The sequence below is a fragment of the Lathyrus oleraceus genome, chromosome 2 (genome assembly GCF_024323335.1).
Source record: "Lathyrus oleraceus cultivar Zhongwan6 chromosome 2, CAAS_Psat_ZW6_1.0, whole genome shotgun sequence".
Classification (NCBI taxonomy): Eukaryota; Viridiplantae; Streptophyta; class Magnoliopsida; order Fabales; family Fabaceae; genus Lathyrus; species Lathyrus oleraceus.
Genome location: NC_066580.1, coordinates 22656273 through 22728361, shown reverse-complemented (window position 1 = coordinate 22728361; position 72089 = coordinate 22656273). Strand labels below are relative to the sequence as shown.

Genomic DNA, 72089 nt, shown 5'->3' with positions numbered 1-72089 from the left:
TTATATGCCTATATGGTATGCCCGATAAGATCATTACTGATAATGGATCTAACTTGAACAACAAGATGATGAAAGAGCTGTGTAGCGAGTTCAAGATTGCACATCATAATTCTTCTCCCTATAGACCCAAGATGAATGGGGATGTTGAAGCTGCTAACAAGAACATCAAGAAGATTATTCAGAAAATGGTTGTTACGTACAAAGATTGGCATGAGATGCTGCCATTTGCCTTACATGGTTATCGTACATCTGTCCGCACTTCAACAGGGGCAACCACTTTCTCTCTTGTATATGGCATGAAGGTTGTGCTCCCCGTGGAGGTTGAGATCCCATCAATGAGAGTCTTGATGGAAGCCAAGTTGACTGAGGCTGAATAGGTTCACAGTCGTTATGACCAACTGAATTTGATAGAAGAGAAGAGGTTGACTGCCATGTACCATAGTTAGTTGTATCAGCAAAGGATGAAGAAAACCTTTGATAAGAAGGTCAAGCCTCGTATGTTCCGAGAAGGTGACCTCGTGCTCAAGAAAGTCTTGTCTTTCGCGCCCGATTCTAGAGGCAAGTGGGCTCCAAACTATGAAGGTCCATATGTTGTTAAGAGAGCCTTTTCAAGCGATGCTTTGATGCTTACAACTATGGATGAGGAGGATTTAACTCGTCCTGTGAATTCGGATGTAGTCAAGAAATACTTCGCCTAAAAATAAAAACAGAATAGCTCGCTAAGTTGAAAACCCGAAAGGGCGACTTAGGCAAAAATGAGCGTCTCGGTGGATTGAAAACCCGAAAGGACGGTCCAGGCAAAAGTTAGAGACATAAAAAAATTAATATATATATCCTGCTAGGTTGAGTACCTCACCCTGGGGCAATCTAGGCAAAAATTAGGGATTTGGCAAGTAACTGCATCCTGACAAGACTTTGTTCTACAAGCTGTCTTCTGTCAAAGATTCTCGCTCAGTCATCGTCAACTGAAGCTTCAAATACATTGGATTCAAAGTTGGTGGAGAAACGGTCATTATGTTCAATGTAGCCCTTTTTCCAATATATATCACCAATTTCAAATTTTGTAAAGATCCATGGAGTCTTGCCATTTGCGGACTACCATTCTATCAAATAAATTTGAGCCTTTATCCAATTCTTTGCACTCTTGTTTGTTTCTGCTTAACAAATGTTTGCATGTTTTAATTGATAAATATCCTTGTTTTAAACAAATAAAGTTTTTTTATTGTAGCGGGGTATTCGTTACCATTAGAGATATTGACTAAATCCAAGGTAAACCATACAAGTCGAGTCGCCACCGCACTTCTATTTATCCAAAGGAATGGTTAGAAAGCGAACAAAAACCTAAAAGTTTTATCGAATAAAAAACTAGTAAAAATGTCAGAGATCTGGGTAAAGGGGTTGGTTATGCAATGGGAAGGTTTTAAGCACCTAAAACATCCTAGGTACTCCTAGGGAGCCCTTTTCAAAAGTGTTGTTCTAGTCTAAAGGGTGTAGGTATATCTAAAGTACTATTTACTAAAAGGAAGGTTAAAAGAAAATGACTCGCAAGGATGTCGCATCGACTGCCTACGTATCTCATCTGAGTATGAGAATCAGAGTCTTCGTAGCTCGACTACCTATGGGTTAAAGAGAAGTGTGCTCGGTAAGACGTCGCGTCTTATGCCTACGTATCTCATCTGGAATGAGAATCAGAGCAAAACGTAGTTCGGCTAACTAGGGGTTAAGGATTGCCATCTGAACATGGACTTACAAAAGAGGACACCAACTGTGTCAAAGGAGGGTGGGCAGTGTGTTCAACGTCCTAGCAGTAGGTGTCGCAGCTCGCTGAATCGAGTCTTAGGCAGTTACCTCTTTGCAATAGAACGGACTCACGTGCCACAAGATCGGAGACGCACGGAAGGTCTAAAAGTGGGGAAGCTCTGCTCTAGAGTTATCATGCAATATGTACCTATGTGTTAGGATTTACACAGGGGAACATCTACCTAATGTTAGCATGCAGAGAATAAGGGGATTCTACCTATGTTATCATACAAAGGGTTCTACCTAATGGGTGCTACCTAAACGGAACAAGAGTCGACGGATGGAGCGCGGAGAGGAGTTACGGATAAGGGTAGATGGCGATGCCGGAGGCAATCGACTTACAGGTAGATGGCGATGCCTGAGGCAATCGACTTACAAGAGGATGGATGAATGCGTGCTGGTTCTGTTAAGTTTTGAAAATGATTACTCGACGTTGGATCGAGCTTTTGATCTTATTTTGAAATGGTTATCGGATGTTCGTTTTAATTCTTGTATTAACAGGTGACTAAAGAAATAAAGAAATAAATATTATACACTTTGTGGGAGAGGGGTACATTTGTTATGAATGGGGATTGTTCATGGCAAACAAACAATAAGAATATATGCCTCATACATCATACAAGTAGGCAACAGTTATCAATCAAATCGGATAAATAAACAATATATAATCAAACCAAAGAATCAAATAATGGAGCAATTAAACAATGCATGGTAGTATGAACATGTTAAATAATCAAGTAATAGAAAGCATGAATGAGAGAAACAAGTATAAAAGATAACAGATGAATCAAACAGATGAAAATATGCACACGAAGGGTCCACTGAATAATTTAATCAGGAAATGAGGTAAGGACCAACTAAAATCAAGGTAAAAGGCCTCTAATACATGGCATATGAGATGAACAAGGGAGGATCAAAAGATCTCTTCAATTGCCATAAGTAATCCCTGAGTCAAACATCGATCATAAAGAAGTCAACTGAAAATTCAAGTCAACTTAAAAAATAACAAATAAATAGCAAATTAATCAAGAAAATTATGAAAAATTAAACTAAATAAGGTGGGTTCAGGACACCATCATCCCCCAAAAATACTTTTAAAATAATGAAAATTGGCACGTGAATTAATTAAAACAAAACATAGGTCAAACCAAAAGTCAATTAATAAGACTAGGTTAGAAATAAATCAAGAATAAATAGTAAATTAATCAAGAAAAATATGAAAAATTAAACTAAATAAAGTGAGGTCAGGAAATCATCATCCCCCAAAAATATTTTAAAAATAATGAAAATTGGTACCTGAATTAATTAAAATAAAACAGAAGTCAAACCAAAAGTCAATTAATAAGACTAGGTTAGAAATAAATCAAGAATAAATAGTAAATTAATCAAGAAAATTATGAAAAATTAAACTAAGTAAGGTGGGGTCAGGAAATCATTATCCCCCAAAAAGATTTTAAAAATAATGAAAATTGGTACGTGAATTAATTAAAATAAAACAGAAGTCAAACCAAAAGTCAATTAATAAGACTAGGTTAGAAATAAATCAAGAATAAATAGTAAATTAATCAAGAAAATTATGAAAAATTAATCTAAATAAGGTGGGGTCAGGACATCATTATCCCCCAAAAAGATTTTAAAAATAATGAAAATTGGTACGTGAATTAATTAAAATAAAACAAAAGTCAAACCAAAAGTCAATTAATAAGACTAGGTTAGAAATAAATCAAGAATAAATAGTAAATTAACCAAGAAAATTATGAAAAATTAAACTAAATAAGGTGGGGTCAGGACATCATCATCTCCCAAAAAGAATTTAAAAATAATGAAAATTGGCACGTGAATTAATTAAAACAAAACATAGGTCAAACCAAAAGTCAATTAATAAGACTAGGTTAGAAATAAATCAAGAATAAATAGTAAATTAATCAAGAAAATTATGAAAAATTAAAACTAAATAAGGTGGGGTTAGGAAATCATCATCCTCCAAAAAGATTTTAAAAATAATGAAAATTTTACGTGAATTAATTAAAATAAAACAGAAGTCAAACCAAAAGTCAATTAATAAGACTAGGTTAGAAATAAATCAAGAATAAATAGTAAATTAATCAAGAAAATTATGAAAAATTAAAATGAGTAAGGTGGGGTCAGGACACCATCATCCCCAAAAAGATTTTAAGAATAATGAAAATTGGTACATGAATTAATTAAAATAAAACAGAAGTCAAATTAAAATTCCAAAATAAATTGAAAATGCAAAATAAAATTCCAAGAAAAGCTCAGGTTGACCATGAGACAGTGTTTAACCTTCATCCCAAAAATCAAATGCTAACAATAATTTTAAATTATAAAAATAAAATCAATAAAAAAAGTGTGTTAAAATGGACCATTTAGAATAAATAATTAAAATAAAATATTAATATTAAAAAAAATACGAAAATAAAAATTATATAAAATTAAATAAAACGTTAAGAAAAGTGAAAAATATTTTTGAGTAATTTTATGGACGAAGAAAATATTTTAAATAAGAAAAAGAAATATGAAAATGGAAAGATTAATGGTGATGAACATGGTAAGCAAGCGTAGATATATCAAAACATGGCCATGGAAGAGATGATTACCTAACGGAAAATGGAAGTGGAATGGAATCTGATAGGTGATGAAGCTTTGCCTCCTTGCCACGAAATTCCAAATCTCCTTTAGGGTTAGGGTTTCAGCTTCTTAAATATAGTGGATTAGGTGTTCTCCTGGGCTTTTTAATAAGTGATTTATCCATAAGAATAAAAGTGTGAAGTGAGGTGTAAAATGTTGTTATTTTGGGCCAAACTTAAGTGAATGGATGTCCAATGCATGACCAAAAGAGGTAAAAAAACGTGACTGGTTTGTGCAGCATGCTTAGAAAATCTGATTGGGTTAGCCAGACCCAAAATCTGTCTAGAAAATCAAGTCATGGTGCCCACTTTAAATGAATGTATCTCTCAAACCATGGATCCAAATGAGATGATTCTAAAAGGATGTGAAAGAGGACATGGCAAGGTACAATTGTTGTGAAGAAAGTATTTTCAAATAATGCCTTGAAGTGCAAGAAAACTGGCCAAGAAGTCTTGACAAATTTTGAAGATTTTGGACTTAGAAATTTTTCCAAGTGTCCTAAAAAAATGTCTCACTTTGACTAAGCATAACTTTGTCAATTCTAATCTAAATGGAGCAAACTTTATATCTCTAGAAAGCTTGGAACAAGAGGAACAAATTTCATGTTGGAGAACTTTTCAAATGGAGCTTTTATCTTGATGCAAAATGGGCTTAAAGTGAGTGCAACGATCGTGAAAACTTGCCTTAAATGGAAAGTCAACCATTTCCAAATTAAGTAACTTTTCCAATTCCTGATTAAATGATGAATCCATGATCCAACCTTGATCAAATTTCACATGTAGGATCCCCTAGGCATGGATTTTGAGATTCCACTCTCAAAATGTCAGGAGTTGACTTTTTTAGCCCCACAGTTGACTTTTCCCAAACTATCTGATTCCCGATTCCATTGATCAATTGAAGCACTTCTAGCTCAAATAAAGAGCTGATTTTTTGTATGTAGACCCTTGTGGACATATGAAGGGCCGTGGAAAAGAGTTTCACCCAAAGAATCAGAAATAAACTGATTTTATACCAAACCCTAGTTTTAGGGCAAAATGATCAAGAACTGATTGCACTGATTGTCAATGGATCTTTCTGAGATAATTGTGAATCTTCCTAGGACAAGATGCCTCTCTAATCATGACATGGATGAGCTCCTATACTTCCAACCAAACATTGCCTGTTGCAGGTAGCCATGAAACCCTAATTTCTGATTAAATCCAGATGAACACTCTGATAGCTTTGAATCCTTCACTGATGAACTGAGGACCATAATAAGATACTTGGACCCCCCTAGACCCTTGAGACTTATATAATTAGAAAATGAAGTCCAATTCTCAATCTTGCTTTGTGTGGGCTCCTTTTGTTAAGGAGTGATCGATCAAAACCTAATCTCCATGTCACTAATGCAGTATGCAATGAGTATGACCTAATATGATGCTAATGAAGTGTAAAACATAATCCCATGCTTCCAGGAAAAATGAAGGGTAAATTTTGGGGTATTACATTTATATAAACTGTTTTTAAACAAAGTGAACATTCACAATGACTGAAAGGATAAATGAAATGTCTTCAGTGCTCTCCCAAGGATAGTATGATCTCCCAAAGGGTAAGACATTTGCTCATGTTCTGACATGTTTGTATCCTCTTCATCATCTTTCAGGTTGTCTCCCCAGCGAGCGTAGAAAGAACACAACATTATCAACTCCCGAGAGAGTTTGGAGTTTTTGCCTCGATCTTTTAGAGATGTGTATACCTCTATATCAGGCACTAGCATTTGTGTTTTATCAATTATATGGTTGTCATCCCTTGTGTGGACTGACCTAAAATCCCTTATAGATTGATAAAAGTTGATATGCTATCTATTCACGAGGAAGTTTGTCTTTCCCCAGTATGAGCAGAAGTCCTCGGCAGGAGTAAGCATGTGTTCCCTGCAAAGCTATCTTTCAGATATCTCCTCAGCAGTAGTTGCCTAGAGCAGTTGGTGAAGGATTTGTTCCCCTTTTCATCCCTAGCATGGCACATGTCGACATAGGATTCGTTTCCGATTCCCTCAGCTAGGACAGTTCCTCCGGAGGTACTTGTAGTTATCCCCAGCAAGTTGGCTTACAGCTCATCCCCAGTAGGGTTGCTTGCAGCAGACTATCCCCAGTATGGTCGCCTATAGTCTATCCCCAGTAGAGTTGCCTGATCAGAGCCTGGTAATTTATTTTCCCCTCCGTATTGGAAAGTTTCCTCTAAGTTGAGCTGGTGGTGAAGATGTTCCCCAGCTAAAACTTTGCCTATCCCCAGCGTTGGTCTGTATCTCCTGGTATTTGATGCTTCCCACTAGAATTGATTTCTCCTGTGGGCCTGACCTTTCTCTTTTGAGATGTTATACCGGATGTCCGTCCATTGATTCCCGGACTTGTTTGTATGTCTGTCTGTCAACATTAATCATACATAAACCACACATATACATGCATAATTATAGCGTTCAGATATGCATGTTGCATTCTTTGCCATATATCTTTGCTTGTTATCTCCTGCTATTGGTGAAATATTATTCCCCAAGCAGATGTTTGTGTCTGATCTCTTCATATAGAGTCAGCCCCATAGGCAGAAAGTGTATGTCTTTCCTTCTATATTCCCCACTGAGTTATGTCTTCGTTGGATGATTATTATTTCAGTTTCCTCCCCCAGTTATGTATTGGGATGGAATTACTCCCCTGAGTTATATCCTCATCGGGTTGAGTCTTGTTTTATTGTGTCTTTCTAGTTTGTTCCTAGACTGACTCCATTCTTGTTATCCCCTGAAGCTTCATGTGGTTTGGTTGTTCAATTGCTCAATAACCAGTAATTGTCCACCTTTTCCCCAGTGAACTTTGTGGCCTTCTACCCAGTAACCGGTAGTTGTAAGTCCTACTTCTGTGGTTTTCTACCCAGTAACCGGTAGATGTAATCCATTCTTTGTTGGTTATCTTTATCCAATATTCGGTATTGATATTCCTTCGTTTTTGAGTATACCACCCAGTAACCGGTGATATATCTCTCGGATGATTGCTTCTCTCAAGCAATTTATCCCCCCGCGAGTCATCTTTCATTTTACCCTTGTTCGGTAATGATTGTTTCTCCTTTTGATTGGTCATCATTTTATACCCAGTAACTGGTATCCCGATGTCCTTTCTTTTCGGTCGATTTATCCTTTATTAACCCATTAACCGGTTGTGGATAATCTTCCATGCGAGTATGTTATATACGTTATGACGGTAATAGATAATATATCTCATGCGCTCTTCAGTCGAAGTCGTTGTTCTTCCCCAGTTGAGTAAGATTCGTATTTCCTTATGGAATCGAATATCCATCCTGTAAGTCGAGTTTGCTTTTTCAGCCCTCCTTTCGGATGATGAGTGTCTTGGATATGTTCCCAATTCACACCTGGTTGGTCACCTATTATATGCCCAGTAACCGGTATCCCTAGTGTTCCTTCCTTCTGCTCCCTATTATGACTTTTTGTCCCTTGTGGAGTCAGATTTTCCTGAGATGAGATGTGTTTTTTAGGTCCTCCTCAGATGATCGGATGATTGATATCTCTCACCCTTATACCGGTCTTAGATATTCTTTATCCTCGAGCGTGTTGTTCTCTCACCCAGTAACCAATGTTTTGATAACATGTCCCCTTTTAAGTTTATTACCCAATAATCGATAATATCTCGTTGTTCTTCCTCAGCTGAGTCCTTTGTGGACATTCCCGTCTGAGTCCGGATTTTTATCCAAGGTATCCTTTGTGGATAATTTTGTTGTATTGGCATATTTCCCAATACATGCATATTTGCATCAGCTCGAGTCTTTCCATCGATTTATTTTTGTGGAATCCCTTCGTGTCTCCCAACAAGTTTTCAAGTCGTGGCCTGCTCACGCATTTTACCCTATTTTCCCCCCAGAGTCTCTGTCTCCCTGGTGAGTGTGCTACTCCTATGGACTTTCGGTCTCTCTCTGATTTCTTTTTCCTTTGTGGCCATATTTCCCCACAGAGTATTAACTTTTGCATGCATACATTTGCATCATAAGGTCTCTTAGGGACCAAAATTCGTCTCTTTGTTATTATTTAAGCCCATTCTACCTCGTCGAGACGAATATTTTAACCTTCATATCTCCAGCTAGAATGACCTTAAATAGGGGCATCTGTAAGGCCCTAATTTTGACCCTAAGATCCCTCATGGCATCATATCATTGCTCATTGCATTGCCTCAAGGATCATAGCATGTATGGCTCCTTTAACCTAGGTTGGGACTTGTGTGAGTTGGTTTGAGACCACCAAGCATGCTTGAATTGTATATTATTGCTTTTCTTATTTTTTTTACTAACCAAAAGCACAAAAATATGTCACTAACTCTTTTTGTTTTGAATCTCAAGTGATCATGTGTTCCCTAGCTCCTAGGAGGCTCTTAAGCTCAATGAAGTGGCTAGATGAAGGTGAAAACAAGCATGACAATGGTCCACAATATCCCAAATCATCATATATGTCTCCCAAGTATCTCAATTTGCTAATTTGATCAATATAAACCAAAAGGCTTGAGGATTGTTTCCCAAGGAAACCCTAATTCAATTGTGCTTTGATTGTGTCTTGCTCATGAAGTAACCTCAACCTTTGATCAAATTTAATCAAGGGAAGTTCTTTCATTCATTATTTTATGCATATATGAGCTTATGTGAGTATCCTCAATCATTCATTCATCAAGATTTGAAGTTTGGCCTTGAGAAGTTGACCAATCAAGTCATCTAACTAAACTGAGGATCACTGAGACACAGCTTGTGATTTGTTTGTCAAATTAAGATTCCCCCAAGAGAAAAAATGTTATTATGAACCATATGAACAACTTTCATGTTCATCAAAAATTCATTTGAAACTTGGAAGGCCACCATTCATTTCAAAACATTATAGGTCATTTTGACTGAAACCCTAATTTTGGGTCAACTTCCCAAGGACCTAACTTCCTTATTTTTTATGATTTTTATGTGAGACCAATTGCATTGGAAAGCTTAAGATGTCTAATTCAAATGTTATGATGGAAATAATTTCATAATTCTAAAATAAACACATGTGATAATACAAAACATTATAGGTCACTTTGGACCAAAACCATTGAATTTGAAAAATGTCCAACTTCAAGTGCCCATAACTTTCTCATTAAAAATCCAAATTATACAAAATTTAATTCTAAATTGATCATCTTGAAAATATATACAACTTTTATGTTTGAGGTTTTTCCATTTGAGGCTTGTATCATTGAAACAGAAGGGCTTGAAGTTGATCACTTTTGGCAAAACATTTCAAAGGAAACCTAGACATGTTTTGTACCTCAAACTTCAAAGCCAGTTTTCATAAATTTCCAAACTCCAAATGGATTTTTTCCCAACATAGCTTTTATTCCTTATGTCAAGATCTTTCCAACCATTACTCACATGACCATGTTTGGATTTTCCATGTGTGATTTTCGAAGGGCTTAATGTTTATGATCAATTATGCAATTCACATTGAAACTTCATATGCAAGCAAATACCAGGCCAATTGCACGTCCAATTCAACTCCAAATGATCTCAGCTTGCAATTCCATTCACTTTTGGGCCTCACATGCGCCTGTACAGGCCCATGCATGGAGGATCCAAAATTCATGCACACGAGCATTACACATCCTTGCATCAAGCTCAGCTATAAATACATGTGCTTGCTCATTCAAAAACCAACCTCAAGGTGATCTGAAACTCTGCTGAATTGGAAACCCAACCTCACTCAAAGGAATTTCAGTTTTCATTTCTCATTTTCAAGCTTGAATTTCAACATCATTAGTTGATCTTCAAGTCTTAATTCTTTAGCCTTGCATCATCATCACATCTCCAGATCAAATTGGAATCAAAAGCTTGAAGAGATCGTGCTATTCAAAGCTGCATTTCAGAGGTATATCACTCAACTGTTTTGATCTGGATCTTACTATACAATGTGAATTGCTTGAGTTTGAATTGTTTTCTGAAGTCCTCGAGCAAGAGGCAGGCCAGTGGTGGTCTTAATTTCATGAATCGTGCCATTTCAGTTTGTGCACCTTGATTTTCAAGCTCAAATTTCTCATTAAATAGAAACATTGAGGAAGATCCAAGGTTACAGGGGTGATGTACATCACCCCAGCTTCATTTTGGTACCTGGCTTGTTTATTTTGGTTAAGGTTGAAAATGTAACACCCTTCTAAATACCCCAAATTATTATAATTAAAATAACAATATATATTCATCAGAGTAATTATGCCCCGAAGGGTGTCACACAATCATTTCACAACAATTATCAAAACATCCTGTCATGCTCATTTCTTTAACCAAATAAGATTCTTTGCATAAATCGCAGCGGAATAATTCAACATCAATGTAAAACATGTAACACAATACATGTCAATCATTCAACAACAGAAATCAAATAAATTAAAACATCCCCTCCCGATGTTACATCTATCAGAGCATGACCCATAAGAACTACTCTAGACTCCAAGCAATTGCTTCTACTCAACTCATTTCTCGTTACCTGAAAAATAGGTGTAAGGGTGAGTTCCTCAATCAATATAATAAGCATTATAGAACAATATGTAATGCCAAGAAATTAACACATTAATTCACCCTAATCAGACTACGCATTCAGCAACAGCAATATTCGTTCAAATATCATACTCAACAGTAGATTCTCAACCATATTCAACATCAATAACACAACACACAATACACATATAATACTGGAATACATCCATTCATATTATATGCCATACATTCATTATGCAATGAGACTCTATGCATGCGGTACCGACTATTTGTGAACATATAGTTCAACCTCACCGTCCAAATCCAGGCACGGCTACCAAGCTCACTAGTCCCACTCATTTGAGACATAGTGACTCACTCACTAATTCCTCACCATGGGAATTAGCTACCACCCCAAATGGGCCATGAAATGCACGCTAATCACCTAGCATGCAAACATCAACAACAACAATCAAATGATATACTCACTAATTCCTCACCATGGGAATTAGCTACCACCCCAAATGGGCCACAACATGCATGCTAATCACCTAGCAATGCAACATCAACAATAGTCAAGAATAGACACATGCTCACACTCTAAGCCATAATACAGTCTATTCACAAACGTATACATTCACATCATCATGTATACCATCACACATTATCAACATAATTAATCACAAAAGCACATCATATCATGCCACATAATCAACCACAGTATTAGCCCGCTCTACTAATACCTATACCACTCAAAACAACGGGAAATGATCCCTACAACATCATATCTCAGCTAAGTACATCACTCAGCCTAAACAACCAAAACTGCACAACAACAGTTCAGGAAAATCCCAACTCTGCCCATACGCGTACTGTCCATGCCATACGCGTATTGCCCAAACCTGGCCAACTCCATACGCGTAATGCCTACTCTCTTACGCGTATTGCGCATTTCCTCGCCCAACTCATACGCGTACCACCTATCCCATACGCGTACGCTACGCGTAACAACTTCCTATTACGCGTACCAACAGAGACCAATTCACGTTCAAAATGCCATCTTTTCCACCCATACGCGTAAGGCTTCCCCCCATACGCGTACCAACATCTCATACGCGTATTGCCTAGTGCCATACGCGTATGACCAGAGACCAGAGCTCTCAGATCTGCAATGGCTTTCTCTGCTACGAGACCTATCCAATTCAACCTTCTACAGTCCAAATTTCACACACAATTCATTCATATCATCTAACACGAATCATACACTTTCGATTTCACAAATTTCTAACCTTTCTACCTCTAATTCCTACGAATTTCGTCAATTATAATCCAAATTTTCGTTCATCTCAAAAGTTCACAATTCAACATATATCATCCAATCAGAGGTAAAACAATGGTCTATTACTACCCAGTACATATCATCCCATAATACCCGTTAATCGATGATAAACCCCCCTTACCTGAGTAATCCGGCAAATTCCGCAGCTTCAAGCTCCTCCTCTTCTCTTGCTCTGCCTTTTGCCCTTTCTGCCTCTTTTCCCTTTTCACGTGAAAACCTTTTTCCAAAAATTGGGACTTTTTATTATTCCAACTTATATACTCCAATAATATTATTCCACTAAATAATTATCCCAATAATTATTATTCCAAAATAATAATAATAATTCAAATATTCTAATTAAATTAATAAACATATTATTAATTTAATTTAAATAAATACATATTATTATCGGGGTGTTACAACTCTCCCCCACTAAAAGAGTTTTCGTCCTCGAAAACATACCTCAAGCGAACAACTCCGGATAAGACTCCTTCATCTGACTCTCGAGTTCCCAAGTCACATTGCCACCTGCTGGTCCTCCCCAAGCTACCTTCACCAAGGCAATCTCTTTACCCCGCAACTGCTTCAACTCTCGATCCTCAATCCTCATAGGTGATGTTTCAACAGTCAGGTTATCTCTCACCTGTACATCATCTACTTGGACAACATGCGACGGATCATGAATGTATCTCCTCAACTGAGACACATGAAAAACATCATGCAAATTCGCAAGCGACGGTGGTAAGGCGATACGATAGGCTACCTCTCCTATCCTCTCCAAAATCTGATAGGGACCAATAAATCGAGGTGTCAACTTCTTCGACTTCAAAGCTCGACCAACACCAGTTATCGGAGTAACACGAAGAAACACATGATCTCCCTCTTGGAACTCAAGTGACTTCCTCCTCTTATCATGATAACTCTTCTGACGACTCTGAGCAATTCTCATCTTCTCCTGAATCATCTTAATCTTTTCTGTAGTTTGTTGAACAATTTCCGGTCCAACCACAGCACCCTCACCGGACTCATACCAACATAAAGGTGTCCGACATCTCCTACCATACAAAGCTTCAAACGGTGCCATACCGATGCTCGAATGAAAACTATTGTTGTAGGTAAACTCAATCAAAGGCAAATAACAATCCCAAGCACCTCCTTTTTCCAAAACACAAGCTCTCAAAAGATCTTCTAATGACTGAATCGTCCTCTCAGTCTGTCCATCAGTCTGCGGATGATATGCAGAACTCAATCTCAGCTTAGTTCCCAAAGCCTTCTGCAAACCTTCCCAGAACTTCGATGTAAATCTAGGATCTCTGTCCGAGACAATACTCGACGGAATACCATGCAAACTTACAATCTTCTCAATATACAACCCAGCTAGCCTCTCTAACGGATAATCCATTCTGATCGGAATGAAATGAGTCGACTTCGTCAATCTATCAACAATCACCCAAATGGCTTCAAAATTCTTACTCGTCCTCGGTAAACCCGAAACAAAATCCATACTGATACTATCCCACTTCCACTCTGGAATAGCCAACGGTTGCATTAGCCCAGACGGCTTCTGGTGCTCAATCTTTGACTTCTGACAAGTCAAACAGGAATACACAAAACTTGCAATTTCTCTTTTCATTCCCGGCCACCAAAATAATCTTTTCAAATCATGATACATCTTCGTAGCTCCAGGATGAATACTCAAACCACTACGATGTCCTTCTTCAAGAATACTCTTCTTAAGTCCTGTAACATCTGGAATACACACCCGATTACCAAATCTCAAAACACCATTCTCATCAACTCGGAATTCACCACCCTGACCTTGATTCACTAAAGTCAACTTATCAACTAAAAGTGCATCGGATTTCTGACCCTCTCTGATCTCATCCAAAATCCCACTTGTTAACTTCAACATTCCCAATTTAACACTATTGTGAGTACTCTCACACACCAAACTCAAGTCTCTAAACTGTTCAATTAAATCCAATTCCTTAACCATTAACATAGACATATGCAATGATTTCCGACTCAATGCATCAGCCACCACGTTTGCTTTACCCGGATGGTAATTCAAACCAAAATCATAATCTTTCAGAAATTCTAACCATCTCCTCTGTCTCATATTCAGTTCTTTCTGATCGAACAAATACTTTAAACTTTTATGGTCACTGAAAACTTCAAATCTTGACCCGTACAAATAATGCCTCCATAACTTAAGAACAAATACCACAGCTGCCAGCTCTAAATCATGTGTCGGATAATTCCTCTCATGAACCCTTAGCTGTCTCGAAGCATAAGCTATAACCTGCTTATTCTGCATCAACACACCACCTAAACCCAACAATGAAGCATCACAAAAAACCTCAAATAGTTCCGACGAACTCGGTAATATCAGGATAGGAGCAGTAGTTAACCTTCTCTTTAACTCTTGGAAACCTTCTTCACATTTTGAATCCCAAACAAACGCTTGCCCCTTTCTAGTCAACATTGTCAACGGTAACGCCAACTTGGAAAATCCCTCAATAAATTTCCTATAATAACCTGCAAGTCCAAGAAAACTCCTTATCTCAGAAACTGACTTCGGAGCTTCCCACTTAGATACCGCTTCTATCTTAGAAGGATCAACAGCAACACCACCTCTTGAAATCACATGACCAAGAAAACTAACCTCTCCTAACCAAAATTCACATTTAGAGAGTTTAGCAAATAACTTCTTTTCTCGCAGAACTCCCAAAACCACTCTCAAATGTTCAGCATGCTCTTCTTCAGATTTCGAATACACCAAAATGTCATCAATAAACACCACCACAAACTGATCTAGGTACGGATGGAAAATCCTATTCATATACTCCATAAATACTCCAGGCGCATTAGTCACACCAAAAGGCATTACAGAATACTCATAATGTCCATACCTTGTTCTGAAAGCAGTCTTTTGAATATCCTCAGTTTTCACACGTATCTGATGATACCCAGATCTCAAATCTATCTTGCTGAACACCCTCGCACCAACCAACTGATCCATTAAATCATCAATCCTCGGCAAAGGATACCGATTCTTGATCGTCACTTTATTCAGTTGCCTGTAGTCCACACACAACCTCATAGTACCTTCTTTCTTCTTAACCAATAACACTGGTGCACCCCACGGTGACACACTCGGACGAATAAATTTCTTATCCAACAAATCTTCCAACTGACTCTTCAATTCAGCTAACTCAACAGCAGACATACGATACGGAGCCATCGATATCGGTCTAGTACCAGGTACCAAATCAATCGAGAACTCAATTTCACGCTCTGGCGGTAATTCATTCACTTCTTCCGGAAACACATCAGGAAAATCACACACCACAGCTAGATCGCAAATCACCAGTTTATCTTTAGCCTCCAAAGTTGCTAACAGCATAAACAACTCTGCCCCATCAGCTACTTCCTCATTCACTTGCCTTGCTGATAGAAACAAACTCTTTCCTTCCTCAATCTCAGGAAATATCACAGTCTTATCAAAACAGTTGATAGAAACCCGGTTAAACACCAACCAGTTCATACCCAAGATAACATCAATCTGCACTAATGGAAGACACACAAGGTCCATTCTAAAGTCTCTACCGAAAATACTCAAGGGACAGCTTAAACAAACTGAAGTAGTAGTCACTGAACCCTTCGCAGGAGTATCAATCACCATACTACCCAACATCTCAGATATCTCTAACTTAAGCTTCACAGCACAATCCAAAGATATAAAAGAATGAGTCGCACCTGTGTCAATAATAGCTACAAGAGGAAAGCCATTAATATAACACGTACCTCGGATCAAACGCTCATCTGCAAAAGTCTCAGAACCTGATAAAGCAAAAACCTTGCCTCCCGACTGATTCTCTTTCTTCGGCTTAGGACACTGCGGACTGATATGACCCAACTCTCCACAGTTGAAACAAGTCACAGTCTTCAACCGGTAATCTGCAGCCAAATGACCACCTTTTCCACATTTGAAACACTTCTTCTCATTACTGGTACACTCATGGATACGATGTCCAGCTTGACCACATCTGTAACACTTGGCAGGAGCACTAGAATCTCCTCCACTAGGCCTCTTCATCCCACTCTGCCTCTGAAAACCCTTGCCAGCTGCATACGGTTTTCCACGATCAGTCTGATTCTTGCCTTTCCTATCAACTCTCTGCTGATAGCTCTCAGCTCTAGCCTTGGAATCCTGTTCAAAAATCCTGCAACAGTCCACCAAATCAGAAAACACTCTAATCCTTTGATACCCAATAGCCTGCTTGATCTCGGGACGCAAACCGTTCTCAAACTTCACACACTTGGAAAATTCCCCAGCAGCCTCAGCATAGGGAGTATAATACTTCGACAGTTCTGTGAACTTAGCAGCATACTCCGTAACAGACCTGTTACCCTGCTTCAATTCCAAGAACTCTATCTCCTTCTTTCCTCTGACATCCTCGGGAAAATACTTCCTCAGAAACCGCTCTCTGAACACAGCCCAAGAAATCTCGGCATTTCCAGCAGTTTCCAACTCAGTGCGGGTAGCAACCCACCAATCATCAGCTTCTTCTGATAGCATATGAGTACCGAACCTGACCTTCTGGTTATCAGCACACTCAGTTACTCTGAAGATTCTCTCGATCTCCTTCAACCACTTCTGAGCACCATCTGGATCGTATGCTCCCTTAAACATTGGAGGATTGTTCTTCTGGAACTCACTCAACTGACGAGCAGCTCCCATTCCCACAACATTTGGATTCCCTCCAAGTACTCCAGCTAGCATACCCAGAGCCTCAGCAATCGCAGCATCATCTCTACCTCTTCCAGCCATCTCTATTCTGAAAACCCAACAACTAAAACAAATAAGTACTGATAGGGTTACACAACACCTATCCCGTACAGGGGAAACAGAAAAATTACGACTCGACTCGACCGACTATGCTCTGATACCACTAATGTAACACCCTTCTAAATACCCCAAATTATTATAATTAAAATAACAATATATATTCATCAGAGTAATTATGCCCCGAAGGGTGTCACACAATCATTTCACAACAATTATCAAAACATCCTGTCATGCTCATTTCTTTAACCAAATAAGATTCTTTGCATAAATCGCAGCGGAATAATTCAACATCAATGTAAAACATGTAACACAATACATGTCAATCATTCAACAACAGAAATCAAATAAATTAAAACATCCCCTCCCGATGTTACATCTATCAGAGCATGACCCATAAGAACTACTCTAGACTCCAAGCAATTGCTTCTACTCAACTCATTTCTCGTTACCTGAAAAATAGGTGTAAGGGTGAGTTCCTCAATCAATATAATAAGCATTATAGAACAATATGTAATGCCAAGAAATTAACACATTAATTCACCCTAATCAGACTACGCATTCAGCAACAGCAATATTCGTTCAAATATCATACTCAACAGTAGATTCTCAACCATATTCAACATCAATAACACAACACACAATACACATATAATACTGGAATACATCCATTCATATTATATGCCATACATTCATTATGCAATGAGACTCTATGCATGCGGTACCGACTATTTGTGAACATATAGTTCAACCTCACCGTCCAAATCCAGGCACGGCTACCAAGCTCACTAGTCCCACTCATTTGAGACATAGTGACTCACTCACTAATTCCTCACCATGGGAATTAGCTACCACCCCAAATGGGCCATGAAATGCACGCTAATCACCTAGCATGCAAACATCAACAACAACAATCAAATGATATACTCACTAATTCCTCACCATGGGAATTAGCTACCACCCCAAATGGGCCACAACATGCATGCTAATCACCTAGCAATGCAACATCAACAATAGTCAAGAATAGACACATGCTCACACTCTAAGCCATAATACAGTCTATTCACAAACGTATACATTCACATCATCATGTATACCATCACACATTATCAACATAATTAATCACAAAAGCACATCATATCATGCCACATAATCAACCACAGTATTAGCCCGCTCTACTAATACCTATACCACTCAAAACAACGGGAAATGATCCCTACAACATCATATCTCAGCTAAGTACATCACTCAGCCTAAACAACCAAAACTGCACAACAACAGTTCAGGAAAATCCCAACTCTGCCCATACGCGTACTGTCCATGCCATACGCGTATTGCCCAAACCTGGCCAACTCCATACGCGTAATGCCTACTCTCTTACGCGTATTGCGCATTTCCTCGCCCAACTCATACGCGTACCACCTATCCCATACGCGTACGCTACGCGTAACAACTTCCTATTACGCGTACCAACAGAGACCAATTCACGTTCAAAATGCCATCTTTTCCACCCATACGCGTAAGGCTTCCCCCCATACGCGTACCAACATCTCATACGCGTATTGCCTAGTGCCATACGCGTATGACCAGAGACCAGAGCTCTCAGATCTGCAATGGCTTTCTCTGCTACGAGACCTATCCAATTCAACCTTCTACAGTCCAAATTTCACACACAATTCATTCATATCATCTAACACGAATCATACACTTTCGATTTCACAAATTTCTAACCTTTCTACCTCTAATTCCTACGAATTTCGTCAATTATAATCCAAATTTTCGTTCATCTCAAAAGTTCACAATTCAACATATATCATCCAATCAGAGGTAAAACAATGGTCTATTACTACCCAGTACATATCATCCCATAATACCCGTTAATCGATGATAAACCCCCCTTACCTGAGTAATCCGGCAAATTCCGCAGCTTCAAGCTCCTCCTCTTCTCTTGCTCTGCCTTTTGCCCTTTCTGCCTCTTTTCCCTTTTCACGTGAAAACCTTTTTCCAAAAATTGGGACTTTTTATTATTCCAACTTATATACTCCAATAATATTATTCCACTAAATAATTATCCCAATAATTATTATTCCAAAATAATAATAATAATTCAAATATTCTAATTAAATTAATAAACATATTATTAATTTAATTTAAATAAATACATATTATTATCGGGGTGTTACAGAAAACCCTGCGCGTGGTGGCCGGAGTTTGTTCTCTGGCCGGAGAAGATGGTGGTCTCCACCACCATCCCCACGTGGATGCTTCTGGTCCTTTGGATCTGGCTCAAATGTTATAATCGTGGCCATTGATTTGTTTGACTTGTTTTAAATACCTATGTTGCGCGTTTGACCAAGGAGCATCGTGCATCAGCGCCTTTGGACCGTGTGATGATGCCACGTCAATTAATGAGACGGATCCAAGGGTGCTGGATTTTTGTTATTTTCTTATTTCTGTTTTATTTCTTTTAATTCCTTTTAATTTCAAAAATTCATAACTATTTTATTTGAAGTCACAAAAATATGAGACCAACACCAAAAAATTTCTTGAAAAATCTAGTTTCATATTCTAATTTTTAATTATTTTTGTGACTTCATTTAATATTTTTTGTGAATTATTTTGTTGTTAATAGTTTTTAATTCATTTTAAATACTTTTTGGCATCTGAAAAATCCAAAAATATTTTCTTAACACATATGGATCATGATAAGTCTATGAAAAATAGTCTCATCAATTTCTTAATTGATTTGAGATTTATTTGAGATTTTAATTCATTTGTGTTATTTTTCATTGTTTTTTAAAGGACTTCCTTTCCAAAACTCATTCTTTGTCCATTCCTCTTATTGTGTTGTGAACTTTTTGATGTTTGCTCTTGTGTGATAGGGATCCCATCTTGAGATAGTAAGAAGGATCATTGTCATGAGTAGCCAAGTTATGAGAGACAAGCCAGATGGAGATCCTAGAAGCTTGAATGTATATTTGTTTTGATTGCTTGTTGTTTGCTAAGTCCAAATGAAAGGAGCATCTTGAATCATCTTTATGATTTCAAGAAAAGGAACTCCAAGGGTTTTATCTCTTCTTTTATCCTTGTATGCTTTAAGACCAGCCCTTCTCTTCTTCTCTCCACTCTAACCCAAGCCAAACTCTTTATGTGCAAACTTTGATATTGTTTTCAAATTAGAAACCTAGGCCTTATGCCTTTGACTTTTCAAAATCTTTTCATTAATACTCATTGCACTACGCCAAATAAGGGAAAAGAGGGCGCTTATTTTGACCTATAACAGCGCTTTTAAGCGCCCTCTAAAGTGGCGCTGGCATAGGTAAAGACAGCGCTTTGTTTTCCTGGAGAAAGCGCTCTCTAAAGTGGCCCTTTAAGGGCCACATTATAGTGCGCTTTCAGAAAAAAGCGCCCTCTGGAGTGGTCCATAAAGGGCCACCTTAGAGGGCGCTTTCTGGACAAAGCGCCCTCTAAAGTTGTCAATGTAAAGTGTTTAGAGGGCGCTTCCTACAGAAAGCGCCCTCTAAAGTGTTAGTTATTTTAAAAAAAAATGTTTGAAAAACAGTGGGTATTTAATTGGGAACCTGTTCGCATGCTGCAAAAGTGTAAAATTCATATTGATTTCATCCTTTAATCCAATGTTATACACCATTAATCCATTGATATATACAACATGAATCCATTTATATACAACATTAATCCTCCATATATACAACATTAATATATTGATATTCATGCATGTACAACAACATTCCATACACATATGTACAACAACTACAACCTATATGATTCTATGATCAATAATGAATTGACACAATTCATCCTTCATTTCATCCAAATGAGCTCTTGAGTAAGATTTGTATTCGTCAAAGTACTACAATTAAGAGAATAAAACATATTCATGATTTAGTAACAAATTAGATGAAATATCCGATAATATTAAAATAAACCCTAAGTTATTATTCCATACCATTTTTGGGATGTCTATACGATTCAACGCAATGATATCTCTCATAAATCTCAATACAAAAAATCCGCAATCGATCGAATTGTTTTGCTGAGGACACTACACAGAAAAACAAACAATATATATATATATATATATATATATATATATATATATATATATATATATATATATATATATATATATATATATATATATATATATATATATATATATATATATATAGTTAATTTCTTACGAACACTATTATAAGCAAAAAACAAACACTATTATAAGCAAAAATAAGAAACTTAATATATACTTGAACTCTGACCCAGGTAATGTCTTTCCTATTACGATAATTCTTTTCGATCTAAATTTTAGTATTGCCCTAACAAAATAAAAACGTATATTGAGATCAATCTGACAGACATAATTAAATATACAAATACACACGAATATTTAGGGGAATTTCACTTACGCGTCAACCGTCTTCTTCATATTCGGATATTTACTCCAATCACCCGGTAACGAATCGAGATAATACACCATTAGTCTCGAAAGATCCATAGCAACCAACACGCAATGACCACTGTAAAATAAAACAAAAATTTAGATGCATGGAAATTTTCTACGTAAAAGATATACATAGATTAGAATGAAATTATTAGAAAGAAAATCTAACCCGTTGCCAGAATTAAACGGTAAAAAATACAAACTGGGTGTAGTATTATCGCCGGCCACCATGAATCTATCGACTAGTTCATTCATTACGGATGTTGGATTTTTCGTTATAAACGTTGTGTTGATACGGGAAGCAGCAATAAAATTGAACTGGTTACACAATTTAGTTCCCCGTATCAATGTGTCATACATATACCTTAAATAGAAACATAATAAACATTAGACTACTCATTGAAATGTGTAAATAAATTGTTCAACTAAGTAAATAATAGATTGATCGGAGTACCATATGTATGTATGAATGACAGCGATGCCCAATTCTTCGTGTTCAAAAAGTTGTTGCATGTCCTCCTTTGCAATTAATTCGGAATGAGCAATTCCGAAAACACCTTCATCCATATCTACACTACGGATGACGCCGTGCATAATATCTGACTCTTCCACCATTTTCTCAAGACGCATCATAATTTGAGATTTTGTCCCGGACGTCGTTGGAATTTCCTTACTAGCTTTGTCCAACATTTGACCGGGAACCTAAAAATATAAATTAAATCATGACTTTTTGTGATGCAACAGAATCGTTGTGTATATAATTCAATGGGTATATATATTTGTACCTCTTTTTGAGATTTAGGATTTGTTTTTGTCCCGGACTTCGTTGGAATATCCTTACCAGCTTTTTTCAACATTCGACCGGGAACCTAAAAATTCATATAAATTAAATCATGACTTTTTGTGATGCAACAGAATCGTTGTGTATATAATTCAATGGGTATATATATTTGTACCTCTTTTTGAGATTTAGGATTTGTTTTTGTCCCGGACTTCGTTGAAATATCCTTACCAGCTTTTTTCAACATTCGACCGGGAACCTAAAAATTCATATAAATTAAATCATGACTTTTTGTGATGCAACAGAATCGTTGCGTATATAATTCAATGGGTATATATATTTGTACCTCTTTTTGAGATGCAACCGACTCGATGCGTCTTGAAATCCCTTTACCAGCTTTATGTGTGGGTGTTGTAGGAGTCTAACATTACCATGTAATAAGGATTGATTAAATATCATAATTGTAGCTGAATTGAAATGTGAATACTAAATATTCATAATCATTTAGAACATATATACCTCGGCATCTGGGAAAATTAGATCTAACGGCCATCCAACAAAGGATCCGATTGCATCTCGCATCAACGTTGTCTCTGAAACAACGTCAGGTAATGGTAGAAGCGCGTCCGTATCTAATACAAGGTCAACCGAAACTTTCATATATCCCACCGGGAGGGGATTATGGTGAAGTAATTCACCCGAAGTGTTGTGCACTTTTCCCTTGCCAACTATGCGATAAGTTGGTGACGATAGATACAGCTGACAGGGTGTAATGCCCTAAACCAATAATAAATATGTTATTGTTAACGTGTATATGTGTCAAGTAAAAAAGTGCTATTTAAATTTCATAATAACATATATAATTACCTCGGGAAATTTCGGTTGACAATTGATACTAGCTCGGTCACTAGTATCGTTTGCCTCGGAACCGCGCCTTTCCTCTCTATACCTTGCATTCTCCTTTTGCAGTTCGAGTACTTGTGCCCTTAACTCCGCCAAGGTCTCCATCACCTCTTTGTTGGTAGGATTTTTTGTTTTTGGTTTTTTATAAAATGACGACGGAGTCACACCAAAACCCTTACCCCTCACACGACCGGAATACTCAGGAACATTTAGTACTCGACTAAGTAGGCTCCTGCAATCCTGGACCTCGGTTGAAGGTAAGGTTTGGGATAAAGTCTCCTGAAATATTATTAGAGGAGATTAAAAATGAATTATATATCTAACAAAATTTTCGATATAATTAAAGAAATAATGTTATATATACTTACACATTCGTCATAAACATTTTGAACCGCTTCAACGACAACCCCATCCTTCCCAACCCGAGCAGCCTTCCACAATACGTGCTCCGGAAGAGATGTTGCGTCACTTTTCTCCTCGGCTAGCTACACATTGAATCAGATTATAAGATCATCAATTATAACATATTGTGACAATGTATAAGCTCATAGCATTTGAATATACTCACAATTCTTTGTTGTAACCGTGCATATCCCGTACGCCCTTTTTTGTACGGATACGCGGGTTTTGATGCCCTTTTCCGATTTTTGTCGCTTACTTCCTGGATAAAAAAGTTTAAGGCATATAAGAACCAAGTAACTTAACAATTGTATAATACCATAATTAATAGACATTACATGGAATTTTTCGTTTCTTCGTTTGGCGACAAAGTTATCCCATTCTTCGGCTGAAATAATCTCCGCATACTTCATTGACCGTTCTGCTTCAACAAATTTTCCTTCCTCATCCTTGAGAAATTTGTTGGACAAAAAGGATCGAAATCCTCGGAGTCTTTTTCCGGCCAATTGAATACAATATTTTTGCCGGCTTTCATCGATGTGAAAGGATCTCTAAAAAACATACACATGGAGTGTGTTATTATAAGTAATATTATAACAATATATGGTTAACAAATAGTCAACAAAAAAACATATAACAATATATGGTAAGTACCTGTATCTCGGACCATATTTTTTCTTTGCCAACCTTCAATTCCGGACTTCTCCAATTATCACATGTAATCGGAATATGTTGTCAAACAAGGAAACCAATGTAACTTGCCAACATTGAACCGTTAGGCTCAATTAGTTGGTCTTCAGCACTCCAATGTACTTCGAATTTTTCACCCTTGTCTCTTGCACGAATGATTGACTTCATAACAGTCAATCCTCGTTTGATTTCATTTTCAACATTGTTACGTGATCCACTCGCGTCATGGGTATCGTCTTGGTTACTAGCCATTTTATCTGTAATATAGAAATGATTCAATAAGACCCAAGTAAGACAATGACCATATTCGTGAAGCTACACAAAAAACACATTCATATACCTTCCATTTCTCTCATGTTACAACAATCTAAACTCTCTCTTTTTTTCATCATTATTGAATACAAACTCACACACACCTACTGCATACAAAAGACCAATGCAAACTTATGGTGTTTGGAACATGAACAAACTTGCATCCATAATCATCAAACTTCCAAGCACAAGCTCAAACACACTCCAAATGACATCAGTTTTCAATCAGAAATAAAAAACCTTACATAACCATACAACATACAACATTCAGTGATCAAAACCATACACAAAAAAATAACAAAAAATGATTTTCAACAAGGTGCTCATGAACACCATATAGTGCTCGTTTGCCCTAAACAACATTAATCAACATAATGCACAAAATGTAAAACTCAGTTTAGAAAATGCCCTAATCAAACACCTGAAAATACAAACTATTGAGAGAAATACCTTCAAGGTGACGGTAACGATGGAGAAGAAAGTGAACAGCGATGGTGGACGCAGATAACTCAGTGAACGTGAACGCAGCAGCAGAAAAAGGCGACGGCGACGACGACGGTGAGGGAGGGAGAACGAACGAAGGACGAGAGTAATCGCAGTAGAGAGAAAACCCAGTTACGTAAACGAAATAGCATATAGCGAGGGAAAATAAAGAGACATGCAGTATATGTTATAATTTTAATGTTTACTAAAGGGGACCTTAGAGGGCGCTTGTGTAAAAAAAGCACCCTCTAAAGGGGGCCTAAGAGGGCGCTTCTAAAAGCGCTCTCTAAGGCTTTCCAAAAGCGCCTTATAAACTGGAAATTTACATGGACTTAGAGAGCGCTTTTTTAAAAGCGCCCTCTAAGGGTACCCTTAGAGGGCGCTTTCATAAACGCGCCCTCTATTGGTGTCCCTCCATTTCCTCATTATTTTTTCGCTTCACTTTAGAGGGCGCTTTGTTACAAAAGCGCCCTCTAAAGTGCGCTGTCTATTCCAGTTGTTCGCTCCTTATTTTTTCTCTTCACTTTAGAGTGTGCTTTTGTAATAAAGCGCCCTCTAAGGTGCGCTGTCTATTCCAGTTTTTGGCGTAGTGTTGTAAATGAACCTTAATTCAACTTTGACCTCATTTTGTAAATACCCTTAACTTGTAAATACAACTCGCTTCAGGTTGATTTTGTGGTTCCAATGGCCACCTTTGTTAAAACTTTTTTCATAAACATTAGTCATAGGTTTGAGTTATCATAGTGGTTAATGTAAATCTCACCTCATCCTTAGTGTTGGATTATAAGTCTTCCATACTTATTATAGGGTTACCCCCTCACTAGTATGTTGAAGCCCTCCTCACATGGTGGATTGTTGGTTTAGGTTGAGTTTTCTCCCTTTGATAACAAAAAACCTTAAGGCTTTTGATCAAATCAATTCACCAATCTTTTGAGATTTTTACCCCGAACTACGAGGTTTTGATCCTACCTTTGTGATGGTACGTAGGTAATGGGTTCATCCATTCAAACAACAAAATTGTAAATATAATCTATTCTTTTCTCATCCCCCCAATCTTTTGCACATATTTTTCACAAATACCAACCTACAACACACACTTGCAAAAAGAGGTTCCCTTAGAGTACTAAGGATGTTTTGGATGCTTAAAACCTTCCCATTTCATAACCAACCCCCTTACCTAGATCTCTGACATTTTTATTAGTTTTTGATTTGATAAAACTTCTTACTTGACTTTTGTTTGCTTTTTAGCCTTTCCTTTGGACAAATAAAAGTGTCGTGGCGACTCGAATTGTATGGTTACTTTTGGTTTAGTCAATAAACCATAAGGTAACGAATACCCCGCTACATCAACCACTGAAGCGGAATATATCGCCTTTCACTGAAGTTGTGAAAGAAGCATTGCGGCTTGAAGGTTTTGCTAAGGAACTAAAATTTCAAGGTCGAGTTATCACTGTTAAATGTGATAGTCAAAGTGTTATATATATGTCGAAGAATTCAGTCTATCATGAGCGAACCAAGCACATCAATGTGAGGTTGCATTTCGTCATAGGGATAATTGAGCATGGAGAAGTCCAAGTGCTAAAGGTTTCGACAGATCACAATGTTGCTGAATGATCACCAAGACATTACCAAGTTGTAAGTTTTTCCACTGTATGCAGTTGATAAAACTGCTTGAAGAAAACTAGTTTGTTCACTTGATATTATAGAGTTTGTTCCAAGGTGGAGATTTGTGAGATATTAGATCAAACTCTAGTATGGTTGAAGGGTAACTTCTTGGTTCGAAAATTCGACAGGACCTTAGGATATCGTCGAAGTCTGTTCACATGCTATATTCGAAGTATGCTAGGATTGTTAGCATGTCGAATTGGGTCTATTTATTATGCCAATTATTTAAGTTAGCTTGTTCTCTAAGTTAACTTGTGTAATAGGTCTGTGTGTAAAAGCCCATTAATTTAATATGTTAGTTTTCTTATAAATAACATACTAGTCTCTTATCATTGTATAATGCAAATCCTAATTAGGATGAGAGAGGTTATTTGTTATTCTTTAACACTTGTAATCTTGTTTTAAAGAGAAAGTAAAGAATAACAATTATAATCAATTTCATTATGTTCTTATTATTTTCTTTTTTTTCTACCTTTATGGATTTCTTACTGATCAAGAAACAAATTATACTTTGTAATTCCGACATCGTTTTCACAATAATATATATATATATATATATATATATATATATATATATATATATATATATATATATATATATATATATATATTTGTATCCACATGTAACCACGTAATTGCTGCATGAACCTTGTAATCAAATGGCCTCATGCAACAATATCATTATCCATAGTGAATATTGCCAACTGCATTTTTTTAAAATCACTTTTCAAATGATCCTATACACTTCAATTCAAGCTATCCATATGTGTCAGAGAAAAACTCAACAACATATAGTTCCCTGCTCATTCACAACTTACTTTGTTTATCACTTTCCAAATGAATGTTCTGGGAAGCTGCTAAATAGATGTAAACTTCGTTTCCAAAGCCTTATTTAGAATTGCTTCAAATAGAAAAATAAAGAATCAAACATCACTTATTTCAAAAGAACTTTCATTTCCATGTTCATTTTAAAAGAGACAGCCTGCAATTTTTGTATGGCCATAAACAAACCACATTTCATGAATTATTATTGAATAATTCCAACTACGTTTCAATTTTCAAATCCTTGTTCACCACCACATAAATTTTCACGTTCAAACTCACCACACTTTCATTATCCTATATACCAACAGCTAGTAAAGCCAAGGTTCCTCTAACTTAAGGCATCTATAGAATAAAACAGTTATATCAAAGATCAATTCAAAACAAAGTCACTCTTACACACTTCTAACAAGAAGAAAAATAGGATGAAAAAAGCACAACTAGTGTTTATCCCTTCACCCTTTGTAGGTCATATAGTTTCCACTCTCGAGTTCGCGAAGCTTCTAATCAACCGTGATAACCGTCTCCATATAACCGTCTTGATTATGAAATTCCCAAATACCACAGATATTGATGCCTACACTAAATCCATTCCCATCTCTGATTCTCTCAATCTCATCAACCTTCCAGAATGTTCTCTTCCTCCAAACATGGATCGACTTCCCACCATGACCGCCCTCCTCGAAGCTCAAAAACCAAATGTCAAACAAGCCGTCTCCGGCCTCACCACCGGAGAAGGAAAACACAGACGCCTTGCCGCCTTTGTTGTTGACATGTTGTGCACACCCTTGACTGATATTGCCAAAGAGTTCTCCGTCCCTACCCTCGTCTTCTACACTTCCGGCGTTGCTTTCCTTGGCTTGTCTCTCCATCTTCACACTATCAATGAGCGAGATAGTATAGATTCCACTCAGTTGCTGCAACTCAATGAGTTGCTTGTCCCGAGTTTCGCTAACCCGGTTCCAACAAAATCGTTGCCTAGTGTTGTGCTACAAAAGAAATTGGAGTCGTTTTTGATGAGATATTGGAAAGGCCTCAAGAATGCCGATGGCATTATAGTAAATTCATTTGAAGAGCTTGAATCGCATGCGGTTGATTCGTTTGTATCTGATCCCGGTCTAGCTGGTATAACACTATATCCGGTTGGACCGATACTAAATTTGGAACACAAAATCAAAGACCTTGATGAATCCGACGATACCATGAAGTGGCTTGATGATCAACCTCCCTCCTCGGTAATTTTTCTCTGCTTTGGAAGTTTGGGTTCTTTCGACGAGGATCAGATTAAGGAGATAGCATATGCTATTGAGAATAGTGGAGTCCGTTTTATATGGTCTCTCCGTAAACCTCCACCAAAAAGCACCATGGACGCGCCCTCTAACTACTCACCTTTTCATTTGGATTCGATTCTACCAAAAGGGTTTTTAGATCGAACTGCTGATGTTGGAAGGGTCGTTGGATGGGCCCCACAAGGTCAAATACTAGCTCACCCTGCAACAGGAGGATTCGTTTCTCATTGTGGCTGGAATTCAACACTGGAGAGTATTTACTTTGGTGTGCCTATTGCAACGTGGCCTATTTCTGCAGAACAACAAACAAATGCTTTTGAATTGGTGAGTGAATTGAAGTTGAGTGTGGAGATTGCATTGGATTATCGCATAACGTTCAATGGTGAGGCTAACTATGTTGTAACGGCAGACATGATTGAGAAAGGAATAAAGAGTGTGATGGATAAGGATGGAGAGATAAGAAAGAAAGTGAAAGAGATGAGTGAAAAGAGTAGAAAGACTTTGTTAAAAGGAGGATCCTCTTACACTTATTTAGAACGTTTGATTGATTATATTATGAATCAAGTGTCAAATTAAAATATCCTAATATCCACTTACAAAAAAGTCATAGATTTACATTTCAATGTTTATAATGTTTGGTTCTGGTTTGAGAATTTTTCTGTTTTGAATTAGATATTTTTATTCTCTGCGACATCTTTAATTGGATTGAGCATTTTTATACTCAGTTATGTTGGTCTTCAATGATGTTTTTTTGTATCATTAAAAAAACTGTAGTATTGACAAAATTAATTATGTGTGAATGTGTCACTCTCTGATTGCAGAAAATCATGGTTCTAATTTAGAAGGATATAGTTGATGGCTTTTTGTTGCTTTTTATAGTACTTTTCAAATGATTCTATATAGATTTCAAAGCGATCTATATGTCTAAGTAAGAGATATTCAACAACAGACTTCATCAAGGTTGCAGGGATGTTCGCAGGAGCGGTGGTATAAGATACCAGTTTTTTAAGGACACCAAATTTTCTATTTATTATATATATTTATATATAAATTTATTTTTGACTAATATATATATTTAAAATCTAATAAAAAAATTAACTTTAGATTAAATGGCACATCATATATAACAATAAAAATTATAATTATTAATATATTGAAATGATTCTCATTTTGTATCCAAAAAAACATTCATATAAATTATATTAAAAAAAATCTTCACATAATTGTGATTCACTATAAAAATATGAAAATAATATTTAGACTTTCAACATTCTAGCAGAAAAAAATCTTTTCCATTACCTATCTCTTTAGTTTTTTTTTATCTAATATTTTTTTTATCGATCTCATTGGTAGTAATTTTATCAATTTATTACATTATGTTATTGTACATGTTTTATAGTTTTGTTTGCTTGTTTGTTTCTTTATTAATCCATACTTCATATACTGATACTTTTTTGTGTCTATAGTATAGGCACGAGTTTATTTTGGTCGTTGGGACATCAACTAGAGGTTTATAGTCGAGCCAACAATAAAAAATTAGGTGTTATTGTTTACTAACTTATTGTTATTATTTATTCATTATATTTATAGGTTTGTTGTTTTCGTTTTTAGAGTTGTTGAAATGTTGGCTAGAAAATAACTTATTCCTCTTAGTGTTACTACTAAAATCATATTTGTGATCGACAATATCGCATATTAGATTAAATAGTTTTATTTTGATTTTAATTGAAAATAATTTTTTAAAGAATCTTGATTTTAATTGCAGAAAAAATATTAGGAGGATGATATTCAAAGATTAATAGCCGGAGGTTGCAGCTAGTGTGGAAATTAGAATATTACTGATACATGTTTGGATAGATAGATACATTATAATTTTTTTTGTCATAATTTTATTGTAGTTTTGATTTGGTGTTAACCTTTTAATATTTATGTAATTTTTTTCATTTTTTATAATTATATATTTATAATTATATGACTTATAAATCTTGTAAAAAAATTGAATTAAGAAAAAGATATTAAATTCATAATTTCGCCAGGGCACTCGAAATCTCGGAGACGGTCTTGGACTTCATGATTCCAAATTAATGATCTTTGAAGTTGGCAGATGGAGGTAACTTGAAAAAAGGATCCACAGCCTTTAACATGTTCACGCATTAGAACTTATGTAATTTTTAGAACTTGATCGGTTGATTTAAAGCAAAAATAAATTATTTTTTAACTTTTTTTTCTAATTTAAAATATAAAATTTGAATATGTACTTTGATCATGATCAAACATTATCAAAGCTTCAAATGTATGAATATGTCGAATGTCACAGCAAGAAATTATAATGAATGAGAATAATGTCGGTGACAAATAAAACAAAATAACAAAAGGAATGACATACGGTTGTGGAAGAGGAAAAACACGAGAGTGAGAAGCATAAAAGAAAATATCTCTTCTCTTACTTTTTTTTTTTTCCTTCTTCCCTCTGCTTCTAACTATTCTTGCAATTTTCTCATTCCTCCAAATGGTTCTCAATCATAATTGCTAACCATTTTTGTAATAGATTTGTAAATTGTACCCACTCTTTACATAAGTTAGTGAAATAATTTTTGAAACTTTTTTTTAATGTTTAATTTTCTCTTACTGTTAAATTAATGCTTTCGTTGGGCCTCTCATTATGAATCTCCTATCCCAACCTTGTTTAAGTTTTACTTAATCCACATTCGTATATCAGTAGTACACCTCTTTCACAGCTCTTTCTAATCGTGTTCAAGGCCTTCACACTGAATCCCAATCAGATTGTTTTATTAGTGGCCTCAAAACAAATATCAAATGTTGAGGTTTTATCCTGTCATCCCTCGTATTACACCTGACAGTCCAACATTAGTACTGTTTTTACTTTAATACTCGTTGTGAATATTATATTTTTTAGAAAAAAATTTGTTATCGAAATTTTGGAATTTTTTTGTGGTTTTACCGGATTTATGGGGATTACATAAGTTTTTATCAGATCTTTTGGAACGAGTATGTGTTTTTATCGGATTTTTTAAAATAGGTGTAAAAGGTATACTTTTTACACCTATTTTTTAAAAGATAGGTATGAAATCATATAATTTTTCATAAATCTATGATTTTATATCGGATTTTTAAAAAATATGGTATAAAAACATACTTTTTTACACTGGAATTTTCAAATATGTGATATAAAATCATAAATTAATGAAAAATATATGATTTCTTTTTATCATATGCCAGAAAAAAATTGTCCAACTCGGATTTTTTGAAAACATCCCGGTAGTGTTAAAAAAATTGTTTTTTGCTTATCGAAAATCAATTACCGAATTTTTCAAAAATCTAGAAAATTATCAAAAAATCTGGTACGTTAAATTCATTTTTTTAAATGGTAAAAATGCTTACTGGGCTTTTTGAATACACCACCAAATTTTTCAGTTTTTACCAGAATTTTACTTGTTCTATTGGATTTTTTGTTCGTACTTTTTGAAAAAAAATTACAAGGGCAATATAGGTATTATGGAAATATATGGGGGTCCCATGTGTAAGTGTGGGTGTCAGGATAAAACCTCTTCAATGCCATGTGGTAGATCAATCTCCTCAAAACCCATCCAAGCCCAACTAATCACAAACAACCTTACCCATCAAACCCTATCATTTTTCTAACCCACACACAAACTCCAACATACGTAGGCTAAACACAAACTTCAACCAAAGAAACTTTAGGACAAACAAAAATCTCACCTACAGAAATTCACCTCAAGCACTGTTGTTATCCATACCTGCCGGAGAATATAAACCCATAAACATCAAATTACCACCCCATTGAAGATGTAACTTCACCACGAGAAAGGTTTTTGATATTATTATGATGTTAAGTTTTTAATATCTCACCATTTCCAGAATAAGCATTTTCTCCTTCTTCAAGTGGATGAGGAGGATTCAGCTATGGATGATACTAATACCTTGATCTTTACACAATGTTCACTGATAATTTTGATTCATTTGAGCATCATATATCATTCAATTTTATGAAAGGTTCTCATGGAGTTGGTACAATATGTTTTAATAGTCTATTTCATGGCTTATAAGTTTAAGTCATACATGATAGCCGTAGGTATGACAATTTTCTCTAACCTCGCATTGCTTAATATTTGATGCTTTAAATCCAAACAGCTAACAAGTTCAAGGTTCTAGTGGGAAATGTCAGTAATTTAACAGTTGATGGTTGCATTCCTGAGCTTCGTGTAATAATTAAAGGCCACAATTTAAAAACCTTCCATTTTAGCTCATTGCTTTTAGAGGAGATGATTTGGTTTTGGGTGCTCCTTGATTGAAAAGGTTAAGGCCTCACGTAGAAGATAATGATTCCTTCTGCCTTTAAATTCTATAAAAATGACACTTTCATCACACTATTTAGCAAGAAAACTTGTGTCTCTCGTAGTTGCATGTCCCTAATACATTCAGGGGGCACCCCAATACGGTTATTTTGTTGCTTGTCTTATCGTTTTCATTTGGATATACTTTCGATTATTTGAGTCTCCTTCATGGTTGCACCTCTTTGAATCAAGTTTTGAAATGATTCCTTTTTAGAATTCATAGACCATTTGTTAGGTTTGAAATTAATCATGATGATTTTAATCAATTGCATGAGTCAATGGAATAAGATTGACCTGTGTGTGACAGCAGATCAAATTGGCGTCTTTGTCGGGGATTCTTGTCTATTTTAACCAATATTAGAGTCATAGGTGTTACGTTTCATCATTCTTGCCCTAACTTTCTTGTGTTCTGGCCTTTTCATGTTTTAGCATAAAAAAATCTGTTTTAAAACAAAATTGTCTCAGATTATTCCGATTCTTTTTCGATTCATTAGGAAAAAATCAAGCAAAAATTTAGCAAAATCAAGATGCAAAACAAAAGTGAAGGGCCTCAGGCCAAGGAGCAAGGCTTCTAACACAAGTGTTCCACCACTGATATGAACCAAAACTAGGGTTTCCAGCACCTCAATGCAAGTCACATGATTCATGAACTTCAAAGATCAATAACTAGGGTTCGAGCATGAATGAACATCATGAGGCAATCTTCAAAGTCTCAAGCACCTAGCGATTATGGTTTCGATGAATCCCAAGTCCAAAAGTCAACCAACATGGCACTCATGCACCAATTATCCCTCATTAGGGCTTTAAACCAAACACCAATCTCCACCACAACACCTTAAGCCATGGGCCTACAATTAGGGCTTATAAGTCAAGTTAGAAACATAGAAGGTCAAGTACAAGATCATAAATAAGCATAGTCAAGAGTTAGGGTTTGGATGCCCAAATGAATACCATGGTGTAGACTTCATGGGTAAAGGTCCCAAAGAATCAAGAAATTAGGGTTTCACCCCATATGATGAGCAATACCATAATCTTCAAGTAAAAACCCTGGTTTCTACTAACCATAAACCTTGAATCTATGATGCTTGTTAGCAAGTGTTAATCATGAATGAATGATGTACATGAATAAAGCATGAGTGAGTATAGATGAACCTCAAGTCATAAGTTAGATAAAAAGAAAAAAGGGAAGGAAAATTTTGGGGTATGACAACCACCAAAACATTTTCTTGAGGTCTTGGTATATTTGGTAGCCTCGGGATGAATACTCAAACTGCTTCGGTGACTCTCCTTGAAAACAGTCTTCTTAAGTTCTGACACATTAGGTATGCAAACTCTATCACGAAACTTAAGGATCTCATTCTCATCGACTCTAGAATCTTCATCTTCATTAGTTGATGACAGAAGATCAACCAAGGTCGCTTCCAACTTTTGACTCTCTCTAATCTCATAAAGGAAAACACTAGTCAGGTTTAACATACCTAACTTCACACTAATCGCATTCAACTCACACACCGAACTTAAATCTCTGAATTGTTCAATCAAGTCCAACTCTATAACCATCAAAGTTGCCATGTGTAAGGACTTCTGACTCAAAACATCTGCTACAACGTTGGCTTTACCGGGATGGTAGTTCAAACCAAAGTCGTAGTCCTTCAAAAGTTTCAGCCATCTTCTCTACCTCATATTCAAGAAAACCCTAAAAAACTGAAATTCCTTATTTTTCTATTTTTTATGATTTATTTTCTGTTTTGGTAGTTTCAAAAAATTTAGCAAAAATTATCAAAATTCTTAATTGACGTTATTAGATTAATTTTTGTGTTTTAGTATTTTTATTTATTTTATTTTAATCATTTTTTTCGTATTTCAATTGTTTTTACTTAATAGGGACATTATCGATATTTTCCTATTTGTTGTTGCATTGTTGAATTAGTTGTGTTTTCTCATTGTTTGCTGATTTTTTTTCTTTTCTATTGAGTTTAACATGGCTGACCAAAGAACCCTCAGAGAACATGTTTCCCCTGATGTTAATTATAATGCTTTGTGTATTGAATACCCTGTTGTTGTTGTACATTTCGAATTGAAATCTGGTTTAATACACTTGTTGTCAAGGTTTAATGGTTTAGTAGGTGAGGATCCGCATAGGAATCTAAAAGAATTTCTGGTTGTGTTCTACACCACTGAAGCCTCAAGGAATTACTGAAGATCATGTCAAGCTTAGAGCATTTCTGTTTTCACTACAGGGTGCTGCCAAGGATTGGTTATATTATCTTGAGCCGAATTCTGTCACAACTTGGAATGATTTGAAGAAAGTCTTCCTTGAGAGATACTTTCCTGCCTCTTGAGCTACATTAATCAGAAAAGAAATATGTGGTGTTAGACAAGGAAATGAGTCATTGGCTGAGTATTGGGAGAGATTCAAACAGTTAGTATCCAGTTGCCCTCAACATCAGATTATCGAACAGCTGCTTATTCAGTATTTCTATGAGGGATTATTACCAATGGATAGAAACATTCTTGATGCTGCTAGTGGTGGAGTACTTTTCAATGAAACTCCAGTTGTTTCCAAAGCCTTGACTGAGAACATGTCACTCAACTCCCAACAGTTCACAACCATAAATAATTTTATGGTCCAAACAAAATATGTGAATGAGATTCAGGTTTCCTCTTCCAACAAGGCTCTATAAATAAATGGCAGTGAGTAAATCTCAAAGAGCAAAGTTGTATGGTCTGAACATCCAACCGACACATGCCCTATTCTTCAAGATGAGTCAGTCACTAAGTTGCCTCAAGCATATGCAACTAATTTTTTCAACCAAAGCAACAATCAGAAAGGGTACAACATTCCTAACATGTCCACCAACAAATACCATCCCAATTGGAGAAACCATCCAAACCTTTGATATGGAAACCAAAAGCCCACCCAACAACAGTGAGTTATACCCCTGCCACAACCACAAATCACTCCACAAGTAACCACCTTTACACCTTCTGAACCTTCACAGAGGAACTTGTCAAGCAAATGGCTGTAAATAGTCTCCAATTTTAGCAGCGAACAGATTCTAGTATTCAAACTTTGCAAACACAAATTGGACAACTTTCCACTTCAATGAATGCCATGCAACAAGCTCAAGGATCAAACCAACTACCTGCCCAAACAGTAGTTAATCCAAAAGGCCCTAATGTGAGTTGTGCAATTTTCTTGAGATCCGAAAAAGTTACAGAACCAGCCCTAGAAAAAGATTTTAAAAAATCTTGAGGTAACACCTAAACCTTCTTCTGTTGTGATAGAAACTGAACCCTCTGTTGTGGTAGAAACTGAAAAAGAAAAAGAGAAGGAGTATATGTCACCAGTTCCTTTCCCACATAGAGTACTAAAAAATAAAAGGATTGATGGCCGTGACAAAGAGAAAGAGAGAGAGAGAGAGAGAGAGAGAGAGAGAGAGAGGTTTTATATGTATTCAGAAAGGTGGCAGTGAATATTCCACTACTTGATGTGATTAAGTAGGTCCCGAAATATGCAAAATTTCTGAAGGATTTATGCATACATAAGAGGAGGTTTACCGGAAATGAGAGAGTGAATTTGGGACGAAATGTTTCGGCCCTTATTCAGCCTAACACTTCACTTACGAGTTCAGCCCTCACTCAGGACATGCCACAAAACTGCAAGGATCTAGGAACTTTTGTTATTCCTTGTACCATTGGGGATAGTAAATTCGAAAATTGCATGCTTGATTTAGGAGCGGGCATTAATGTTATGCCTACTTCTGTGTATAATAATCTTGATCTTGGTCCTTTGTAACATACAGGTTTAATCGTTCAACTGGCGAATAGAAGCAATGCCCGCCCCGCCGGAGTAGTGGTAGATGTGCTTGTTCAAGTTAATGACTTGATTTTTCCTTCAGACTTTTACATTCTGGACATGTATGGAGAAACAAATTCAAGCATATCACCAATCATTTTGGGCAGACCGTTCATGAAAATAGCTAAAACAAAAGTTGATGTTGACGATGGAACCATGTCCATGGAATTCGGTAACATTGTCGCGAAATTCAATATTTTTGATGCTTTGAAACATCCCTTGGAAGAGCATTCTGTTTTTCAAATAAAGTTGTTTTATGTAATTGTCGATGAAGTTTATTCTGATTTATTTTCAGTTGATTTTCCAACATGGTCTGGTTTTGATGATATTTACTCATGTGATGATTGTACTAACACTAACCTTTGTGATGTTTGTGCTGAGATTGATGCTGCCTTGCAGGGTGACAGTGTAAATGAAGTCGTTTATGTGGCTGAAGCTCTTGACATCCCGGCTACCCCAAAAATACCATCCATTGAACAACCACCTTCTTTAGAGCCTAAACCACTTTCCGAGGATTCATATTATTCATCAAAGCTTCAAATTAAGCAGAAACATAAGAAGGGAATTGGATGGATCTTGGCTGACACTCGTGATATTAGCCCATCCACATGTATGCATAGGATCTCACTTAAAGATGAAACAAAAGTAGTGAGGCAGCTCCGTAATCCTTTGATTCTTGATATTGTTAAAAAGAATATCACTTTTACGTGCCCATTCAACACTTTTACTTATCGAAGATTCTTCTTTGATCCTGGAATACAAGGCGAATGTACTAATCAAAATTTCAAGATCAATGAACACCGCCTAAAGCTACTCCATGAGAACCCGACTTTGAAAGAAGATACTGTAGAAGAGCTCTCTTTGGAAAGGTTGCTTATGTGATTATTTATCCATTTTGACCCCTCGGGTGTGTTCTTTTCTTTCTCTCACTCTTATTTTATATTTATGTTCTTTCATTGAGGACAATGACTGTTTTAAGTGTGGGGGAGGGAACTATTTATTTGTTTTGTTTTCAGTTTTTCTCTGTTTTGGTTTTTGTTTGCTTTCTTAAATAAAAAAATTGCATGCTTTTTCCTTTGGTTTTTGAGTTACAATTATGAGTATTTTTCTTGGTTCTCTTGACTAAAGTCTTATGGTGTGATGTGAAAAATTTGTTGTGCATTTTTAGTATGATAGGTAGGATTAAACTCTAAATTGTACATCATTTGTGATAGATCAATTAACCTTGTGAGATTTCGAGCCTTATATGGATAACATACAAAAATCCATCTCTTTCTTTCGTGTGATTCACTCATGCTTGTTAGTCTCTAGAACTTGAATTGACTCTTGTTGATGCGGTTGTGTACTTGTGCACACTGATATGATAAAGGCAATTTTTTTTTAACCAGTTAGCCAAAAAAGTCAACCTTGAAATAATATCATCCCTTGTTTGAAACCCCATTGAGCCTATTATCCTTTTTTTTAAAAACTCATTAAAAACCGAGAAGTGGAAAACAATGTTATCACCCTATTCAAAGGGTTGAAAGAGTCTTGTTTGGAGTTGTGTGGGGTTGAATAATTTTGTTTGTAATATTTCAAAAGTTGGTAGAAAAAGAAAAGAAAAATAGAAAAATAAAATAGAAAAGGAAAAAAAATGAATGAAAAAAAATAGAAGGATGTATACATGTCAATACATACTTCTTCTGAAAAAGAAAAAAAAAGAAAGGAGAAGAGAAAATAGTTACTATGGAGTTGTTGAAGTGAATGAAATATTTTGTAAATTTAACTCTCGCAGTTTCTTTCAAGTCTCTTTTGTCTATTTGAATTTTAGCCTAGTACCCCCTTAGGATTTATCTCACCCTTACCTTGGCCACGTTACAACCAAATAAAAGTCTTTTTGATTTTTATGTGCATGTATTTCAATTGTGGATGTTAGAGTTTTTTCAAGCTTATGGTAGTACTAACTTTCATATTGTGCTTTGATTGTAAAAAGTTAATCTAAACACTTGAGAGTTGAGTGAATTTTATCCTGTGAGGATCTTACTGCTATTGATGTACTCTTTGGTAATTTTTTTCCTATCTGCTTTGAATGTCACAAAAAATTGCTTACTAACACCATATTCTTGAAGCTTAGACTTAGAATTCTGCTTGTACCTTGTATCTTGAAAACTTTTGGAAGTGCATGCTCTGTTTTCTTTCCTTTTGTTTTGAAATTGTAATTTTGCTCAGAGTGTAAAAGTTCAAGTGTGAGGGACTTTGGAAAGGCCAGAACACAAGAAAGTTAGGGCAAGAATGTTGAAACGTAACACCTATGACTCTAATATTGGTTAAAATCGACAAGAATTCCCAGCAACAGCGCCAATTTGATCCGTTGTCGCATGCGGGTCAAAAACTAATAATAAAATATAGTAAATGGGAAGTGACACCTCGAGTATCGTATCGCAAAGTCTCTTGGAAAATTAACCAAATAAGAAAACAAAAGAGGGGGTTTCGATTCGATTAAGAATAAGTGATTATAAAATGTGATTATAAAAAGCGATTATAGAAAGTGATTATGAAATAATTCGATCTACTGGTTTGGTTTCCTAACTTATCATTGGTTAATATATTTTCTATGCCCTAAGCAGATTCTAATCCCTTTTCGATTACAGTAACAATAACAAGCGCATTGATACTAATATATATGTGTTCCTAATTTCTGAATTAAGCAAACAGATTCCGAATTAAGCAAACGGGTTAAGCACACACGAATTAAGCAAGCGCGATTATGGAATATATATCAATTGAAATTAATCAACACATATTCTATAGAACTTGAATAAAGCATACAAGACATAGAACAAAATATTGAAAGGGAAAAGACATTTGATTGAAAATTAAGAAACCTCAAAGTATCGGCGGAAACCGATTATAGCAGATCAACCTTGTGAAATTTAGTTCTCCATAAAATATTCTAAGCAATATTGTCTCATCAAAATTTAGAATAGGATTCTATAATAGTGAAATACCTAATATAATAAAAGGGAAATTCGGGCATTTATGGGATCATACCCGAAAATTACAAAAACTGGCTCAAACTAACTATTTTACTTAAGTCTAGAACTTCAACGAATTATTCGATCCTCCTTCACTTCGAATCAGATTTTTACTTCAACATATAACTTGTAGATCTTTCTCTTAACTTTCCAACTCATATTAGAACACATAAATTTGATTCTCCTAGCTTAAGTTATGGTGTGTATAGTAACAAGGTATCAAATAACTATTTATGCTGAAAATAAAATAAAGGCAAAAATAAACTTAAATATAAAAACACACTAAAATAGTAAAAATAATAGAATAAACTATAGAAATGCCTAAGTACAATTATAGAAGGATGTGCATCAAAATGCACTGATCAAAGATCCATATATGTTATTGATTCAAGTTAGGTGGAAAGAAAAATCACAAAGTCTTTTGGAAAATTTGAAAATTTGGGATTTTACGTGTTTGATTTGAATCAAGCACAAATCCTGATAAATTGATTTGAATCAAATTTAACATATGATTCTAATCATCAAACTATGGGTCAGCTCTGCCACAATTTATTCGAATCAAACTTTACACCTGATTCGAATTAAACTTTACACTTGATTCGAATCAAACTTTACACCTGATTCGAATCATTCAATTTTTCCACATTTTTCAAATGACTCAACTTGTTTGATTCGAAGAAAAATTAACACATCATTCGAATCACGGGGTCTGTGATTCGAATCATACTTTCCTCTTGATTCAAATCAACTGCAAAATGGGTCAAAACTCTATTTTTCCTTAGTTCCACCTCACTTGTTCATTTGATCCAAATCATGAAATGCTCTTGATTCAAATCTAACTAACTTTTTAAACCATTTTTTGTGTTTAATCTCAAACACATATAAAACCTTATTTTCATCATCTCTCAAGTAACGAATTAGCAAATTGATATTCATTTTTGTGTGGTTCTGTGAGAAAAATCAATACCCTCTCTTTTTTAAAAGTTCAAGTTCTTGCAACAAAATTATTACATCTTCAACTTTAATTTGATTCAGATTGCGATAACGAGAGATTTGTAATTGATTAAAGGTGGCGCGTTCTTGAAGATTTAGTTCAGATTTTCATGTAGTTTTTCAAGATTTAGGTGATTGTCAATGGTGCCGACAAATTCCATTGAAAAGAATTGGTTCTCTCTCCAGATTGCCTTAGTAGTGACTATGTGGAAAGTTACGGATAAGGCGAAGTTCTTCTCAAATCTTCGGACAATTTATCACTCAAGGAATTGGTAAGATCAAGGGGTTGATTGCTACACACGAAGTTTTGGGAAAATTGGTGATATTGGAAGATTCAAGAAGCATTAAACGAGTAAATATTACATAGAAGGTTTTGGCATTATTGTTATATACAAGTCAAGATCCAAATAGGATATCTTGTTATTCTCAACATTAATAGTGCAGGTTCCAATGGGAAAACATTAAAGAATGCACGTAGCAAAATGAGGACGAATACCAAAACCACATATAGTAACATAAAAACTTGCACACCATATAAAACCATAAGTTATACCTATATTAGGCTTCCATAAAAGATAGGAGTCAAAATTCATATGAACTATCAACGAGTTTGTTGATGTTTGGATACAAATATGTTTCCTTTGGGCACACTCTATTCAGGTTTAAATAATAAACACACATGTGTTATTTCTTGTTGGCCTTTCATACTAATACCATATTGGATAACCATGTTGTATATTTCGCCTATCTTTCCAATAGTCAAATTTTTCTCCATCAAACATTGGAAGTTTGGAAGAATAATATCTTTATCATTGTTTGCTTGTTCCAAAGTATGTTTCAAAAAGAATGGATCTTTATCTGACACGGTTAAATGTTTGACACAAAGTTGTCAAAAACTAGAACCAAAGCTCTGATGTCAACTGAAGGTGCAAAAAACACAAGAAATTGATGGTTGAATTGGGTTTCAAGATTTAAAACTTTTCCAGCCCAATATATCAAATAGCAAAGATAATGGTAAAGGTAAGAACATAAGTATTTTTATCCTGGTTCGGTGTTAACGAAGTTACGACCAATCTACCCGCCCGAGTGATTTCGCTTTCTCAATAAGGACATAATCAAATAATCAATATGATTACAACAAACTCAAAGACGCAATGTAACACCCGAACTTATAATTAGTGCATTTTAATTGTTTATTTGTGTTATTATGGATTATATTGAATTTGGTTATTTTCAGAGCATATGGGTAATTTGGTCATTTTCTAAATTACCGGGGGTCTGAGATTGAGAGCGGATGAAATAGTATTATTCAAATTATTACATATAATTAGACATATTAATTATTTGGTAATAAAGTAAATAATAGGAAATGAAGAATCCTGATTAAATAATTATGACTTAAATGCAATTTTGCTCCCCTTAGTTTGGACGTTTTAAATAATTGGTCTCTCTATTACAAAACCAGTGATTTTGGTCCCTTAATTTTGATGACCTTTGAATTTTTGTGGTTCCCCTCCACTTTTGCCTACGTGGCAATGATGATTAGAATATAAAAAATTAAATAATTGGAAAGGATGACTAGGATATTTTAATATTTAATAATATTTTTAATTATGTGAAAATGTTGACTTAGATAATTTAATAATTAATATTTTTTAGAAAAAATTAATAATCCATAATTTTAATTAAGTTTTTTATGAAGTTAATTAACTAAAATTTTGAGCAACAACTATTTGGCCTCTAGCCCATTTCGTAAATGCGTCAGGTTAAGAGTCAAAGGTCCATTACTAGCCTAACTCATTCAAGCAATTCTCATTTCATATTTAAGCTTTATAAACCTTTATTTAATTTCTAAAGTAATCAATGTGGGACTTAGTAATAGTTACATCAATAATAAATTTGCCATATCTTGATTTTTAATCCACTCTACGTGAATCCTGGAACTCTTGCACCTCATATCTTTGCTTTAAAAATTATACACATTTCATGAATTTCATAATATATTCCAATGCATTTAGATGATGTGGATTAATGAACCCTTTTGAATGAAAAATTCAAGAGATAATTTCATGAATTTCACAACATATTCCAATACAAGTTTTCTAAAAGGATAAAATAAATGAAAAATTCAAGAGATAATTTGGCACAAGATAAAGATTACGTTAAACTCCCATTGATAACAATGTTCTTTGATGATTGATATATCACAATGAAAACATAGACATAAACCTTAGTTGAAGCCATTCGTTGTAAAGAACTTAGATTAAAGAGATTGAGCATGACATAACCAACCTCAAGAGTTCCAAGAACCCAAACTCTAATGTAATCACAAGTAGAATTGGCACTAGATAGTGAAGCATCTTCAAATTAATTAAGGGACCAGAACGTGAAACATCTTTAAATTGTCTAAATTAGGGGTGACAAAATGGATGGATTAGATGGATATGGATTGGATCGTTAATGGATGGATCAAAATAATCTATTAGTCCATTAACAATCCACTAAAGGTTTTTAAAAATATCAAATTCAATCCATCCATTAAGAATAAAATTCATTCAATCCACCCATTGTCATATTTTTAGTGGATGGATATTCATCCATCCATTTTTATTTTTCTTCGAATTGTTTTTTTGAAAAAATTATTATTTTTTAAATATTAATTTTTTTATTTTTGAAAAAATTGATTTTTTAATTTTTGGAAAAATCACTTATTTTTTTGAAAAAATCATTTTTTTCGGGAAAAAAAACATAGTTTTGTATTTTCGGAAAAAATAATTTAAAAATCATTTTTTTTCGATTTTTTTTATATTCGTTCGAAAATAAAACTGAATTTTGGTATTTTCCAAAAAAATCATTTTTAAATTTTTGGGAAAAATCGGTTTTTTGTATTTTTTTTAAAAAAATCGATTTTTTTTCGAAAAAAAAAATAATTTTATATTTTTCAGAATTTATTTTTTTGAATATTTGAAAAAAATTATTTTTTAAAAATTAGATTAAAAAATTCGTTGGATCATTAATTAAAATGTGTTGGATGGATTGGATCAATCTATGCTTATAAATGAATGGATTTAATTCAATCCATTAACTTAGTTTTTATGTAGTGGATGGATTGGATGGATTTTTTGGTGGATGAATTTTGTCTTAATGAATCCAATTGCCACTAGACATGGCAACATAACTCGTATCCGCGGGTACCCAGCCGAGCCCGTCCCGAAATTGACGGGGAAAACTCGCTTTGACTGGGTTTGGGTTTTCCCCGATTATAAAATATGGGGACGGGTCGGGTAATGGGAACACTAGTACTCACCCCGAACCCGCCCCCGAACCCGTCCCGTTTATTTTATTATGTACATTATTATTTATTTTTGATGATTTAAAATATTAAATAAGTGACCAATGTTTTAATATTTTGATTTGTATTAATTATTTAAAATATTTGAAATATATGTATGGTATTTTTTTAGATTTTTTATTTTATTATTTGTAATGTAATTTGGTTTGTAAAAAATTAAATATTTCTATTAAAAAAATTGATTTCACTAAATGGATGGTGGCGGGGCGAGGATACTCGAACCCAACCCAAACCCGTTTGGAACGGGTTTGGGTTTTAATTATCCATTCCCGTTTGGGTTTGGGGCGGGGAACGGGGATTGTTTGGGGATTTGGGTTTGGGTTTAGGGGAGGTAAAAACCGTCTCCGACCGGCCCCGTTGTCATGCCTAATTGTCACCCCTAGTCTAAATCTCCAATGGAATGCAGTCAACAAATGTGCATACTGTGTGTAAAAAAGAATATATCAGTGTCATCATGCTAGCATCAAAATATAGGTGTAATTTATAAGGTCGGGTTCATATAAGAATTTGAGGCGCCCCGACATAAGAGCTTCTTTCCACTTTAGAGTTGACCGAATTAACATTAACAGTAGAAGAGTCGAATATCTGTAAAGCATAAACAAAGTGGATTGTACACATTTTGATCTTAACTTAAGGAACTACTCAAAAGTTTAAAGAAATATATAGTCTATATTACTACCTTGATTGCAACAGATTTAATGGGTGACCTCAATGCTTCAAATGCTAGAGTTTCAATTGTTCTCCGATTGATGATGAAGGTTACATCAATATTCAATAAATACATAGACACAAGAATGGAAAGTAGAAGAAATGGAAAGTAACAAAGTTAATGAGAAACAAGTTGATAGAGTGAATGGTTAACAAGAAAATGGTTTGAAAAGAGATGGTTTGTTTTTTCATGGAAAGTAAGTCCAACATCATTTTGCCTTTAAACAATATCGGTGTTTATATAGCTCACACATGTTTGAAACAATCATTTGTTCTTGACTGCAAAGAGGCTGAATTATATGGGTCTATGGCCCAAAATATTGCTTTTAAACTTTATTTGTATTAATTAATTTCCTAATAAATTGCTAAAAAACTTAATTAATAAATATATGTTTAATTAAAAACACTATTGAATATTTAATTTAGTTTAAAACATATTAATTAATAAAATATCCTAGTCATTCTTGTCAACTAATTAAAAATATTTTTTTATCCTAATCACACTGCCACGTATGCAACAGTGGAAGGGGCCACAAAAAAAGGTCATCAAAGTTAAAGGATCAAAATCGTTGTTTTTGTAATAGGGGAACCAATGGCTTAAAATGCCCAAACTACATGGACCAAAAGTGCATTTAAGCCAATAATTATTTAAGTTGAGTATTTATTTAATTTAAATATTTATTTGATTTAAATAATTATTTAATTGAATAAATAAGAGAATTAGCCATTTTTGTGAATAATAGAGAGTATGAGGTGGAATGAGAGATATTTAGATTTAATTGGGCAAAAAGTGTGATTTTAAAAAATAATGTCATATAAATAGTAAAAAGTGGGGAGATATTATGTTAGAATGCAATCTGATAGTACGTGAAAGGAGGCAGAGAGAATTGTGGGGAAAATGTAAGGTTTGAGAGCAGAGATCCAAGGAACTTCTAGTAGAATCAACCTTACTGCTAATCTGAGGTAAGGGGGAATTGTATATTCTTGGTTGATTTTAGGCTTGCATGATAGTGGGGGTTCCTTAGCCTCATATCAGCTCCTTAGGGATTGATATGAGTTTCCCTTATTTTTCCTTTATGTGATGAATATTGTATGAGAATGTGGTTTCTTGACTATTTCGATTTTTGTTAAATTTGATGTTGATACATGTTGCTCTAAGACTCTAATTGGAGGATTTGGGATAAAACCCCCAGAGTCTCTATCTGTGTTGAATATCTTATGAGTTATGTGTTTTTTGTTGTTGTTTTGATTTCTGTTGTGTTGGAATATTTCCCCTGAGATTTGAACGACTTCGTTAGAGCCGTTCGATTTCCCATTTGAGTATTTTGAAATCCCTGTTATTTCTATCCAAAATATTTTCGGAATCGATCGTTTTAACGCTTTTCCCGAATTACTAAAAAAACTTAACTTTTAGCTTATTTTACGAAAAATCATTTTTGGCATAAACTTCAAATTGGAAAAAAACATTTTATTTAATAATCGAACTTAAAAAAAATCAAAAAAATCAGCCGAGGGGGATTACGGTTGTATCACAAGGCGGCGGTAGTGGAGTCGCGTTGCGAGGGACATGCCTGATATGCGGCGACCGTCAATCATTATGCTCGTAGCCACGTGTTATTTGTCGCGTCGGTGGAGGAGGCCATGTGAAGGCGAGTCGAGACGGCGGTCGGGCCGCGTCGTGTTGGCAACTGCCACACGATTTCGCGATGGCAATTTTGCAAACAATGCGATTTTCCTCGAACACATGTGGGTCGCACTGCGCCCTAACATCGATGATGATTGTGCCGCGACAGCGGCCAGTGGAGGTGATGCTACGACTTTTCGAGTAATTTTGACTTTTCTGCATGATTTTCGACTTTTCGAGTAATTTCGACTTTTTCTAGTTTTCAGGCATTTTTGGTGTTTTCGAGTTTTGAGCATTTTCCAGAATTTTTGGAGTTCGGGAGCCCTTCAGTGGTATTTTGGAGCATCTTGTGACATTAGAGTCCTTTTTGTGACCTTAGAGTCACTTTTGAGTAAATTGAGGAAATTGTTTATCATTACCCTATTGATGGCCTGATATAAATAAAAATAATAATAATAATAATAATAATAATAATAATAATAATAATAATAATAATAATAATAATAATAATAATAATAATGAGTTTCTGAGAAAATATGAGTGTTTGAGAAATTATGTGTCTTTGAGACTTTTTGAGTTTTTTTTAGCAATTTGATGAGTTGAGAATATTTGGTAATAATATAACTTTACCTTTTGCGATGAAATAATTAAATTGTTTTGAAAACATATTTCTGAGTATAGTAATCCATAGAGGGATTACAGTGATGACCTTGATTTTCGTTTTGAGCATAGTAATCCAGAGAGGGATTACAGTGAGGTTTGTGATTGGAAACTTATAGGTTCAAGAGTGGAACCTTTTTGAAAATGTTTGAGACTTATGTTTTGTTATGATTTTTAAAATAATGATGATGTTGCATGTTTATGTTGCTTATAATCATGCTTTCATTTATTTTAGAGATAGATAGAACTTCGATCCAATGATGGCCTGGTTTTGAGATGGACTATGGTGGTCTCACGTCTAGAGAGGGACACTGTTCAAAGAGGAACCGAAGACATGGGAATATCAGTAACATATCTATAATCCCAATGACTTTGGTACCACATGAATTTGAGAAAGAGATGGTGGCATTGCATTGAATTTGCATTATGATATGTTTGATTGTGTTTATAGTGTGATTGAGAATACCATTATATTTGTTATTACTATCTCGCTCTGTTGAATTTCTCTGTTAACATTTGTTAGATGTATTATCACCCCTTGTTTGTTTTTGTGGCGTCTGTTCTCCTCGGGAGTACAGATAATCAGATACAAGAGCAGTTGTTTGAGTTAGAGAATGGTGTTGATGCCTCTTTATCATCGGGTCTTAGAGGAGTCGCTCTGATATGTAGCACTGGAGATGGGATGCCATTCTTTATTCATGTTATGTTTTTCACATGTTACATTTTTTTTAGACTTATATTTCAAACTTTTGTTTTTCCGCTGCTTATTTTTCAATACCTATTTTGTGGTTGATGTTTTGTGCTATGATGAAGCATGAGTTATACTCTAATTATGAATTTTTATTTTAAATATCTGATTAAATGTTGAGTCGGGGATTAGGGTGATACATAATGGTATCATAGCAGGTCGGTCTGTCCAGCCATGTTCTGTGATTTTATCTGTTTCATGGTACCAGACATGTGTGTGAAACACTATCGGTACTCGTTTGTTTTCTTATTACTTGCCAGTAGGAGCAAAATTGAAACAAGTGGGGAAAAAACTTATGGTGTGGAGTATTGGTTTAACAAGTTGTTGATGGGGATGGTGCGGGTGTTATTGGGGCTATGTTATTTCCTGAACTCGATAAGCATACAAATTCGAGTTCCTTCCGCTGGTCAAGTCGAGATCTCGTCAAGGGAGGACGATCAGATTATCATGATGTTCGCTTCCTTGAGAGTGAGATGTGATATTATGGCTAGTGGTATGCCTGAGGTGTGTGAGTTCCTGATGTATTTCCCGAGGACATTGTGACTTACCGCCAGAGTGAGAAGTTGAGATAGATGTAGATTTATTACCTGGTACTAGGCACGTGTCGATGACACAACGTAAGATGTATGCTTCAGAGTTGGCTGAACGAAAGAGTTGGATATGAGATTTGCTTGAGAAGAAGGACGACAGTATGACATCATGTGTTGATTTTAGTCAGCTGAAAAAGGTTACCATCAAGAATAAGTATCCTCTTCCTAGGATCGACGACCTTATAGATTAGTTAGTGGGTTCATGTGTTTCAGTAAGATCGACTAGAGTCAAGTTATCATCAGATTTGAGTAAAGGATGAAGATATCCCGAAGACTACATTCGGGACACGATACGGTCACTGCGGTATTCGATGATGTTGTTCGATGTTTCTAATGCTCTTGGTGTATTTATGAACTATATGAATAATATCTTCCATCCCTATTTGGATCAGTTCATAATGGTGTTTATTGATAATATTATTGTGTATTCTAAATCAGATAAAGATCGGGCTAGACATCTTTGTATTGTACTATAAGTGTTGAAAGAGAAGAAGTTGTATGCCAAGTTATCGAAATGTGAGTTCTGGTTGTGATAGGTGAGTTTTCTTGGCCATGTGATTTCCAATGGCGGTATACCTGTGGGCCCTTCTAAGGTAGATGTAGTGCTACAGTGGGAGGCACCAAACTCAGTTACAGAGATCGGAAGTTTCTTAGGGTTAGCTGGTTATTATTAAAGATTTATCTAAGGTTTTTCTAAGTTGGCCCTAAGTTTGACTCAGTTGTCACGAAAGGGTCAAGCCTTTGTGTTGGATATGCCGTGTGAGAAGAATTTTCGGGAACTGAAAAAGAAGTTGACAACGACTCCAGTGTTGATATTGCGAGATTCGAAGGAACATTTTATAGTATATTATGATGCATCAAAGATGGGATTAGGCGGTGTGCTTATGCAAAATAGACAGGTTGTAGCTTATTCTTTGAGATAGCTAAAGGTTCATGAGAAGAACTACCCTACTCATGATCTAGAGTTAGCAGTTGTAGTTTTCGTGCTGAAGTTGTGGAGACATTATTTGTAAGGTTCTAGATTTGATGTATTCAGCAACCATGAGAGTTTGAAGTGTTTGTTTGATCAGAATGAGTTGAATATAAGTTAGAGAAGATGGCTGGAACTTTTGAAAGATTACGACTTTGGTTTGAACTACCATCCTGGTAAAGCCAACGTTGTAGCAGATGCTTTGAGTCAGAAGTCCTTACACATGGAAACTTTGATGGTTATAGAGTTGGACTTGATAGAACAATTCAGAGATTTGAGTTTGGTGTGTGAGGTGAATGCGGATAGTGTTAAGTTAGGTATGTTAAAGCTGACTAGTGTTTTCCTTTATGAGATTAGAGAGAGTCAGAAGTTGGATACGACCTTGGTTGATCTTCTGTCATCAACTAATGAAGATGAAGATTCTAGAGTCTATGAGAATGGGATCCTTAAGTTTCGTGATAGAGTTTGCATAATGTGTCTGAACTTAAGAAGATTATTTTGAAGGAAAGTCACTGAAGTAGTTTGAGTATTCATCCCGAGGCTACCAAATGTACCAAGACCTCAAGAAAATGTTTTGGTGGTTGTCATACCCCAAAATTTTCCTTCCCTTTTTTCTTTTTATCTAACCTATGACTTGAGGTTCATCTATACTCACTCATGCTTTATTCATGTACATCATTCATTCATGATTAACACTTGCTAACAAACATCATAAATTCAAGGTTTATGGTTAGTAAAAACCAGGGTTTTTGCTTGAAGATTATGGTATTGCTCATCATATGGGGTGAAACCCTAATTTCTTGATTCTTTGGGACCTTTACCCATGAAGTCTACACCATGGTATTCATTTGGGCATCCAAACCCTAACTCTTGATTATGCTCATTTAGGATCTTGTACTTGACCTTCTATGTTTCTAACTTGACTTCTAAGCCCTAATTGTAGGCCCATGGCTTGAGGTGTTGTGGTGGAGAATGGTGTTTGGTCTAAAGCCCTGATGAGGGATAGTTGGTGCATGAGTGCCATGTTGGTTGACTTTTGGACTTGGGATTCATCGAAACCATAATTGTTAGGTGCTTGAGATCTTGAAGATTGCCTCATGATGTTCATTCATTCTCAAACCCTAGTTATTGATCTTTGAAGTTCATGAATCATGTGACTTGCATTGAGGTGTTGGAAACCCTAGTTTTGGTTCATATCAGTGGTGGAACACTTGCGTTGGAAGCCTTGCTCCTTGGCCTGAGGCCCTTCACTTTTGTTTTGCATCTTGATTTTGGCCTGACTAAAACCATAATCCATGGTTTAGGATATCTAATCATCATGCCATTCATTTTTACCTTTGGACCATGGTTGGGTGTGTGTCTACTTGTTTGATGTTCATTTGATTCAAAATCTTGTTTCATTCAGATTTTTATTCATGTTTCATGGTTTCATTAGTGCATCACTAGTCTATGATCTCATGTTTCATTAATGTGTCATGATTTAAGCTTGCATTATAGTTCATTAATTCAAGGTATATTCATTATCCATGGATCTCAAGTTCCTATCATGGTTTCCTAAATACATTAGCATGGTTTCAAAAGTTTTCAAATATGGCTCTTTGAAGGAGATGGAATTTGAATGCAAGTCATGTTTCATTGATCATAAAGCATTTTCTCATACATAAAACTTCATTTTTATTCATACAACATCATTTCTACATTGTCCATACAAAAATATAAAGAAATTACAAAAAATTGGTTTTCACCTATAGTTGACTTTGGTCAACTAATTACTTTTTGGTCAACCAGTTGACCAAAGTCAACTCATCTAATCATCAACCCTAAATCCCAGTTCCCACTTTATTTCCTCATGCTTTCATCCCTTTCTTTTAACCTCATGACCAAACTTCACTTGATGTCTCCAAGACATGTCTTATGATCCATGATCTCAAGCCCAAACAAGTCTTGCACTCACCATATTTTGAATTGATAAGAAATGTTGAGTACAAAAGATTTTCACTACAATTGAACAGTCCTACTACATCACAATTACATGCCATGGTTGTTAGATCTTAAATGGCTCAGTAGTTGAATTTTTATTACATAGTGCATTCCATTGGCTTTTCATTAATGTTTCTTTCCACCTACAATATCATACAACATCCAATTCCAAACATCAATTAACCAAGCAACCACATAAGTTCATTCAAGATGCAATACCATAAACATTCAAACATTACCAAGCAACTTGACATTTACACAACAAACTATGTTAACATTCTAACAAGCGTCAACCTTGTTCAAGCAGACATCATTTTATAGCCAATCCAACCAAGGGAAGCAACTTGGCATTTACACAACAATATCATGACACATCACAACATCAGTCACACAATACAATATACATGCATACGCATTCATCATGCAATGTAATAATCCAAATAGAACGATGCATCAAACATTAAGCGAGCCATATACGATCCTGCAAGCAACCATTTTATAGCAGGCCAAAATAGAACTGCTCCCTACACATTCACTCATAGCATTGCCAATCATTTTAACAGCAGTGCATAGCAGAAATTAATTTTACCACTAACTGCAGAATTCAGTTCTACTAACTTTTCATCCAAACAAGCTAACAATAATACATCTAACTGAATTATAACCCTCTAACAGAAATGCATTTATCTGAAATATAATAGATCTAACAATAATTCACCTAACCTTCACATTCATTTAACATGATTTCTCAACTAACGACCTAACAGATGTTTTCAGTTCACTCTAACTGACTTCCACTGAATAAGAATTAACAGAACTAACATTGTTAACTCTAATCACCTTTATAAAACCTCTCAATTCCAATCATTGAAATACACTCATAATCATTGCCTCACTCTCGAAATCACGCTTCACAAACACTTCACTCTTCACAAATCACAAAAAAATCATAAGCATTTCACTGCCAATTCTCAAGCTCACATTGATTTCCAGAATCTCTCTCTCTCTCTCTCTCTCTCTCTCTCTCTCTCTCTCTACAACAATACATTCTACGCAACTCTCAGAATAATAACAAAAGAGCAATTAAGTGAAGAAGGAGGACAAGAAGGCCTGAAGTCGAGATAGAACAAGGAAGAGCATGTTACCTGAACTTTTATTTCGCCGGCAAAAAACCACCGGAGTTGCTCCGGTAGGTAATTCTTTTCCACTCTTTTTTCTCCAATATAAGAACATCACAATGCAGTGCCTCTCCCGGGGAGCCAAATCCCCATGGTTTGATCTTCGTTTGGCTCCTGAGCATTGTTTAATTCACGTTTTTAGCATTTAGGGTTCTTGAAGTTATTTAATTAGGATAGGGTTTTAGGTTTGGAATCTGTTGAAATTAAGGATAAATTAGGGTTAAGTGTGAGGAAACGATTGTTTTGGTGGTCCCATTTCCCATTTCAGGATCTACGATATTTCTTGTGATCCTTCTTTTACTGACCATCCATTTTGCTTCTTTCAAGCTTAATGTTATTTACATCTATAAGATGTGTGTAACTGTCTAACACCATATCCCATAGGTCAATATCACAACCTATAAATAAACTTTCGATTCAATCTTTCCAATAGTCAAACTTTTCTCCATCAAAGATTGGAGGTTTAGCATAATAACGAATTTTATCATTGTTTGCTTGTGCCATAATATATTTCAAAAAGAGTAAATATTTATCTGACATAATTAAGTGTTTGATACAAAGTAGTAAAAACTTAGAACTGGGGCTCTGATGCCAATTGAAAGTGCAAGAAATACAAGAAATTGGGGTTTGAATTGGGTTTCAGGATTAAAACTTTTGTAGTCCAATATATCAAACAAAAAAGATAATGATAAAGATACGAACACATGTATTTTTTTATTCTGGCTCACTGTTAACGAAACTACGTCTAATCCACCCACCTGAGTGATTTCGCCTTCTCAATAAGGACTTAATCCAATAATCAATATGATTACAACAAACTCAAAAACACACAGTCTAAGACTTCTTGAGAAATTCTGACTATACCCTAGTCTCTCAAGAAAAACAACTCATAAACTAACTGTGAATGACTTCTTGAGAATTGACTACACTTAGGCTCTCAAGGAAATTAACCAAAGTTAATATAATAGGTTTTGTGTTTACAAGATGCTTCAAGAAGCATATAAACAAGTTTAAAACCAAATATTACACTTAAGAAAGATATTCAAAGAGTTTATGTTCTAAGTGTATAAGTGTGGGAAACACTTCTTTTTATTTCTCTCTTTTCACATATCCCTTTTTAGTGTAAGCGTTGATATCTGTTCAGTGCTTCTTCTTGCTTCCAATCTTCAAAGACCTCTTTATATTGTAGCAAATAGATTAATTGGAGGGTGAAGTTGGAATATCCTCAATGTTATCGTCGTATGAAGGTCATTTCATTTTTGCAACAATAGAGTGATGCTTGCAGCAGAGAGTATGTGAGGATGATGGGGCATGAGAAACTTTTTTGGTACAAAGTGTGAGCAAATTCTTTACTTTGAATAAGTTTTGAATGATAGCAAATTGTGTGATCATTGTTTAATTGTTGGTTGTGCATTATTTTACATGTTTCATTTATGTTTTTAGCCTATACTATTGTTTCGTGTCTATACATAAAGATCCACATTGATACATTTCTTAAAAGAACTCATAAAAACTGTTTTGTGTCAGTATGTATCGATACATGTTCATCTGCATCGATACATAAATTTGTTTTAAATCACAAAACGTTTTTGCTTCAGTATGTATCGATACATACGAGCTTTGTATCGATACATGCTTAGTTAAAATGTTCTATGTATCGATACATACGAGCTTTGTATCGATACATGCTTAGTTAAAATGTTCTATGTATCGATACATACGAGCTTTGTATCGATACATGCTTGTATTAATTCTCTAAAATTAATCAAAGCTACAGTATGTATCGATGCATAATCTTTTGTATCAATACATAATTCTGTTTTGTCTACTAATAGCTTCTGTCTTTCACATATAAGAAGATTTTTGACAGCTCAGTTGAAAAGTACGAATTCAGAAGTGAAAAACAGTGGTAACACAAATCAAAGGAGTGTGTAGCAGCAATTTTTTTGAGCAGTTAGAAACCTGAAAGAGACTTCATCTTCTTCATCTTCTCAATCTCTTTTCTTCAAGAACATCAACACATAATCATTCTTGTTCTTTGGATTAAAGGATCAACGAGATAACGTTCAGTGGAACGATCAAGGATCTAGCTGAGGTGTTCAGTGGAACGATCGAGGATCTAGCTGAGTTGAAGGTTGAAGGGGGTTTCGAGGAAAAACCAAATGGTTTGTCCTTCAAGAACTGGAGTGTTCTTGCAGGTTTGTTAGTCACGTTTGTAGAACAGATTCAGCCGTAGCGTAGGGTTTGGAAATTGGGTAATTTCGCAAACAGGTCGTGGAACCGGTGAATTGTTTGCAATTTCTTGCAGGAAATTCTTGATCGAGCTCAGATCAAGTGGAGGTTTTATACAAGAAGAAGATCTTGGGCTTTAGATTTCTGTCTTTGTATTGTAACCTTGTATCAACGAATTCGACATTATTGATAACAACAGTTCTCAATTTCATTTGAAATTAAGAGGGAGACGTACCCACACGCGAGGACGACAGTGGGGAACTTCCTTACCAAATCTTTGCGTATCGTATTCTTTCCTTATCTATCTTTACATTTTCAACAGTTTTGTGATTTCAGTTGGTGTATTGTGGCTGTACATTTCATGATACAATAGTGGCAAGAAAACTTCTTTATCTAAACTCCACCATTGTTCATCATTGATCACATACACACCAAATGTTTGACAAAACTGTCAGCTGAGTTTTATTCATTGGAATTAGAATTTAGTGATAAGTGCATTTGATTTGATAATATTCTGGTGTTAATAATCTCTATCGTTCCTATTCAAATCCAGCAATAAATTCGCGTGTCCGGTTTTCTAGTAGCGGTTCAGATTAGACGGAAGTCGATTCGGGACTGTAATTTTCCGCTAAGTTTCAATAACTCTGATAAGATTTTTTAAATCCGTTTATTTAAAAGAGGTGATCTATTCACCCCCCCCCCTCTCGATCACTAGCCACACCGTCTAACAAGTGGTATCAGAGCGTCGGTTCGCTGGTGTTCTGTGGCTGCCTGTAACGATATGGATTCTGAACCAAAGGGGGCGTATAATAGAGCGCCGATTTTCAACGGTGAAAATTACGGCTACTGGAAAGACTGCATGCGAGTTTATATAAATTCTGTTGATAGGCTAGTATGGGCTGCCATTGAAAATGGTCCTTTTCAAATTACTATGACAAATGTGGCTGGCGCCATAGTTCCTAAACCAGAAGGTGATTGGAATGAGAAAGATGAGAAAAAGTGGTCGAGTGATTGGAGAGCTCGAAATATGCTAATTTCAGCACTTGGTGTTGATGAGTATTATCGGGTATCCCATTGCACGACAGCTAAAGAAATGTGGGATGCTTTAGAAGTTGCCCATGAGGGTACTACTGAAGTAAAATAGTCCCGCATTAACACACTCAATCAAGAGTTTGAGCTCTTTCGCATGAAACAAGGAGAATCTATCTCCGACATGCAAAAGAGATTTACTCATCTCACTAATCGTTTGAATGCACTTGGAAAACCTGTTTCCAATGAAATAGCTACTAATAAAATCCTGAGATGTCTTAGCAGGGAATGGTAACCTAAAGTAACAGCTATTAAGGAAGCCAGCGATCTAACGACACTTACGATTACAACTATGTTTGGAAAGCTGGAAGAACATCAGCAAGCATTAGAAAGTCTTGAAAAGTTTGAGAACAAAAGTAAGAAGGAAAAGGAGAAGAAGAGAGACAAAGAGGGAGAGAAGAAGCCAATAGTTCTTGTGGCCTCTAGCTCTAAGTCCTCACGAAAAGAGCAAAGTGACAATGATTCTAGTAGTGACAAAGATTCGGATGATGAGGAAATGGGACTTTTTGTAAGGATATATAATAGATTCATTAGAAAGAATGGAGTCAAGCATTCCGACAAAAACCTCATGAAGTTTCGAAGACAATCTACAGATTCAAAACAGGAAGAGAATAAGAAGAGTAGAGGAAAAGGATCTTGTTTTAATTGTGGTAAATCTGGACATTATAAAACAGATTGTCCTATGAAGTATAAGGATCAAGGAAAAGCTCCACCAAAAGGGTACAACAAACAAAGAAGAGCTTACATTGCATGGGAAAGTGATAGTGATTCATCAAGCACACAAAGTTCAAGTGATAGTGATGAAACCGCAAATCTGTGCCTTATGGCTCACACCAAAAATCTGTCCTACCACAAGAAGAAAATCAATGATAAAAAGGTAAAACAAGCCTATTATAATAATTTCTCCTCTATGTCTTTTTCTGAACTGAAAATAGCTTTTGAAAAACTGCATAACGAAGCTGTAGATGCTTTTAAAAGATTATCTTCCGATAAACAAATTTTTTCATTTCTGGAAGGTAAAGTATACAAAGCTGAAAAAGATTTAGAATGGTTAAAAGCTAGTATTGCAGAAAATTCAAAAAATATTGACATTGATGGATGTAGTAAAGTTGGGTATTGTGAAGCTTGTCATATTTGGCAACAAGAGGTAAACACTCTCAAGGTCAAATTGGAAAAAACTTTACAACCTAAGGTTACTTATGCCGTTGACTCTAGGTTGTTTAAGAAGTCATTAAATCCACCATATGCAAAATACTCTTTTATTCCAAAGGATTTAATGAACAAGAATAAACAAACACATCATCATGGTTTATGTCATTATTGTTGTCGTGCTGGCCATACCATTGAGAAATGCAAGTTTAGGAGATTTCTTGTTCCTAAAGGTATTTATCAATGGAAGCCAAAAGGCAACCATGTTAGCACTTACCCACTTGGACCCAATGAAAATTGGGTACCAACTTCTCTCTTTTGATATTGTAGGATGAGTGTCTTGCTTTCGTAGATAGGAGATGGTTTCTTGACAGCGGTTGCTCAAGGCACATGACCGGTGACATATCACTTTTTATAGACTTCAAAGCAAAGAAGAAGGGATATGTTACTTATGGAGACAATAACAAAGGAGTTATACTTGGCAAAGGTAGTGTAGGTAATCCCTCTACCACTACTATTTCTAATGTCCATTTAGTAGAGGGGCTTAAACACAATTTGTTAAGCATAAGTCAATTGTGTGACAAGGGTTATAAAGTTTCTTTCACAAAAACTTGCTGCATAATTGAACATGCTGAACAGAACGTTGTGTTTAAGGGTGTAAGAGTAAACAATATCTATATGCTTGACCTTTTTGATGTATCTTTAACAAGTACTAAATGTCTAGTTACCTTGAATGATGATTCTTGGCTTTGGCATAGACGTTTAACGCATGTTAATTTCGATTTGCTTAATAAGGTTGTATCTAAGGATCTAGTAGTCGGTCTTCCAAAAATAAAATTTTCAAAAGACCACCTATGTGACGCGTGCCAAATGGGAAAACAAACGAGGGTCTCTTTTAAATCTAAAAATGTAATTTCAACTTCACGACCCCTTGAGCTTCTCCATATGGATCTCTTTGGACCTTCTAGGACAAAGAGCTTAGGTGGAAATTATTATGGTTTTGTAATCGTTGATGACTATTCTAGATTTACTTGGACTATATTCCTTCATAGCAAAGATGAAACTTTTTCTGCTTTTAAGAATTTTGCAAATCTGTCCCAAAACAAAATGAATTCCAAAATAGTTACAATTCGTAGCGATCATGGTGGTGAATTTCAAAACTATCACTTTGATAAGTACTGTGACAAGTATGGTATTAAGCATAACTTTTCAGCTCCTCGAACTCCACAACAAAATGGCGTTGTGGAGCGTAAAAATCGTGTTTTAGAGGAGTTGGCAAGAACAATGCTAAATGAGGGTGGATTACCAAAATATTTTTGGGTTGATGCAGTTAGCACAGCTTGTTATGTTTTAAACAGGACCTTAATTCGTCCTATTTTAAATAAAACTCCTTATAAGCTTTTAAAAGGAAGAAAGCCAAACTTGTCACATCTTCACGTATTCGGTTGTAAGTGTTTTGTTTTGAATAATGGTAAGGGAAATATTGGGAAGTTTGATGCAAAAGCGGATGAAGGTATCTTTCTTGGATACTCACAATCAAGTAAAGCATATAGAGTATATAATAAGCGTTTACTTACTGTTGAAGAATTTGTCCATGTTTCTTTTGATGAGCCTTATCCGAAAAGTGTCGGAAAAGGTATTTCTTTTGATGACGCAGGTGTATCTACAGAAGACATACTCAAGGAAGCTGTTACGGAAACTGATCAGTCCAGAACAGTTGCCCATGAGAAGGAGGAAGATACTAGTCATGAAGAAGATGAGGAAGAAAGGACAGCTGAAGTGAATGACCTTCCACCAGCTTGGAAATCTTCAAAAGACCATCCTATTGACAACATCTTGGGAGATATTTCAAAGGGAGTAATGACTCGTTCTAAGATAAGTAATTTTTGTTCTCACTTCGCTTTTGTTTCACAAGTAGAACCTAAAAATGCCAAAGAGGCCTTGATTGATGAATGTTGGCTAATGGCCATGCAAGAAGAGCTTAATCAATTTAAAAGAAATGACGTTTAGGAACTTGTCCCTCGTCCGCGAGATCATCATATCATAGGTACTAAATGGGTTTTTAGAAATAAGCTTGATGAAAACGGAGTGATAACTAGGAACAAGGCACGTTTAGTAGCACAAGGGTATAACCAAGAGGAGGGCATAGACTATGAGGAAACTTATGCTCCAGTTGCTCGCCTTGAAGCTATACGTCTCTTGCTTGCATATGCGTGTTCTAATAATTTTAAGCTTTACCAAATGGACGTAAAGAGTGCGTTTCTAAATGGTGTCATAAATGAAGAGGTATATGTCTCACAACCTCCTGGTTTTGAGAATACTGAAAATCCAGATTATGTTTACAAATTAAAACGAGCTTTGTATGGTCTTAACCAAGCCCCTCGGGTTTGGTATGAAAGGCTTAGCAAATTTCTAATTGATCATGGATATTCAAGAGGTAAAGTGGATAATACTCTCTTTATTAAACACAAGGGAAAGCACATTCTTTTAGTTCAAGTTTATGTAGACGATATAATTTTTGGTTCAACTAACACACACTTGGTCGAAGAATTTTCTAAGGTTATGCAGGGTGAATTTGAGATGAGTCTTATGGGGGAGCTGAATTACTTCCTAGGTCTTCAGATAAAGCAACTTGATGAGGGTACAACAGTATGTCAAATAAAGTACTGCAGAGAACTACTCAAGCGCTTTGGAATGAACGACTCAAAATCAATTGACACCCCTATGCCTACCAACGGAAATCTAGATAAAGATGAGCATGGTAAGAGTGTAGATGTCAAAAAATTTAGAGGTATGATTGGGTCTCTTCTGTATCTTTCTGCTTCTAGACCTGACATCATGTTTAGTGTTTGTATGTGTGCACGATATCAATCAAATCCTAAGGAATCACACCTGAAAGCTGTTAAGCGTATATTTAGATATCTTCATGGAACATCTAAATATGGGCTTTGGTATTCCAAAGGAAGTGATTGTAGCTTAGTAGGTTACTCCGATTCTGATTTTGCTGGCTGCAAATCAGATAGGAAAAGCATGAGTGGTACATGTCACTTGTTTTCAAACTCCTTGGTAAGTTGGCATAGCAAAAAGCAGGTATTTGTGGCTTTGTCAACTGCAGAGGCTGAGTACGTTGCAGCCGGCAGTTGTTGCGCTCAGATTTTGTGGCTAAAGCAACAACTACAAGACTTTAACATTCAACTCAAACGTATTCCAATAAAATGTGACAACACTAGTGCCATAAACCTTACTAAAAATCCTGTTTTACACTCATGCACTAAACACATAGAGATTAGACATCACTTTCTTCGCGATCATGTTGAAAAAGAGAGACGTTGTATTTGAGCATGTTGATACTAAAAATCAGCTTGCTGACATTTTCACTAAACCTTTGGCAACAGAACCGTTCTTCAACATTCTTCGTGAATTAGGGATCTTAGATCTCTCTCCATTGTTGTCTTAAGCATGTTTGTTCTTATTTATATTATGCCTCACCTTGGTTGATGAGATTTGTTTTAGATTTCATTTATACCTCACAAGGTTACATCAACAGAGGTAATATCACTCCTTTCTATATCTCTTTTAGAACTATGTGATTGTGTATGTTAGAACAAAATTCCTTATTTTCGTTTATGTGAATTTCTTTGCATATATTGTTTGAACATTAATATCTGATTTGTGAATTATACTTGGGCATCATTATCATGACATACTTCATAATGCATAACCATACTGCATAAAAATTAATTAAAATTTGGTTTGGCATCAGTATGTATCGATTCAAAGATGTATGTATCGATTCATGTCTTCTTCATTTCACATCTGTCAAAATTGGTTCAGTATGTATTGATTCATTCGTCGTTTGTATCGATACATAGACCCTTTAAAAACAAAAATATGTGACATGGATCGATCCATTCCCATATGCATCGACACATACTGATTGTTATTTGGATTAAATGCATTTTATTTCACTCATGGATCGACACATCAACAATTCTTATCACATCTTTTCACAAACTTGGTATCAGCAGTTCCCCTACCTCTCGAAACCTGCGGCTAACCCTAATCTCCTTCATCATCATTCTCTCCAAAACCCTAAATTCATCTCACTTTTCTTCAAATTTTCATCACCATGCCTCCAAGAATCATTCCGGCTAGAGCAGGGGGGAAAAGGAAAAGGAAAGGAACCGGTTGGCACTTCTCAGCAGTTACCAGAAATTCCTTCTAATGCCTTAGATTTGCTTCATCCTGCAATTGCTACTGAGTTTGAGGATTCTTTCAAGACAAGGTTAGTTATGAAACCCCATGTCTTCGATAAACATGATGCTATTCATCTGCATCTCAATGATGTGGTTGAACTCCTTAATGCATAAAAACTTGGTTCATTTTTTACTACAAAGGATGATTACCATGAGGATTTTATTCGTGCATTTTATGCTGGCTTACAATCTGGTAAAGGATATATGTTTAAGTGTTCTATTGGTGTCAGAACCTATACTTTTGAGGCTGCTGATTGGGAAACAGTGTTTTAAATTCTGCTTCCGTCGCATAATTTCAAGACGTGGCATGACTTGAAGTTTGATACTGACTTTAACCTGAAGGAGTTTACTCTATCTATCTTGAAATTGGACAGACCGCTGGGTGAGGATGAACAGGTTACGTCTGGTATGATTAAGAAAATTCCTCGTATACTTCAGTGGATTATCTCGCACATTCTGCGTCCAGCAAACAGTGGACATTCTAGGTTAGACAGGGCAGGCATTCATCTTTTGTATACTCTTCAAAATAAGGTTCCCTTGAATTGGGCAAATTACTTTGTGAAGCGTCTCTTTTTCGTGCGTAACAGTGCCAAGATTGTTGTTATTGGTTATGCGTCTCAAATCATGAAAATTTTTACGTTCTGGAATGCTGCAATCCCTTTAGTTCCTCTATATCACCATCTGCTGCTCAAGAGTTTGACTCTTCCATTTTATCTCATATGGGATATCGGTGGGACAAGGAACGTCAATGTTTCTATTTCTTTGAAAGGAAATCCAAAACAAGGATCTATAATTTTGATGTGCCTTCTGAACGAATTCATGTAGTTGAAGACCAACCTGATGAAGAAATGCATAATGTGAACGAAGCAGATGTGCCTGCAACTGATGACAATGCTGGTTGGGGTGATTGGGTGCCACAAAGGTGGTCTCCAACCAACTATGTACCTGAACCAACGGTTCCTCCGTTCTCCGGCGGTGCTTCATCTTCAACACCTATTGCGCACCTAACTCAAATGCTTCAACAAATGGAGCTTGCCAACCAAGAACGTCATGAAGAGGCACGGTCTTGGCATCTACAACAAAGTGAGTGGCATAAGGAGCATCGTGAGTGGCATGACGATCATACACGGATGTACCATAACCAACACTCTTAGCACATGGACTTGGTTAAGTGGCACCAAGTCTTCTACAATGAAATGTCTGGTTTTATGGACGACTGCCGTGCCAATCCTGGTATTATGGACAGATTCAGAAGTGTTGAAGTTCAGGACCGGTTCAGGAACTACACCTTCATGGGCCACAATCCAGATGCAATGCCTCCTCCTCCGCCTCCGCCAAGCTTCAGAGATCCTGATAGAGATGATGAGGAGTCCTGTGGTGGCTATAATCCACATTAAACCATCATCATTTCATTTCACTGCATTTCATTGCATGTTGCTTGAGTTTTTTTCTTTTCAGATTAGTTGCACCTTATATGTCTTGGCTTATGTAATTTCTAAATACTTTCTACTAGTTAAATGCTTATTTCTGTCTGCTTACTTCTGGTGTTATTGCCCTTATTTGTCATTCTTTGTGAGTGACTCTTTACTTTTTAAGCTTCCTTCTTTGTGATTGTTAGTTTCTTTATCATTTTTGCTGTGTCCTTCTACAACATGTTGCCTTGATAAAACTGTTTTTTTCTTCTTTTTGATGTTGACAAAGGGGGAGAAATGCAGATGTTGACAGATATGCACAAACTCAGGGGGAGTATCACACATCTTGCTAAAAATTTGCCATCATAAAAAAAAGGGCGTTTGTGAGCAAATTCTTTACTTTGAATAAGTTTTGAATGATAGCAAATTGTGTGATCATTGTCTAATTGTTGGTTGTGCATTATTTTACATGTTTCATTTGTGTTTTTAGCCTATACTATTGTTTCGTGTCTATACATAAAGATCCACATTGATACATTTCTTAAAAGAACTCATAAAAACTGTTTTGTGTCAGTATGTATCGATACATGTTCATCTGCATCGATACATAAATTTGTTTTAAATCACAAAACGTTTTTGCTTCAGTATGTATCGATACATAAGAGTTTTGTATCGATACATGCTTAGTTAAAATGTTCTATGTATCGATACATACGAGCTTTGTATCGATACATGCTTAGTTAAAATGTTCTATGTATCGATACATACGAGCTTTGTATCGATACATGCTTGTATTAATTCTCTAAAATTAATCAAAGCTACAGTATGTATCGATGCATAATCTTTTGTATCAATACATAATTCTGTTTTATCTACTAATAGCTTCTGTCTTTCACATATAAGAAGATTTTTGACAGCTCAGTTGAAAAGTACGAATTCAGAAGTGAAAAACAGTGGTAACACAAATCAAAGGAGTGTGTAGCAGCAATTTTTTTGAGCAGTTAGAAACCTGAAAGAGACTTCATCTTCTTCATCTTCTCAATCTCTTTTCTTCAAGAACATCAACACATAATCATTCTTGTTCTTTGGATTAAAGGATCAACGAGATAACGTTCAGTGGAACGATCAAGGATCTAGCTGAGGTGTTCAGTGGAACGATCGAGGATCTAGCTGAGTTGAAGGTTGAAGGGGGTTTCGAGGAAAAACCAAATGGTTTGTCCTTCAAGAACTGGAGTGTTCTTGCGGGTTTGTTAGTCACGTTTGTAGAACAGATTCAGCCGTAGCGTAGGGTTTGGAAATTGGGTAATTTCGCAAATAGGTCGTGGAACTGGTGAATTGTTTGCAATTTCTTGCAGGAAATTCTTGATCGAGCTCAGATTAAATGGAGGTTTTATACAAGAAGAAGATCTTGGGCTTTAGATTTCTGTCTTTGTATTGTAACCTTGTATCAACGAATTCGACATTATTGATAACAACAGTTCTCAATTTCATTTGAAATTGAGAGGGAGACGTACCCACACGCGAGGACGACAGTGGGGAACTTCCTTACCAAATCTTTGCGTATCGTATTCTTTCCTTATCTATCTTTACGTTTTCAACAGTTTTGTGATTTCAGTTGGTGTATTGTGGCTGTACATTTCATGATACAATAGTGGCAAGAAAACTTCTTTATCTAAACTCCACCATTGTTCATCATTGATCACATACACACCAAATGTTTGACAAAACTGTCAGCTGAGTTTTATTCATTGGAATTAGAATTTAGTGATAAGTGCATTTGATTTGATAATATTCTGGTGTTAATAATCTCTATCGTTCCTATTCAAATCCAGCAATAAATTCGCGTGTCCGGTTTTCTAGTAGCGGTTCAGATTAGACGGAAGTCGATTCGGGACTGTAATTTTCCGCTAAGTTTCAATAACTCTGATAAGATTTTTTAAATCTGTTTATTTAAAGAGGTGATCTATTCACCCCCCTCTCGATCACTAGCCACACCGTCTAACACAAAGTACAATACTTTACATAAAAAGTATATTTACTTTTGCATTTCTGTCACATCAATCATTTATTGACTTTTTGATACAAATCTTCATTTAAGAGGCGTCTAATATAATTTGATGAAGTTTGAGTAGAGTTCAGAGTCTGCCTTCAGAATTTGGTGAGACTTCAGAGTCTTTGAAGAATAGGGTTATGAGACTTTCAGAAGCAAATAGTCATAATCTTCATCAGAGTCTATCTAGGTGGTTTCTGAATAGAAACGTTGAGTAAACACATCAGAGTTGACTTGGCATATCAGAGTTGACATATTTGTAAACACGCTTTTAAGTTTATCCTTTGGTTCAGAGTCTGGATGTCTTCAGAGTCAGAATCTGATTTCTATTTTCTGCACACTCAACAAAATAGTTAGAGTACAAAATTATTTTATACACTTTGTTATCAAAAAAACTGAAGGATAATTATAGAATCAATTTTGTTCCAACATTTCTTCCCTAGCCCCAAAGTCCTTGAAGAGTTCAACGTATCAAAAGGTCTTGTCAAGGTTATGTCAAAACACTAGAGGTTTCTCTTATAGTATGGTTGCAGATCTTTTTGAAAGTCTAACTTATTATATGTCTCGACGTACATGATACCACACTAACTCTCCTAATCACCATCACGGGATAAACATCATGATCTACCATTATTATCCTAATAAAGATGAGTATATGGTGTTCCGGGACGCCATTGACAAGTTTGTCTTCATTAAATGAAAGTGAAAATCTCTAGCTTGTTAGCTCGTTTTTAGGAAGTGGCTTCATTAAAAGATATTTTAATAAATAATATTATAAATAGCATAAATGTAGAAAGAATCATTTAATTTTATTTGAGAAAGATTTTCTAATTAATATTGAGATTTGAAAATAATAAATCGAGTATAATTGTTAATCACATGTTTAAGTAAAATAAAATCTAAATCTCAAATTTCAAATAATATAACTAAATAATTATAATTGATCGTTTTCATTTCTTACCGTAATCAAATGTTATATATATATATATATATATATATATATATATATATATATATATATATATATATATATATATATATATATATATATATATATATATATATATATATAAGTCATTATAAGATTTTCCAAATATGAATGATAAAGAATTAGTAAGAATCATGGCTGCATTAAAATACTATTTTTGTGTGCGACCCAAATAGATTTAGCCTTTATGCTTAGATTCACTCATCACTTCTTTCCCTTTTTCAATCTCATACGTGTACACAAAACTATGCTTATTGCTCATAAGCATTTGATGCGAACATCACAATATTATATACTAATTATATAAACTTTAATTCAACATACATGAGAAAATTGTGACAATAATAAAAAATGAAAAAATAACATATAGTGTAACTTTTCTCTCTCTCTCTCTCTCTCTCTCTCTCTCCCTCCAATTTGTTGGTCAACCTTTGCTCATTGTCTCACTTTCTCTTTCCCTTCCAAGCCATGTCTTCTTTGGTGGAATGGACTTAGAAAGCATTCTTGTGGTAAAAAAAAACTATTCATATTCTTCAATTCTTTTATGTCTTTGTACTATATCTTTTTGAAATCTTCCATGGTCAAATTTTCATATGCTTAACTAATTCTATTACTGTTCCTCAAGATTTGTTCTGTTTCATTCTCTCTCACAAGCTGCTATTGAGTGATTTCATCTTCAATCTCAAATCAAAGACTGACCCTGTATGTAGTTTTTCTTTTAATCTCTTACCCTCATCATTTAAGTGCTAAAAATCTAAACTTTTTTATTCTCAATCTTCAAATGTTTAATGGGTCATCAAGTTGACCAAAAGGGTATAATAATATCTTAATTTTTTGTTTCATGGAATCTTATTTATGTTTCTTGACTAACAAGTGATTATGGAGAAAATCCCTTCTAAAAAGTTTGTTTTTTTGAGCTTTTTTAGCTATGTATGAACTATGAATCTGATTTTTTGTTTTTTTTTTTGTTTTTAAATTAAGTCAACCAATCTGTTGACTCAATTGGAGGCTTAAAAGGGTCATGGATAATTCAAATGAAGCATCATCATCATTGAGTTTTGTATCATCACACTTATCAAATGGTTCAAGTAATGCTCACAATGAACATGTGGCAAATATTGAAATTGTGAGTTTGAATAAGCTCAGTGGAAGCCTTGAGAAGCTATTGAGTGATGTTGTTGATTATGATTACTGTGATGCTGAGATTGTTGTTGAAGAGATTCCGGTCGGTATTCATAGATGTATACTGGCTTCTCGGAGTCAGTTTTTTCATGAACTCTTTAAGAAAGGAAAAGATGGAGATTCGAAGGAAGAAAAGCGAACCGGAAAGCCAAGTTATCAGATGAAAGATTTGGTGTGTTATGGTACTGTTGGATATGAAGCTTTTGTTGTTTTTTTGCATTATTTGTATACTGGAAAGTTAAAGGCTCCACCAATAGAAGTGATGACTTGTGTTGATGACGCTTGTATTCATGATTCGTGTCGTCCCGCTATCGATTACGCTTTGGAACTTATTTATGCTTCTTCCACATTTCAGATGAAAGAGCTTGTTTTGCTTTTTCAGGTATATAATACTAGTCTGCATCAATTTCTTGTACTTTTTATATCAGCTATTATATCAATTGTTTAGGGTTTGGGGCAAGGATCCGCTTTTCGGATTTGGATTGTTTGCGGTTAGCAATTTCACACATTCACGCTATTAGCACATATGTGGTCGTTTTATCGAGATCAGATGGTCCGTATTTCTAGCTCGGTACTTCTGATTTTTTATAAAATCGAAATCTAAATTAGAATATCTGACCCGTCTGATCTCAATCCAACTACCACCGATATGCTAACCGCGTGAATGGGAGGGATTGTGCCTTTGTGATATGGAATAGGTTAGAAGAAGAAAAACTCGAGTCTTTTTCGAACTAATCTAATGTAAATATCACTTTATTGATGCAGAGATATCTTCTAAATTTTGTTGATAAGGCTCTTGTAGAAGATGTCATTCCTATTCTTGTTGCTGCCAATCATTGCCAACTAGACCAGCTTCTCTCTCATTGCATTCAGAGAGTAGCGAGGTCTGACATGGATAACATATATTTGGAAAGAGAACTTCCTCATGAAGTTATGACCGAAATCAAATCGCTCCGAGTCCAATCTCTTCCCGAATCATCGCCCAATGCGATGGAAGTCGAGCCCGTGATTGTAAACGATAAGAGTGTCAGGAAAATCCTTAAAGCATTGGACTCTGATGATGTTGAGTTACTAAAGCTTCTTTTAGACGAATCTAGTGTGACTCTCGATGAAGCCTATGCGCTACACTATGCTTGTGCTTATTGTGATTCTAAGGTTGTTCAAGAAGTTCTTACTTTAGGATTGGCGGATATTCTCCTTAAGAATCCGCGCGGATACACGGTTCTTCACGTGGCCGCGCGACGAAAGGATCCGTCTATTTTGTGTGCGCTATTGAAGAAAGGAGCTTGTGCATCAGAAACCACTCTTGATGGACAAAGTGCTCTTTCGATTTGTCAGAGATTGACGAGGCGGAAGGATTATAATGCGAAAACAGTGCAGTGTAAGGAGTCTCATAAAGACAGGCTTTGTGTCGATGTACTCGAGAGAGAAATGAGAAGAAATTCTATGTCGGTGGACATGTCAGTTTTGTCACAGTTAACTGCGGATGATTTGAATATGAGACTCGATTATCTCGAAAATAGAGGTACTTTACTTGTCTAGTTCGCGTTCTTTACATTCAACTTACTTTTAGTTAGAATCATTTTTACACAATCAGTTCATCACCGCAGATCAAAGCACACATAAGAATCTCAACAAAACATCTGCGGCCGCAAGTCTTTTGAATTTGGAAACATATTACGGACAATAAAATAACATTCTTTTTCATATGTTGCAGTTGCATTTGCTAGGCTGTTCTTTCCGGCCGAGGCTAGGGTTGCCATAGAGAATGCGGAGGCCGATTCAACGCCACTCTACGCAACTTCACCGGCTCTAAAAGGCAATATAAAAGAAGTAGATCTAAATGAAACTCCTTCATTTAGAACAAGAAAACTCCAACTAAGATTACAATCGCTTGTAAAAACAGGTATGATCAAGTTCCTCTTTAACTCTCGCATCTGTCGAAAAAACTTGTTACAACGGTTTCATGTTTTATTTTGTACACAGTTGAGAATGGTAGGCGTTTCTTTCCGCATTGTTCGGAGGTGCTTGATAAGTATCTAGAAGACGAGATGCCCGATGTTCATGTCCTAGAGAAGGGAACCGAGGAAGAGCAAAGAACGAAGAAAGCGCGGTTCATGGAACTTAGAGACGAGGTGCAGAAGGCATTTTATAAGGATATGGCTGAAAATAACCATTCAAATATTTCATCTTCATTGACTTCTACAACATCATCTTCAACAAGAAGGGAAAGTCTTAACCACAAAATGAGGAGAAAATGAAATCCATGTTGAAGAATAGTTGCTATTTGGTAGTATAAGTTTTGGCCTTATGAAGTAGTGTTGCAACTTGTATGTATTTTTTCAATAAGATGTTATAATATAGAATTCAATTTCGGATAATATGTTTATAAGACGGAATAATTCTCACATTATAAATAAATTTTTGTAAGGTTGAGATAAATCCGATGATATAAAGTGTAGTTCAAGATTTGTTGGGTCTCAACTATCTGATTTATAGTATTTGGTCATCCATAATTTATATCTTCGTATCAAGTTCAATAGGATTTAGGGTTTAGTAAGAATAAGTTAGTTTTGATGATGTATGTAACACCGTTATTTTTGAAAAACGGTATGTCGTTTGTATCGGACACCGATCCGACATTTATAATTATTTTGAATTTATTCATTTTACAAAGTATTATTAAAATGAAATCACAATTTGAATTAAATTTAAATTTTGGATTCGATAGCGACCAAAACCTACCACCGTTTGTCTCTAATAATTTCCATGAAGATTCATATGATAAAGTAAAAAAAGAAAAATGTCTATTTGTGAGGTCAAGTTATCGTTGACTTGACTCACCTCCATTGCCTAGAAAAAGGGTAGAAATGACCATGAACCATGCAGAACTATTGTTTTACTATAAAAGTCATAAAAGAACATGCTACAGCTGATTGAGTGCTGCCATTAGAAAGAGACAGAAAATAAAACATTATCATGAAGGAGCCAAAGGACAGTGAGAGTGACCACATTCACACATATCTACAAAACAAAACTTCTCACAACCATACAAATAGCTGCTTGCATGACCGTTAGATATCAATCATATGTATTTCAATCTAACGGTTCTAACTTTGTTGTACTATACAACATTTGTGGAGGATTCCGACTAAAATATTTCATAGAGTTAGAAACGAAATATGCCTGTTGATAACATTCTTTCAAAACAAAAAGTTGATTATATTCTTTCAAAACAAAAAGTTGATTACTGATTGTAGGAGGTTGATGTTCGAATCTCCTACTGTTGAGTTAAAGCTGCAGTAGCTTCGTCAAATAAGGAACACTAAAGTTAATATGAGACACGGGAATTTAACGAGGTTCGGCAAATTGCCCACGTCCTCAAGGTGAAACACTCTTTATTATATGAAGGATAATATTCGACAACTTGTACAGATCACAAACTTGTCGTAGAAAAGAATATATTCTCACAAAGAAATATAAACCTCTCTTTGTGTTTAATATCCTCTCTCAAAGATGAACAATCTATCCTTTGTGTTTAGAAGATGATTTAATAATGTTTCTCTTCCTCCCTTTTCTCTCTTATATAGAAAATATCTCATATCTCAATTACCAATGAATAAATAGAAAACTCCTCCTATTTTGATGTTGCTATTTTCACCGATGATGAATAAGAGATATTCCTCTTTTCTTGGCTTCCTATTCTTAACCATGAATTATGCTCACAATTGGCTTCCTATTCTTAACCATGAATTATGCTCACAATTCTCCACCTCGTACACAATTTGAAAGACCTCAAATTTTGGACGAATAATGAGAACACCCTGTGGCATACCAATTTTTATCATCATCTGGGCTGCATCATTATACACATGACTGCATACGTACCCTTTGATCGGGATCAAGTCAATCGTAGTTCTACTTGTCCTCCATATAGTCTCCACCTCACCCAAAACCGCCCCGAAGGGACATGCCCTTATTGGGCAAACTAACATGGGCCAATCTGAAGCAATGTCAAGCAGTGCTGGAATTTACTGCCTGAAACAACTTTAGTTAACATGTCGGCGGGATTGTCACTTGTGTGTACCTTCATAAGAGAAATATCACCATCCTCTATGACATCTCGAACAAAATGATATCTAACATTAATATGCTTAGTACGAGCATGATGTACCTGATTTTTAGCCAAGTGAATCGCACTTTGACTGTCACACCACAGATCCACACTATCATGCTTCATTCCCAAGTCATACATAAGACCTTTCAACCATAATGCTTCTTTTACTCCCTCTGTCATAGCCATATATTCTGACTCTGTTGTTGAGAGTGCAACTGCAGCTTGCAGCATTGATCTCCAACTTATTGGAGAACCATATATCTTGAAAACATAACCAGTAATAGATCTTCTTTTATCTATATCACTTGCATAGTCCGAGTCCACAAAACCACTTACTTGACATGTATTTCCACCAAAGCATAGTCTGATATTTGTAGTACCCTTCAAGTACCTCAATAACCATTTTACTGCTTCCCAATGTGCCTTACCAAGATTTGCCATGAATCTACTGACAACACTGACTGCTTGTGAAATATTTGGACGTGTACACACCATAGCGTACATCAAACTTCCTACTACACTTGCATAAGGTACACCATTCATGAGTTTCTTTTCTTGTGCTGTAATTGGAGATTGCTTACTAGAGAGTTTGAAATGTTGTGCCAATGGAGTTGCCACCGA

At 35.5% G+C, this 72089-nt stretch overlaps 2 protein-coding genes and 1 long non-coding RNA gene across 5 annotated transcripts; 2 read left to right on the top strand and 1 right to left on the bottom strand.

Moving 5' to 3' along the window:
• Positions 1 to 27910: 27910 nt before the first annotated feature.
• LOC127117787 (anthocyanidin 3-O-glucosyltransferase 2) lies at positions 27911 to 29594 on the top strand. Its single transcript, XM_051047896.1, has one exon. It carries the CDS (start codon positions 28078 to 28080, stop codon positions 29515 to 29517), a length of 1440 nt encoding a protein of 479 aa, XP_050903853.1. The 5' UTR covers positions 27911 to 28077; the 3' UTR covers positions 29518 to 29594.
• Positions 29595 to 51760: 22166 nt separating this feature from the next.
• Positions 51761 to 53662, bottom strand: LOC127117785 (uncharacterized). Its single transcript, XR_007802033.1, has 2 exons — positions 52961 to 53662; positions 51761 to 51958 (listed from the first exon to the last, which is right to left on the bottom strand). It is a non-coding gene; the product is annotated as an uncharacterized LOC127117785 (long non-coding RNA).
• Positions 53663 to 66509: 12847 nt separating this feature from the next.
• Positions 66510 to 69822, top strand: LOC127117784 (BTB/POZ domain and ankyrin repeat-containing protein NPR1). 3 transcript variants are annotated; one of them, XM_051047892.1, is made up of 6 exons: positions 66510 to 66678; positions 66795 to 66871; positions 67151 to 67733; positions 68117 to 68876; positions 69069 to 69257; positions 69338 to 69822. In XM_051047892.1, exons 3-6 carry the CDS (start codon positions 67191 to 67193, stop codon positions 69610 to 69612), a joined length of 1767 nt encoding a protein of 588 aa, XP_050903849.1. In that variant the 5' UTR covers positions 66510 to 66678; positions 66795 to 66871; positions 67151 to 67190; the 3' UTR covers positions 69613 to 69822. The 3 variants fall into 3 exon arrangements, with proteins under 3 accessions (XP_050903849.1, XP_050903851.1, XP_050903850.1); XM_051047894.1 differs by lacking the exon at positions 66795 to 66871; XM_051047893.1 differs by having other exon boundaries at positions 66511 to 66871.
• Positions 69823 to 72089: the final 2267 nt, after the last annotated feature.

Bases quoted from the DNA above. Each gene is read 5' to 3' on its own strand.
- LOC127117784 (XM_051047894.1), top strand. From the start codon at position 67,191: ATGGATAATTCAAATGAAGCATCATCATCATTGAGTTTTGTATCATCA. The intron at 68,877-69,068 runs GTACTTTACTTG...CATATGTTGCAG, and splicing joins CGATTATCTCGAAAATAGAG to TTGCATTTGCTAGGCTGTTC. The intron at 69,258-69,337 runs GTATGATCAAGT...TTTTGTACACAG, and splicing joins ACAATCGCTTGTAAAAACAG to TTGAGAATGGTAGGCGTTTC.
- LOC127117787 (XM_051047896.1), top strand. From the start codon at position 28,078: ATGAAAAAAGCACAACTAGTGTTTATCCCTTCACCCTTTGTAGGTCAT.